The following is a 72,089-nucleotide window of genomic DNA, read 5'->3' as shown; positions in this document are numbered from 1 at the left end:
ATTACACGCTTTTACATGCGAAAAACTTTTGCTACGTTTGATAAGCTACCACAGATTATGCTCCCTTATGAAATAATAGAATGAAAAAATGTGGTATGCCCTTCCCAACTGAATTTATTATCGAGTTGTAGTCCCAGAAATGTAACACTGTCAACCTTTTCGATATGCATTTCTTCATATGTTATAAACATGCTGTAGCTGGAGAAATCGAGCAGTTTCCAAATCTGACATAAAACTTGGATTAGCGTACTCACACTTTCCCCAATAGGACTAGCTTTTACAGCACAAGAGTAAACGAATCTGTCACATTACGCATATTTTTTGTTGTATTACAAGGCTGTACAATTTATTCTGTTATGTGAGCAGCACAAGAAATTAAGCTTCTAATTTAACCTACAGTACTAACTTTACATATTACTTCATACTTAAAAAGGCATGTTGTTAACATTTTACTTAAACAGTGCTTGGGCGAAGTTCCGCGTACTTTCTGTCGCAGGTGCGAAGATAATATTTCTAATAGCGACCGATAACCTACAAACATATAATCTGAAACACTAATAATCGTTCTAACATCAACTAAAATGTGCCCGGAGTTAATAAGCTGAGGTTATGACACGATTCATACGACATTCCTGCTATTTCACACTACTCGCAGTTATACTGATAACTAAACTGATGGATTCCAACTATGTCGTTATTTAACTGTCGGAGTTATCGGTGTTCGCTAGCGAAAAATAACTTGGCAGTTATTAATAACCGTTAACGACAACGGTTATCAAAGAATAACTGGAACTGTGATAACGGCTACTCCAGAATAACCGTTTGGCCCACCTCTAGTAGCTTTCAAACTGACTACCTGGCAGCGACACTTTATGTGGCTGTGATTGTTTAGAGAACATTCGCTGCCAGAATGTCCGCTTCCAGACTTTTATGTAGTGTGAACAGAAATATCTACTGTGAAACCGACAAGCCAATATGTACATTACGACGCTTTATATAAAGGCGAGTTTCCAATAATGACGTCATCCGGCAATTTACGTGTGTGGAGCTCTTATTGTCGATTCCGTTCCTTTCTAGTGCATTCGATGTTTTTAATGCATTCCTATGTTACAATTCGTTTTTAGGAATCTTCTCGAAAGTCACTATTACCGGGGATAGACACATCAATAGTTTCCCATACCTAACTCGTATTACGAGTTAGGTATGGGAAACTATTGTTACATTATTAGTAAAAATATTGTTAACGAGTCTCTATGAATCACTATTATTAATACTTCGAAATCAACTGGTAACTCTCACTCTTGAGAAATCTTCACACTTGCACTCGCTACAACTAGGACTTTTTACTTATTCATTCTTGTCTTAATATTTCTCCCGCTAAATGTAAACTACCTTCCTATTCGGCGAATAGTCCGTATTTACAACGCTACGTATCGAAAAGTTCTCTGTAGCAGAAAACAGTAGCATTTTCGCGACATATCTCGAACAACGCATGGAGGTCGCTTTAATGGCCGCGACTTTTCTCGTAGGTATGTGTTAGCTCTGCCAGACAGAAATGTATAAAATACGTTGTCGCGAAAGCGCGTACTACGTGGGAAAGTACAGCTACTCGCTTCAGTCGAGTCGACTGGCGAAAGAAACGAACTAGTAGCGTGCTTGTGAGAGGCGGGGGCGGCGCGGGTGGCAATGTGTGCCACCCTGCAAGGGGGGGGGGGGGGAGGGGGGAACAATCATATTTTACTCTTTCATGTGTTATATGTATGGTAGTTTGTTTTCTCTTTGATGTTTGCTATGTAACATTGCTGAATAAATAGTCTCTAAAAATGTGTGTTCCTGGCAATATGGTGTATTGTGTATTTGATTAAAAGGTCAACTTTATAACCTCACAGAGGACTAATTAGAGTCAGTATCTAATAGGTTATGGGCCCAGGAGGGATTAGTGAACTTTGCATACCAAAGAAATGAACTGATAAATCAAGGTTACATAATTTTCGCGTGTGTTCAACGCGTTGTTGTCGTATTTTCTTTTTGCAGAGAAACTTTCAAGATTTATTTATTTAATTATCTGAACGTATTGAAGATGGCTTTGGGTGGACAATCACTGTTTAATTTTGAAAAGTTGACCGGTATGACAAACTACAACGACTGGAAATTCACGATGGAAATGTGCCTGAAACATGAGGGACTAAGGGACACAATTGCTGGCACTGACGAAGATGAGAAGAATGTACAGAAAGCATTATCAAAATTGTTTTCTGTAAATTCAACTGTGTATCCAAATCTTCGTGGAGCAACGACTGCTAAAGAAGCGTGGCAAGATTTACAACCTGCATTTGAAGATAAGTTTGTCTAGTTATATTGGGCTGTTACAATTCAATTCAATTTATTAGCGTCCTTGTAGTACATCATCGAAATGATATAGGACTTGTCAATAAACATTACAATTTAAAATACATATACATGAAAATTTGTAATTGAATTTACATGTCACTTAGACATTACAATTTTAATAGAACTTTTAGAACATTAACATAAAAATACACAAGTAGGATAACAACGTACAAAAAAAAAAAAGTTAGTGATTCTCACATCAAAGATTATTTACATTCTTACATTAACAGTTTCACACTTTCATAGAAACAGCAAGTATTTAAATGTGAGCAATTACACATATTTAGTATGTCAGGGAAATATTAACTGCGCTTTTATTGCCAACGATTCACAAACTCTTCAATACTGTAAAAACTATTGCTTAATAACACGTTTTTTAATTCTCTTTTAAATATGTACAGTTTTGGTATTATTTTTAGTTCTTTGGGGAGAGCACTGTAGAGGATTTTGGGTTGGTATAGTACACTTTTGTGATACATAGCTGTTTTATGAATTTCTCTGTGGAAATCATTCCTATTCCTTGTTTCGTAGTTGTGAAATTCTCTGTTTAATGTAGAAAATTCCTCGTGTTCTTTTAAGAAACATATGCTTTCATATATGTATAAAGATGGTAGTGTGATGATTTTTAATTCTTTGAAAGCTTGCCTACAAGAGTCTCTATATCCTATACCTTTTATTATTCTGACTGCCTTCTTTTGTAGTCTAAATGAGTGTTTTGTTAGACTGATGTTCCCCCAAAACTGTACGCCGTATCTTAATAAACTGTGCATGAATGAGAAATAAACACATAACACTGTTTTAATATTACATGAGCTTTTAAGCATTCTAAGTATATAACATGTTTGACTTAATTTTTTGTTCAATGATATTACATGCTTTTCCCATCTTAAGTGTTCATCAAACCATACTCCCAAGAATTTAGTGTATGATGCTTGTTCAATCTTACACTTACCCAGTTCTACTGTAAGGTTAGTTTTTATTTTATTTGTAATATGTCTGAAGTTGATCCACGTTGTTTTTTTGGCATTCACAATGAGTCTGTTTTCATTAAACCATCTGTCTGCTTCGTCTGTTGCTAATGTGACTTTTTCCTGTAAGTCAGCTTCACTATTTGCTTTAACAAACAAACTTGTATCATCAGCAAACAGTACTGCCTCTGCTTCAGATAGATGACTTGGTAGGTCATTGATAAATATTAAAAACAGTAATGGCCCTAATACAGATCCGTGGGGTACTCCATACAAAACTCTCTCGAATCTTGATGAATATGTCCTATCTGCCTGGCTTATCTCCACCTTCTGATACCTGTCTGACAGATATGATTCAAACCATTTGTGGGCAACTCCACGTATCCCATAGGCATATAACTTCCTAAGCAGTAACTTATGGTCGATGACATCAAAGGCCTTTGATAAGTCTAAAAACAATCCACAATTTAATTCCTTTCTGTTTATGGAATTTAGAACAAGTTGCAAAAAATTGAAGATAGCTGTTTCAGTTGATTTATTTTTACGGAAACCATTTTGCGCATTAACCAATATTCTATTCTTAATAAGAAATTTGTATAGTCTCTGATACATTATCCTTTCTATTATTTTTGAGAAACCTGACAACATTGATAAAGGCCTAAAGTTACTAACATCATATTTATCACCATTCTTGTAAAGTGGCTTTATAGTAGACATTTTAAGTTTTGATGGGAACACCCCTGTCTTAAAAGATTCATTTATAATTTCAGTGAGATGCGAGGCTATGTTTCTTGCACTTTGCTTAATGACTTTGTCAGGAATCCCATCACACCCACATGACATTTTATTTTTTAACTTATTTATAGCATTTAGTACCTCTGAATCAGATACTGGATAAAGGAACATTGTCAGGTCATTCATGGGGATTTTTACCTTGCTATTGGAATTGCATTTAGTTTTAATTAAATTTATGGCTATATTTGTGAAATGTTCATTAAATATGTTGGCAATCTGAAGTGGGTCCTTAACAGTTTTACCCCCACTTTTAATGACAAAGCTGTTATCTTTTCTTTTGTGTCTACCTATATTTTTATTTATTACCTCCCAAGTTGACTTCATTTTGTTGTTACCTTTCTCAATATAGGTATCATTATCAAGCTTCTTAGCTGCAATTATTACTTTCTTGTACAGGCTTCTATAACATTTCACATGTGCTTTCAGTACTACATTCTTCCTGGCTGATTTATTTAACTTTCTGAGAGTGTCTGATGACTTTCTAATCCCCTGTGTAACGCATGTTTTGGTTTTATGTTTAGTTTTGACTCTTTTTATAGGAAAGGCAACATCGAGGCAGTGTTTGTAGCTTTCAAGAAATGAGTCAAACTTTCTGTTGACATCACCACTTGATTCACTACCACAGTTGTTATTTTCCAGAATGTAATTAAAAATTCTTATGCTGTCATCATTTATAAATCTCCTTTCTCTGTAATTGTTATTGATAACAGGGTCCTTGTAAGATGTGACATTTAAACTCAATTTGATACCCTTGTGATCCGAGAAACCAGTGTCAATTACTTCAGTGTTAAATTCACACTTGTCCTTGTTTATAAATACTTGATCTATTATAGTTTCAGACATATTTCCGCATCTGGTAACTTCATTTACAGTTGCGATCATATTATGACACAAAAACAGATTGCACAGTTGCTGTTGTTTACTACAATCATTCTTAAAGTTAACATTAAAATCACCAAGAACAATTACATTATGTTTAAGTTCATTCAGCAGTCCCTCAAGGTTTTCCATAAAAATGGCAAAGTTGCCCAGTGGTGATCAGTACACACACACAATAGTAATTTTTAATTTGGTTAGCTCACATATACTGTATTCAAAATCTTTTTCTATGCATTTTAGTTTACATTTAATTTCTTTTGATTCTACCCCTGTCCTAACATAAATACATGTCCCACCCCCTTTATGGTTGATTCTACAAAATTTGCTAATCATTTCAAAATTTGGAATAATTATGCTAGACGCTTGCATTTCATTTACCCAGTGCTCACTTATGCGTAGTATGTTAATGTCTTTTAGATAGTCAGTTAATAGAACTTCTATTTCAGCTAATTTACTTTCTAGTCCTTGCACATTTTGGTATACAACTGTTAAAGTTTCATGTAGTGGATTTGCTGCACTATTTACCTTTGTACTTTCTTGTTGCTGACACTGTAAAGATTCTGCCTTTTCTTCTTCTTCAAATTGCGAAGGTCCCATAAAAAATAGTCACTACGCACAGCAGCTCTTCTTATCCTGAGGCTCTTCCTTTGAGATGTCTGCAGAGCAGCTGATGAGTTTCTGGATCTAATTGAATGGTTCTTGGCTGTTGGTGTGGTTGCAGTCCTAGTTACAAGTGAGCATGAAGCATCGAGTGTGTCGAATGTGCTGACAGCTTCATCCTTGGAGGTTTCAGGTGCACATGAGTTTACACTAGGTTTGTAGGCTTTCTCATCTGAAGAAATTGTTTCCTCTTCAACTCTGCTGGATGTTCCTGACATTTCTGCTGGTACCCCATATTCTACCACTCCTTCAGATACTGGTACCGGTATGTTAGGTATCTCTCTCATCTTAGACGTTTCCTTGCAAATTTCCATTTGCTCAGTTACTGCTATGGTGAGGATACCAGGCAGTTTGTGTTGATCATTGAAATTATTTATTGTTTTCATAATTTGAGCACAGACATACAGTTGTCCTGCTCTATTTAGGAGATCTCCACTGTTTATGAAATGATGTTTTCTGAAATCTAGCTGGACAAATGTTGAATTTGGGTAGCACTTTGTTATTTTGTGAAGCAGTCTGTTAGTTTTTTTTATTTCTTCGTTAACACGAGATTTCTTAAAAAAATCGTATGGAATGCTGGTTACCATCACATGTACATTTTTGAGCTTTTCGAGCGTCTCTCTTAGCGCTCGTCTTGCTGATAATACATCATTGCAGAGGACGTCTACTCCGCCCCCTAGGATTAGAACACAATCATTTTTCTTTATCTTGATACTCAGATTTTCGCAGTTGTTGACGATCTCTTTCAGTGGAGCATCAGGTTTTATTACGCTAGTAACACTGCATCCTGAGTTATATAGGGTTTCTGCCAGTCTTTTTCCGAGACTGTCGGCAAGTATATGTACAGTAAAAGCATTATTTGTTGTGCTCAAGTCTTCCGAAGTTTTGCAGTCTATTATACGATCTTCTTTCTTTTCACAGTCTCTATGTATTATATTATTAACAGATTTTAACGTTTTGAGCACATTATAGGCTGAGTTGTTAAGTTTTCGCTCGAGGTTTCTGTTAACAGTTGCTTGTATGTTAGGTGTAACGAACTTTTCGGAGGCTTGTTTACTTTAAGTTCTCACGACACTTACTGCTTCCACTCTCTCTCCGCAAGATCTTATCTCATCACATATTTCCCGAGCATTGTATCTGTTTTGTACAGCGATCTTTTTAGTTGCTTTTAGTTCGTATTTTTTTAAATTTTCGCTCGTTTTTGGAAGAATAGATGTGCTGTAGATTTCGGAGTTTGTGATAAGTGATGATACTCCATTCAATTCACATTCACGAAGCTTTGCTTTTAGGACTTTTATTGTTTTTTTAGCACTTTGCAATTCATACAACACACTTTGTAACACATTAATTTCACGTCCGGTAGCGTAAGCGACTAACATGGCGTTAAATCCGTTACAACTTCCCTGATCACATTCACATGAAAACACAGTTTTTGCATTAATGAATCTCACACACGCAGAATGTATCCATACTTGTGATTCTAAGCAAAGTCTGAAACCATTTTGCACACTTGAATTACAGATTACACACACGATTACTTTAGAATTACTGTTTTCTTCAGAGAAACTATCACACAATGCTGTTACTGACGCCATGATGTCAACAATGCTTGATGAATGTACGATTGGCTTCTGAGAAAAATATGGAGGCGTATTTGTCGAAAATTATGTCACTTGCTCAACAAATTCGAAGCATTAGTAAGAAAATGGGCGATGATTTCGTAGTTGCAATTATGCTTAGTGGACTTCCAGCAGATTCCCAACCCTTGATTGTGGCAATTGAGAATTCGGGTGTCAAGATTGCTAGTGATATAGTAAGTCAGCGATTGATTCAAGAATCGACGAAACGTCAGTTTGCATCCACAAATGAGACCACGGATTCTGCGCTGGTAGCTAGTAAGCAGGACAGTAAACACCAGAAGAGAAATATCCATCATGACGTGCGAAATATCAAGCCTTTTAAGTGTTATAAATGCCAGAATCCTGGTCATAAGGGGAATGAGTGTAGAGCAAAGAAGAAACCAAATAAATTTTCAAATTCTGCGAATGCAGTGAGTACTGAAAACGAAACTGTGTGAATGGCTTTAACTGCATCTTCGCCTCATAGTGACGGCTGGTTTGTGGATTCCGGGTGTTCACGACACACGACGAATCAGAAAGCCTCGTTCAACACTTTCCAATCGCCCACAGCTGCTAAAGTGACAGTACCAGGTAACAGCAATCTTCAGGCTATTGGAGAAGGCGATGTTCATCTTCGAGTTACTTGTGACGACAAGAATAAACAGATAACTGCTACTGATGTTGCGTATGTTCCAAGCCTTGCTTACAACCTACTGTCGGTTAGTCAGATGACAAGACGTGGATTGTGTGTATTGTTTGACAATGTGCAGTGCGGTATATACAATAAAAGTGATGTAATTGTTTCTGGAACACCAGTAGCAGCTGCAACTCAAATGAATGGTATGTATCGATTAGGTGAAATGCATCATTACGAATATATTGTAGAAATTGACAGTTATGAATTGTGGCATCGAAGATTGGGACATTTGAATCGTGTAAGCATGCATTTATTAAAAGAAAATATGGCTGATGGACTGCACTGGTCGAACGTCAATTTAGATCCGTGTATTCCCTGCATAAAAGGTAAACAGTTTCGACAACCTTTTCCTAAAACATCAGGTAGAAGAACAAAAGATCTACTTGACATTGTGCATTCTGCTGTTTGTGGACCAAAGAGCATGGCTTCGTGGGGAGGATCACGATATCTTCTCACTTTTACGGATGATCTGTCAAGAAAATCTTTTGGTTATATGATAAAATCAACAACAGAAGTCTGTGGCACATTCATCGAATTCAAAGCACGAGTAGGAACTGGTCGAAAAATCAAAATACTTCGAACAGACAACGGAAAAGAGTTCGTCAATCTGCGCACGAAGTTATTTTTACAGACGAATGGAATTAAACACGAAACAACAACTCCTTACACGCCAGAACAGAATGGTGTTGCAGAGTGAAGGAATTGAACTGCACACACACACACACACACACACACACACACACACACACAGGCATTCAATCAATCTTTCTTCCCGCGCTCCATAAGTGAATGGAACAGGAAGAAACCCTAATTACTCGTACAATGGGATGTACCGTCTGCCACGCACCTTACTGTAGTTTGTACAGATGTAGATGTACAATAAACCGAGCGTCAATTAAATTATAATCTTCGTTGTCACAAATGTTTGACTGCTTTTTCTCTCCTCTCGCAGCAATTTCAGCTGTGCTTTTAAGCATATTGCAAAGTTGCGTATTTCGTTGTGGTACAAGAAACCAGTAAGACACCATAAAAGCGGCTCCCAGTTCTCGTTAGTACGCGAGTGCCCAGCTACGAGTTAACAGGTGTAGAACCGCATTTTGCCTGCTGACGTGTGCGCCGCAGCCTGTCGTAGGTTTCGGCAGAGGACTGCAGGTCGGTTGGGTGACACGGCGGTGTTTACAAATCCTAATGTCGAAGTTTCGCTAAGTCCCAACCAACCACAAACTTTGTCGCATGTTCAGTGCTGACGGGTTCACGTGCCCGGATAACAGGTTCTGTAGCAGGCAGTGTCGCCCGGGCATTCGTGCGCGCGTTGCTACGAACTGTAAACTTGCTCCAACCCATATTTATCAAGTCAGTTTTGAAAGTGCTGTGTGGTTGATATGTGAGAATGGTTATAGAAAACATTGTAGCAGATCTTTTGAATCGTTTTCTCGGAGACTATGTCGAAAATTTGGACCAATCTCAGTTAGAAATTGGAATATTTGGAGGTGAGTATAGTGATATTGGGTGCGTCGTAGTTCTGTTGCGTACCGCTATACAATTCCCATAAGGTACGGTATGTATTTTCTTTTTATGTGTTGTAATCCCCTACATGTTAGTCAATACTTTGTTAGGTGATGTCGTCTTGCAAGATTTAATTTTAAAACCAAGTGCACTCAGTGAGTTAAACTTGCCGGTGAAAACTGTGTATGGGCATTTAGATAAGTTACCTCTTTCAAGTTTTTAAGTGATATCAGTTCTGGCTGTGATTCATATTTTATAGAAGCAGCCTTCATCGGTTCGTACTTCCAGCTTTTGTAAAGTTAACTTAGGTCTTTCCACATTCATTCAGGTGGAATTTGTGGAAACAAGATATTCGTGAATGCTTAACTGAATGAATGACCAGTAAAGTTAGTAGTTGTGGAGGACTCCCCTCCCCCATCAACTTTACTATATATTGCATGCCGCCAAGTCTAGTAACAGAAATCAAGAAATCCAATATTTGAGAAAGTCGTCTTACACATTATAAAACTTATATTGAAATTATATAAGTTTTCTTTAAGTTTAAAGTAAACTTTGTTGGCAGAAAATTCCATTATTTTTCGTGTATGTTGGGCACTCCACACGTATTTTTCGGTGACAAACTAAAAAATGGCGTTTTTCGACCTGTGTCACTTTCTTGTGGGTGTGCTATATATACGGTACAGAGGCGAAAGTGCCGAAAACCAGACCCGCAATTTCGTTTTTATTTAAAAAATAAAGTAGTAAAAATCAACTTTTAAAGGCACAAGATACTTACTTTATATCACCATTTATATTTTACGCTTAAAAAAATTAATCAAAATTATTTTAAAAAACGTGAGAGTTCTGAAAATAACTGCTAAAATTGGAGCCTCCAAAAAATAATCATAGTAGTACCAAATAAAATGTGAAATTGCTATCAAATAAGAGAACACAATCTAGTTTCAGATTAAGTGTAGTATAGCACCAATCAGAAGATTGTAGAATTTCTATCTCCTTTGCTGAAAACAAGAGCCCTGTAGTAGACATTCCTACAGGCTTTCTTTCTGAATGTGGGTCGGCTTTGACCCGTGACATAAGGGTGTTGTGGTGTGTGACGTCATGACGGCGCGGAGTTTGGTTTGTGCGTGTAGCATGTTTCTAGATGTCGTCGAGTCGTGTTGTGGTTTGTTGTGCCCTCTCGTGGTATGTTAAGTTTAACGATTTTGCGGTTTTCTGTGAAGGTTAATTTAGTGTTGTTCGCTGTACGTTGTGTGGTAATTTTAGTAAAATTGATCGGTTATTGTTCTTGTTCAGGAATGGATATGACGGATAAAATTAACAGTGCGACTCCTTTGCAACTGATCAAGTTTTTCAAGCCTTTCAGTTTAATTGTCGAGGTTGTGAAATGCTCTGTTTGTGGCGAAGAAATGAATTAGGCTAAAGTTCCGGCGTCTCGGACCAGGGACGGTTATATGTGGCGCTGTCGAAAAGCCATTTGGCCTCCCCCCACGGCGCGGTTCCTGGTTCGAGAAGTCTAGGTTGGGCATACGCGAGATTGTACTAGTGTGTTCAGAGTTCATAAAGTATAGGGGTAAGTACAGGTGTGTGTGTGTGATGGTGGTGGCCAACCTAGTTTGTAGCGACGGAACTTTTTTGAGGTAACCTATTATTTTTTTGTTTTTAGTGTTTGTGTTGTGTGTTGGGTCGAGGGAAGTGTTTTATTGCAATGTGTGGATGTTGGTATTGGTATCGGGATATGTTCTTGAGCTACATAGGTCAAGGGAAGTGTTTGATCCTAATTTATGGGATCGGGAACTGCTGTTAAGCTATATAGGTCAAGGGAAGTGTCCGAATCCAGATATTATTTTGTTTAGTGGAATTTGGGGGGGGGGGGTTGTGATGTCGGTTTTTTTTTTCGTCGTTTCGCGTTTTTGTATGGGGACTGGTGTCTAAATTTGTTTATATTTAGTTTGTCCCCACCCAAAAACCCCCATTTCCGCTCTTGTCCCGTTAGTGTCCTCAGGCTTTTTGTGGAACGCGCGCGTGCGTGTGTGCGTGTGTGTGCGTGTGTGTGCGTGTGTGTGTGCGTGTGTGTGCGTGTGTGTGTGTGTGTGTGTGTGTGTGTGTTTTAACGATTTTATATGCGCCATTTTGGAATCGTGGTTTATTGTAGTTTCCGCCATATTTGTGACGTCATGGGTCAAAGCAGACGGCCGGGATCGGACGCTTCCGTATTTCCGAAACTTCCATAGCAAGGCAATACTAAATCAGCTCATCAAATTTTTACCCAAAATTGTAAGTCTACATGTTTTTGCTGCTTCCTTGGTTGTACTGTTTTTCATATTGGACAACTGTGTACCGAACATTTTCCAACCCATATTTTTGTGTACTATAGCTTATTATTTTAGAAGGGACACTTTCTTTGATCTTCCTTCCCCGCTATTATCTTAGAATTCCGAGAGAATAACTGTGTGTGTACTAATATAGGGAGACTTTAAACGGAAAAAGTAACAGATCTGCTTCAGGCAACTGAAAGGAGTCCAGTTTACACAACAACATATGTTTTGTTAACCAAATAAATTAACCAAGCATCTAAAGGGATTGATCATAAACACTAACTTGAATCTTACTATGTAACAACACAAAAATAGGTTGAAGGGTGTATCTGCCAATATCTTCGCAAAATAATGAAAAATGTAATGCAATGGAAAATCTTTTCACATAGTAATTACATACATTAATTGCCAGCAGGAATTAATTTACCTAAATGAGGCAAGAACAACATTTGAGCTGGACCAGCATTCGAAGTCCCCGGCATTCGAACTCGTGGTCTCCAGCATACTAGGCAGATGCGCTGACCACTATGTCGGCCTCGACAACTAATGAGCTAGGACAGTGCATCAGTGTGTTGTATAAGTTGAGAATTTGTGCCTAACAATAAGTGATCCAGGTTAGTCCATGTGGGTGTGATGACCACTGTGTCCAGGTGACATAGTGGTCAACATATCTGCCTACTAAGCTGGAGGCCTGGGTTCGAATCTGTCTGGCACAAGTTTTCAACTTGCTCCATTGATATAAATCAATGTCCATTGACAACTAACGTCTTTAATTCCTTTGTGTCTTGATTCATAGTGGTTGCAGGATCAAAATGTCTTTTGGACATCTGCAAAATCTTTGTTGCCAAAACATGCAATGGTGAAAGTGGGCAACGTGCACTCCTTTAAATGGTGGTAGAAGCGCAAGTTACTATCAACAATAATTCCTCCAGAGTGCAGGAGAATACATATCTAGGATACCAAGGGTTCCACTTAAGCAGTTGGGTGGGGGAGAGGAGGCATTTTTGATGACTTTATGCTCTTTAGAATCAGAGAGCATTAACATACGGTGTGAACATAAACATTAGCCTACACGCCAGGTTGGCTTTTACCAGAATCTTAGAAATTCATGTTCATTGACCTCATCAACTAGCAACAAAATTATCACCATTGAACCTAACCTAGACCTCTAATTACATTGCATATTGGTCTGTCTTCAGAAGCAAGATTTCAGGGGCAGTCCAGTATCACGCTCTGTCCAAATGTCTTTGTCAAAATGTTAAATCAGTTGTCTGTGTCTTACTAAATTCCTCTATATGATAGTAGTGTTCCTAATATGTCACTTTTTCATGCATCTACATTTATTTATTAATTTATTTGAATTGTCATCCATTCCAGTCATGTAACAGCATAAAACAGACTGTAAGATGATGTTTGTTTGTGGTGGTTGTTGTCCAGTCTGATACTATTCAGCTCTATCCTTTGCAAGTCTTTATCTCTGCATTACTACTGCTGCTGTATCCATTTGAGTCTGCTTAGTGTTGCTAAGAATTGGTCTCCTTGTACAACTGTTTAACCTCTACACTTCCTTTCAGTACCAAACTTAATATTCCTTGACACCTCAGGGCATATCCTGACAGTCTGATATGGCTTCTAGTCAAGTTGTGCCACAAAGCTTTTGTCTCCAGTTCAACACAGTACTCCTTCATTAGTTACTCAGCCTACTTATGAATCCTTAATAATTCTTTTCTAAACGACATTTAAATAGCATATTCTCCTATTGTCTGCCCTGCCAGTCATTTGTGTTTCACTTCCGTATGAGGCTATACTCCAGACAAATATTGAATGTTGACAATGAGTGTATGTCTCTTAATGTCATTGTTGTATATCTGGATTCAGAAATAATGTGGAACAGTTATACAGAACACACATATGACAAGTAGTAGTAGTAGTAGTAGTAGTAGTAGTAGTAGTAGTAGTAGTAGTTTATTCATCCAGAGACATATTACATTGCATGGATTTCGTCAAAAAATACACAGTATATATATATATACACACACATATAGGGTGAACAATACTATACAAAATACAGATGTGCATAGTGGACTACATAACATCAGACCACATTGAAGTAGCATGTACAACTTTGGTTATTTGCATTGATGTATGAGAAAGACTTTTTACATGGAATACACAGTTGACATTTAGATATAACACATACAATTCTAGCACTTTTGTACATATTATTTATTTAGATCATAGCAACAGTCAGATAAAAATTACTATTGGCACAGAGTACATCACTATAATTGTTTAGTATGAAGCTATTCCAGTTATTCTTTTACACTATAATAGCAGTTGGTCATTAAAAATATGAATACTGCTTCTTTAAATGAAGACAATTTTTTTATTTCTTTTATCTTTACCGGTAGTTTGTTATACAATCTGCTTCCTTGTATGTTTGTTTGTTTCTGCGCCAAAGCCTTGTTAACTCTTTTTATATGAATGTCATTGCACTTTCTTGTGTTGTAAGTATGCAGATCCGAGTTGGATTGGAAATTGTTAATATTTCGTTTTACATTAATTACGCTTTTCTGTATATAGAGGCATGGTAGGGGTAGAATATTCAGCTGTTTAAATAATTGCTTTGAAGGAGTTAGCCTTGAACTGTTGGTAATTATTCTAACAGCTCGTTTTTGTAGAGTGAAGATGGTTTTGAGGTTTTTCTTACTATGACCCCAGAAGATGAGGCCATAGCTAATAGCAGAATGTATATAAGCAAAGTAAACAGGTCTGCTACATTCCCTACTACATACAAAGCTAATAACGCGTAAAGCAAAGCAAGCAGAGCTTAACTTATGCGAGAGATACAGGATATGGGATTTCCAGTCTAAATTTTCATCTATACGTACACCTAAGAATTTTGTGGTAGCAACTCTCACAATTTCCTTATTTTGTATTCTAAGATCTAGATCAAAGTGTGACTTTGCTTTCCTGTAATGGATATAATTAGTTTTAGGGATATTTATGGTTAATTTGTTCACTTCAAACCAATTTTGCAAATATTCTATAACTCTGGTTGCAGATGTTGGCAATACCCGGTTTATGTCAGTTACTACAATGTTTGTGTCATCCGCAAACAGGGTTATATGAGTACCATTTACTGGAATCTTGATATCATTTATGTAAAGAACAAATAGGAGAGGTCCTACAACACTTACCTGTGGTACTCCTATTGGCACAGTCTGAATATCCGATCTGTAAACAATACTTTGGTTTTTACTGTTTGTTGTTGCAATTTCTACTACCTGTTTCCTATTATGGAGATATGACTGAAACCACTTTTTAGCTACTCCTCGTATACCGACATATTCTAATTTGTCTAGCAGGATATGATGTTGGACAGTATCGAATGCCTTTGAGAGGTCCAAATTTATTCCTATTGTACTGTTGTTCTTATCTACCCCCGTTACAATATTTTCAATGAATTGGGTGATGGCTGACTCTGTACTCATTCCTCTGCGAAAGCCATGTTGGTTTACAGACAATAGATTGAACTTCTCGAGGTAATTTGTAATTCTGTTTTTCATGACTGTCTCTATTACTTTTGAAAATACCGATAGTAAAGCTATTGGTCTATAGTTTCCCACTTCATGTATATTGCCCTTTTTATACAATGGTTTTACTTTTGCAATTTTTAATCGTTGTGGAAAGACACCTTCTGAAAATGATATGTTTATGATGTGTGAGAGTGGGTCTGATATGACACAAGCACATCTCATCATGACTGAGCAAGGTATCTCGTCAATCCCTGAGGACATTTTATTCTTCATTGTTTTTATTATTCGATTAACTTCCAATTTGTTTGTGGGAGGTAACAATAATGAATTAACACTAAGTTCTTCTGGGATTGATGTTCTACTAATCTTAGAACAATTTTTATGCAGATTGATGGGACTATTTATGAAGTAGTCATTAATGTAATTTGCTAAAGTACGATTTCTGACTAGCACACCTTGATCATCTTTTAAAACAAAGTCCTCTGGATTTCTAATATTTTTGCATGTGCCTATTTCTTTTTTTACTACATTCCATATAGCTTTTGATTTGTTTGCTGACCCAGCAATTACACTGTCATTGTGCATTGTCTTGGCTTTTTTGATCACCTTCCTGTAAATTTTCTTGTATGTCTTAACATAATCTGTGAAGTGTTCATCTTTGTTATCTTTTTTGAGTTGACTGATATGTTTTAGTGTTTGACTAGATACTCTAATAGCAGATGTTATCCACTGGCTTGTGTTCCTAGGCATGACATTGATCTTTGTGAGCTTTTTTGGGAAACACATCTCAAATAGGGACATGAATGTACTAGAAAAAGCATTGAAAGATTCCTCGGTTGTTGTTTGTGCAAAGACATCTTCCCAGGTTTCATTAGCTAACAACTGGATGAAACTATTTACTTTTTCTGTATAGAAGTGCCTTTTGTATCCCCACTTATAATTTACTGCCTTGGGGATAGAGTAATGTATGTATGTTAATAGTGTATTGTGATCCGAAAGACCTAAGTTTACGTTTAGTGGCTCAGTGGTACCATTCTCCATATTTGAGAAAATATTGTCTATAAGAGAAGATGACAGTTCTGTTATTCTGGTGGCATCTGTAAAGAGTGGTTTCATGTGGAAGCTGCTGAGTATACTCAAAAGCTGTCTTCTTTCATCACTTTCAATTAACAGGTTAATATTAAAATCTCCACATAAAAATAATTTCACTTCATTACTATAAAAGGTGTTTAATGCTGCTTCTATTTTTTTGAAGAATATGTTTTTGTCACCCAGTGGAGATCTATATACTGTAATGACAACTAGTTTTTCACTCTTCTCCTCAGTTTTTAACTCTATGGCACATGATTCAAAATGTTTTTCTATATTTAGATGGTCCAATTCTGTTTTCACTTTGAACTGCAGTCCTACTCTAGAGTAAATGCATACCTCACCATTTTTAAAAACACTTCCGCAATAATGTGTTGCTAAATTAAACTTGCTTATATTTATGAGACTTAATTCACTAGCCTTGCACCAGTGTTCAGATAAACAAATACAAGAGACATCAGCAAGATTATTTAAAGCTACTTCTAGATCTAGTACTTTGTTTCTGAGGCATTGAATATTCTGACTCATTATCCTGACTTTTTGCAAGTATTTTTTCTTTTGTCATTACCTGGTAATGTGCTGCTTTTTCCATAGTACTTGTGACTTATCTGCAAATTTTCTTGCTGATTTGTCACAATCTTTTCCATTTCTTTGTCTGAAGCCATACAAAATCCCTATTTAATGATGTAGATTTACCTTGTCTTTAACTCCTCCTTAGGCAGTGATGTGTTGCTGCAACTGTTGTTGATGGTTTTGTTGCTGCTGGTGCTTCTGTGGCCGGAGGTGGTGGTGGTGCTGGTGGTGGTGGTAGTGGTAGTGGATGTGGTGGTGCTGACAGGATTCTTCGTGCTGTTGCTGCCTTTGATTCTTTTATTGGCACTGTTTCTGTTGGTGGTGGATCTGTTGTTGTAGTATCTGTTGGTTTTGCCCTGTAATTACTGATGCCTGTGGTTTCCCTCCTCTTTTCTGCCAGTGACTGTAGTGGAACTGCTACAGTTGTTGACACCATTTCTGCTTCTGTTGCTTGTGCTGCTGCTGTGATTGGTTTTGTTGCTTGAGCTGGTTCAGATGTTGCTGGTTTTGCTGGTGCTGCAGTTTTTACTGAATTTGATCGTGCTGCTGTAGCAATTTGTGGTTCTGCAGCTGCTTTAGTTGTTGTCTCCAAAGTTCATTACAATGGCTGGTACTGACTCATAGATACTTTGTTTTTTATATGGTTCTAACGTTTCGTAAATTGCTTTGCACAGAGATTACTTGCCTTTTCTATTCAGGTGCATGCCATGTTTGGTAAAGCTGCATCTATCCAGGAAATCGATTGATAGAAATCTTATGTTTGGGTACACTTTACACGCTGTTTGTATCTGTTTATTTGCTTCCTTAATTTCGGCGTTCACACATGAAGCAGATATGAGGTCATGCCTATGTGGTATACCAATAACAGTTACTTTTTGGTTTTTTATCGAACTGAGGGCACTTTTGAGACTGATAATAGCGTTAGCTAACTCGTTACAATACACGTCATTTGCTCCTCCAATTAAAACAACATGACGATTTTTGTTGTCTTGTTTGTCCAGTAAAACGTCCCTAATAATTTCCCGCATTGGTGCTCCTGGTTTCACAAGACTGCATACTTTCAGATCGTAATGGTTTCGTAGTACCTCCGCCAGTCCGCGTCCGTGGCTATCTGAGTAGATATTTAACTCAGTGAGATTTCGTGAAGATTGATTATTTATTCTTGGAGACAAATATTTCACTTGGGCACAGATTTTCGCTTCGGTGGTATGCATTTTCTGTTGAAATTCATCGATCTCTGCGTGTTTTCTATGTGAGGCCTGTCTTTGTAGTTCATTAGTTAATGAACGTATTATTATTTTTGCTTCTTGCAGTTCGCTTTTATACTTTAATATGTCAGGCTGTAGGTCTTCTTGTGTTAAGGCCTCATATTTACGTTTTAAAATGCCGATCTCAGTCGGCAACGTTGCAATCACTTCACTTTCGCATTCTGCACTTATCAATTTTTTTCCAATGTCGTCTACATAACATTCCCGACATGCCCAGAATTTTTGTTTCGGATTAGCACTTGCACAACTGTAATGGTTGTAAGGTTTTGCATTTAACACACATAATACCTTTCGCCGCTCGCTTGTTGCAGTAGCATTTGTCTGAGTATACACGATAATGTTCACCACGAGGTTGACCGGAAGACGATGTGGACGCTATACTTGCGATTGCGTTAACGAAATTTGTCGATTTTCCCATCCTTTCTTCTGATATTTTTACAATCATATGGCATGTAACACATTTCTCTTCACTGTAAATGTTTTGTTTCTTACATTTTGCACACTTTTTACCACTGTTTTTGTTCACATTTGCGGAGCTAACACACACTATATCTTCACTTTCCGCCATCTTCCACTTGTCAAGTATTAATTATTGCCGAGTTCCTGTTACACTTCTTTCCCCCACTGTCATCATCAGAGTGGGATATGTCTGGAGTATCCATAACCAAAATACCTTGCATCTCTTATTTTAAATAATTATGTACACTTATAGCCCCATCTCTCTTAATATACATACATACATACATATCCAGCAATCACAGGCCCTGCAGACCATGTGTTGCTCCCACAAGCTGCCCCCATTCCTTTGTTCTGTGCTCAGTTCCTCCAGGTGTCTTCAGTCCCTAGGACTACTGGGTTATTCACCAGGCTGTCCATCCAGCACAGCCTTGGTTGTCTCACAGTGTGTCTGGTGTTTGTTTCCCTTCAAGTACTCTACATTGCCTGCCCACTGGATTCTTCTGCTCTTAACCGTCTGTAGGATTGTTGGTTGTTGCTTGAAGATCTGTCATTCATCATTATTCTCCAATCTCCTTTATCTAATATCCATGTCTTCCTCATTACTCTTATTTCAAATATTAGTAGTTTTTCCTTTGCCCATTTAGTCGTGCTACAGGTTTCTGAACCGTACACAACTGCTGGGCATATCACTTTCACATGTTCTCATCTTAGCATATGTTTATACTGATTTTGAGCTGAATGCCTCTCTGAGGGAATACATGCATTACATTCCCACTGCTAATCTTTTCTTGATGTTCATTTCTGTGCTGTTGTTGCTGGCAGACAGAGATCCCAAACCAGGACTCATCTGACCAGCCACAGTTCTCCTGTTGCCTGGGTTTTAACTGATAGGCTCGCAAGCCCAGCAGAGACTTTGCAGGCACTGTGTTGCTGTTAGCAAAGGCATTCACATTAGTTGTCTGCGACCATAGCTAATAAATACCAAATTCTGCTGCAATATTGTAATGGATATATTCATCATACAGCCAAGATTGATTTCTGGGGTTATTTCATCCAGTTTGCTTGTCTGTTGGCACTGAGAACTCTATACAGATACTGCTGGTCTGCCATTAAGTGAAGGGCATCAGCCACTGCATTTTCTTTAGTGAGATGTAATGCCTGAAATTTGATATTCTCTGAAAACTCTTGGCACTATGTGCCTCAGAATGTTCAATTCCCATACTATTTCCTAAATGGAGTGTCCATGCATCAAGCTCCAACTACTATTCCACATTCAAACTCTGTTAATTCCCATTGTATAAACCTTTTCACATGAGTACAAATGATGGCTCTGCTAATGTACTACCTTGTGTACATGATACTACCACCACCTGTATATTTGTGTATAGCTACCCCATGACTTTATCACCTCAGCATATACAGTTGCATTTTTTATGTAAAAAATTTTAAGTTACAGCCTTAAGGAATCCATTTCTAACCATAATACTCACTGAACATTAAAGATTGACATGCCTGCTACTTTACTTACAAAAACACAAGAGGAATAAAGCTTTTTAACATGTTACCTGTGCAGGCACATGCTGCATCTCCTTTAAAAATGATATCCAAAAATGGTCAAAAGAAAAGGTTTTTACCCTCTTAAAAATTTTGAAGTAGCTTAAAATAATACATTCAAGAGCAGGATAATACTGGGTGACAAGGGGTGTGCTCGAAAGTTGAGTTTTGGAGGGACCAGTAGTGGAAAATGGAAATGATCATATGGCACTGTTGGCTGGGAGGCCCCATTCAGTGAGTTCGGCTGCCATATTGCAAGTCCTTTTTAGTCGACACCACTTCGTCAAATTGTAAGTCAATGATGATGAAAATGTTGATGGACACACAATACCAAGTTCCCTACCGGGAATCGAATCTGGGCCCCCTGTGTGGTAGGCGGTAATGCTACCGCTACAATACGAAGGCAGACAGGACCAGTAGTGCCAGGATTGGATGTGATGGTCCAGAAAAACTGTTTTTGAACCAGGCCGTTGGGATAATTAAGTCCCGTGAAGGCTGAGATGAGAATGTTGTATTGCCATAAAGAGTCTGAATCCACACAAATACAATTGTCTCAAATTCCAAGCCTGTATGGGAGCAAACATTTGACACTGAAAGGATGCCAACCGTCAAAATGTAAGTAATGTAGTTTGTGTAAGTAATGTAGTTTGTTACTACGTTTAATGTGGACAGAAGTGTGTAAATTGTCTTAAGTGAGGATTAGATCAACATCAAGAAAAATGAAATAGGACTCAGGGTAGGACTATGTGAAATTTAATTGGGAGAAGGTATTTAGAGAGTCCAAAAATTTTAACAGGTCAGCTTCACTCTGAGTCCATATGCCAATGACATCATCAATGTATCAAAAGCAAACCAGGGGCTGAAGGCTTATGGATTCCAGGAAAGCCACGCCCCCCCCCCACCCCCCCAGAACCCATGATTTCCCATAATCATACCCTGAAATGAGATCCATTCTCTCTGTGAATTTGCCCACCACACATAGAATAGCATTTTGTTGCCCTCCATATCTCCGCAACATTCCCGTCAGACGCTATGCTCCTTCCGCACTCTTCCCCCTACCCTATGGCTCCTATCCATGTGACTGTCACCACTGCAAGACTTGCCCTATACACCCTCCTACAACCAGCTATTCCAGCCCTGTAACTGGCAAAACATGTAGCATCAAAGGGAGAGCCCCCTATGAAATGACACATGTCATATACCATCTGTTATGTAAACACTGTTTGGCCTTTTATGTCAGCATAAATACCACCCAACTGTTAATCAGCGGGAAAGGACATAAGCAGACAGAGTATACCAGCAACATGCAATGTCCTGTAGCAGAGAATGCTCTACAAGACAGTCATCACCTCGGTGACTGTTTCACCACAGATGCCATCTGATTTTTATCCCAGACTCCAGTTTCTCAGAACTCCACAGGTGAGAAATGGTGCAACAACATGTCCCTTGTTCTCGCCAACTACCTGGTCTTAATTTATGTTAACTGCTTCCATCTCAACATTTCTTCACGGTACCTACTCCATCTTTCACTCAATTTTAGTTTTGTACAACTCTCATTTTCTGCCATGTCTATTTTTCCCATCCCCATCCTACCCCTGTTACACACAATGACAGTTTTTACTCTTATTAACTCATACACAGTGTTCCAGTAGTAATCTCTGTCTTGCATATTACCCTGTCTTCCACCTTTAAGCTCTCAGGTTTTCAAATCTCATCCACTGCAGTCCCCAACAGTCAATCTTCCCTTCACATGCCATCCCCTTAAGTCTCCCCTGACCAGGGGTTCTGGGAGACTTTTCTGAACAAGTACCCCTTGTCCTAAACCTCTCCAGTCTTTTTTTCTTCACCACTCTTCCTTCCCCTTCAACTCTTCTGCCAGGTGGAGGAGCCACTGGCTCCGAAAGTTAAGCCTCTGCAAGTGCTCGTGAATTTTTTTTGCCTATCCATTTACATTACATTGTCAATAATTGATTGTTTGGTCGTTATATTTGATTGTGTGTTGCACTAGTGTGTATAATGTGTTGCTTTTTTTATCTTTCCAGAATTTGCCCACAAATAAAGGTTTTAAATTCCCTAACACAGTGTTTACTTGCTGCAGTTGAGCCTGGTGAATGATAGTGTGCGCTCATGTTGAAATATTGGCGGCTATTGAGATCACTCTTCTGTAGTCCCATAAATTATTTGAACAACTTATTACTTTCTTCTTGAAGTCGGAGGCTATTCTGGGTATCTCATGTATTGTATATCAGGTGAATGGTTTTGTTATGTTTTTAAACCCAATACTTTGCATGTCTCATGCATCGTGGTTGCCGGGTGTACTCATTTTGTTATGGCCTGTTCCCCAAGCATCGCAATTTCTTCAGGACGCCACCTACTCTATGTACCTTGTTTCAACTTCGGCTTTTCAGTCCTATGTCAAATTATCCCTATAGTATACCAGATCTTGTCCCCTCATCTTCCCTGTCCTTGACATTGTTTTGTTGTTTCTTTCCTTTGTACAACCTTTTTGTATGTTCCTAACACCTATCACACTTGCCCTGTTTGCTTGTCTCTGATAGTTCTCTTAATATTCATACAGGTGCTTCTGTTTTCTGCAAAGGTCTGTTTACTTTTCTTAATAACAGCATTTATATTTCCCTTAGCCACATGGTCTTCTTCTGCTCTCTGGTCATTCCTGCTCATCATACTGCAGTTGTTGAGTCTCATTTTTCAGATATCTGTATTCCCTTTTGCCTTCTTGAGTTCCTGCGTTTTGTATTTTGTTCTTTGTATTTTAATTTCAGTATCTCAAAACGAGAATTCACTCTAGAAAACTTTAATGTTATGTGAGTGAGGGGAACTTTATCCTCACAACAGAAAATAGACAGCCAAAGTAAAAAACAATATTCACCACAATAGTAAAAGCTGTGTAGTTGAGGAGAAACTGAAAACATGCATGGGTCATTTTGGGTGTAATTTCAGATATTGTCCCTGCCTTGCCTCCTCAGATTCTATTCATATTTGGTTTTGAGATGCCCACACCTGTTATAAGTAATCCCACAATTTCTTAGCTACTGATAGGCAATATACTTTTTCCACATGGTCACAATGAGCCATGTTAGGTCTAAATTTTGTGACAAGGATGCAAAAGTTTTTATAATTTTCAGGTGTCTGCGGGTGTGTGTGTTTGTGTTTTTTTTTTTTTAATTATGCTGCATTCCTGGTACACTTTTTCAGCAAAGTGAACAATAAGAGGTTTCAAGGATTTTGATGTAGTATTTGCCACACCAGAGACCCTCTAAGTTATTAAGAAATTTCATTGTAATCAAAATTCAGGTGGAACTATTTCCTGTAGTATAACTTCCAGCATCACCAGAGACCTACAGTATAATATATTGAGATTTCAAAGTTGTGATGAGTGTATCTGTTGTTCTGTTTATGCCAGCCAGCAGCTACGGCAATCTAGTAGCGTGACGATGTCTCGTTGTGTGTGTCAATGTCACATTATCTTTTGTTTCTCCTAACCCGTTGGACAGTTGGAATTGTACATGACCACAATGGGCCAGGAATATTTATTTATTTAGTATCTGTGTCATCGTACAAACGATATTGGACTTGTCATACATAGAAATTAACAATATAGAATTTTTACCGTAAATTCAGACAAATTAAGAAACATGAAAGGATAGATTTTGTTAACTCGATTCCTTCTGCATTTTTAAAATGCACAATTACATAATGCTCGTAATTATAAGTTGTGAAGTTGTAGCGCATTCTGGTGGGAGCTTGCGATAGTGTTCCAGTCTAGAGATCACATGTTTTGGTTGTTGTGTGTGTGTTAATACAGCCTTTATTTGGAAAACGGAAAAATATAGTTGCAGTTTGAGCACTGGAACACAGCACATTAATGAAAGTATATGTCGCCAAACTGTCAACGATACAGGCACGATAATCAAAGTTTTCGTAAAAATTAACAGTTCTTCCACACTTATTTGTGTGTTTCAGAGGAGAGAACATAATTAAAGAAGCTTGTAAATACAGGTTTCTCTTTAACCATCAAGGCCTTGCCAAAGATTACATTTCAAAGGTCATTTTCCCTGACTTGGAATGTTGAATGTCTTAAACCTCGCACGCCCAGAAATTATGGACCATTGGACATAGTGATGCCACACAACATTCTTCTCCCCACATACAATACATGAAGTCTCATCGATTTGATCTGTATCCATGTTTTGCATTTTAAAGAGGGGTGCAGAAGGGGTGAGGGAAGGAAAAGGGGTTTAGAGGATTACCTGCAGCCAGTGGCAGGCAGGGATGAAAGGGGAATACTGTACACGGTTGCATGAAGATTCGGTTTTTTTTCCTTTATTGTTTTCAATTCCCCATCAGCGTGGGCTGGCAGCAGCATATGCACTGATCTTCAGCCGAAAGACATAAAACAAACAATAGAAGACAGTGAAAAATATACAAAGGAGAGAATACAGTGGACATAGATATAGAAAAGGGGGAATATCATGGGAGGCAATAAACAAAAAAAGGGGCGACTGTAAAATGGAGATGAAAACTGTAAAAAAGTAGTGCACAGATAAAGCCACACACTGCAACAATTAAAAGAACACAAGGCACAGTGTTACTGGAGCATAAAAATTGACGGATGCCGTAGCACATAAACACTGACAGTGAACCTCAATGCAATACACAATTAAAATCACACCTCTTGAAGCATAGGAGAAACAGCACTAAACACAACACTGACGTGGCACACTGACGATGATCAAAACATAGGATCTGCCAGGCGCAAGGAGATGAGGGAGACTGGAAGAAGGGAGGGAGGGGAAGAGATGGGGGAGATGAGCGAGGGGGGTTCGCTGAAGAGGGCCAGGTAGGGAGGGATGTGGGAAGGAAAGAGGCAAGTATGGGGTGCAGGGTCTCAGGGGAGGGGGGGAAGGAGGAAAATCGGCTCTGGGAGGAGGAGGGAAGAGGAAAAAAGGCGGGCCCTGGGGAGGGGAGGCAGGAAGGGTAGATGTCATGGCAAAGTCCATCATCGGGGGTGGGGAGGCACTGGAAATAGCCCTGATGAAGGAGATGGAGGGTGTGGAGGCGTAGAGAGGGAGGGATACAGCAATAGAGGCACGGCAATGGGTGGGGGGTGGAGAGTAAGGAGGAAACCGGAGGGTGGGGTGGATCAAGCCTGTGGGGACAATGTAAAGGATGCAGAGATGTTGGAGGAAAAGGAGGAGGTGGGGGAAGGGGATCGGTTCCTACAGGAGCCGTGTAGGGGCAGGAAGGCGGATATGGAAGGCAACGCAAAGCGCATGGCGTTCAAGGATTTGGAGGGCCTTGTAAAAGCGGGTGGGGGCGGAGATCCAGGCAATGCTGGCATAACAGAGGATAGGACGGATGAGGGATTTGTAAGTGTGGAGGATGGTAGAAGGATGCAATCCCCATGTCCGGCCAGACAGGAGTTTCAGAAGGTGGAGGCGGGAATGTGCTCTCTGCTGGATGATCTGGAGATGAGGGGTCTAGGTGAGGTGTCGGTCGAGGGTGAGGCCAAGGTATCTCAGGGTGGGGGTGAGCTGGATGGGACGACCACAATGGGTGAGGTAGAAATCATGGAGACGAAAGGAGCAAGTGGTGCGCCCTGTGATGATTGCCTGGGTTTTTGAGCTATTGAGACGGAGGAACCACTGGTTACACCAAGTGGTGAACTGGTTAAGGTGGGTTTGGAGGGTACATTGGGACTGTTGAAGGGTAGGATAGAGATCCAGGAAGGCGGTGTCATCAGCATACTGGAGATGGTGAACTGGTGGGGGAGGCTTGGGCATATCAGCCGTATACAAGAGATAAAGGAGGGGGGAGAGGACAGAGCCCTGGGGGACGCTAGCAGTGGGATAAAAGATAAAGTATTTGGTGTTGTGGAGGGTGGCACAGGAAGGACAGTGCGAGAGGAAGGAAGCGACCAGACGGACAAAATTGATAGGCAGGGCAGAGGTTTGGAGTCTAAAGAGGAGACCGGGATGCCATACACGGTCATAGGCATTTTGGACGTCAAGGGAAACAAAAATGGCAGAGTGACGGGAGTTGAGCTGGAGAGACAGAAGGTGAACGAGGTTAAGGAGTTGGTCTTCAGCAGAGGAGGGGGGTCGGAAACCACACTGGGTAAGAGGGAATAGGTGGTGTTGAGTAAGGCACTGATGGATACGGTGGGAGAGGATGGATTCTAAGACCTTACTGAAGACGGAGGTGAGGCAGATGGGACGATAGGAAGAGGCAGCAGAAGGCGGTTTGTTGCGTTTGAGGAATAAGAGGATGCGGGAGGTCTTCCACAGGTCGTGGTAGAAGCCAGTAGAGAGGATGACGTTATAGAGATGGGCGAGGACAGGCAGGAAGGTATAAGGGCTTTCTCAAAGGTGACGCAGTCGTGACCAGGGGCCGTGTTGCGTTTGGACCGGAGGATTAGTTTAATGTCTTGTGCTGTGATGGGAGTGTTTCTGTCGGAGGAGGGCAACTGCCCCAAGTACTGGAGAATACGAGCAAGTGGAGCGACCAAGGTATCGGCATGTTCCATGACAGTGGGGAAAAGAGAATAATCAAAGTGTTGATGGAAGATTCGTTTTGTCATCCCTTTCTATATGCCAATCTTGTTCACAGAGTATGTGTGAACTCATTCTTCCCAATTGATGCCTTTGTCAGACTTCAGCTCACTATATGTTTTGTCATACGATAAACATTTTGTTTCTCTCTCTGTTCCAGCTACTACTACTTTCAGGAAGCCATCTTTTTTAAAAAATCTTTCAGCTTTTGTTGCCCACGCTCACAATCGCAATGTAATAAGTGTACACGCGCACAGATGGCTCTGCTGCTTCGCATATCTGCAGTGGCGGAGTTCGCTCTATGCATTGCTAGCCAACGCCCAACACGCCCATAGGTGTGTTTACTCGTGCCGTATTGTATGGCAACTTGTGTTCGCAGTAATGTTCCCACCAGTGTTGTTGCAGTCAATTGCGGGGATGACTGGACAGTATTGAATGACTTGTTGCAAATAATGCTACGTATTGCAGGGGTGCTGCCGGTTTTGTCCACATTGTGCATGGTCGGGCCATATCTTCTGCTGTCCTTGTCTGTAATTGCTTACCAATATTGAGTACCGTGCAATAATACAGACCATCTGAGACTGATGTTGTTGACTGTTTGGGCGCAGTATATTGAAGGAGACACTTGTCACTCGCTGTATTGCACAATGCACCGTGTATTCCACAATAAAAAGCAGTTCCTGCCAAGACCAAGAGTTCATTCTCTCCAAACAACTTTCCGCAAAGAACTGAAAATAGTAAACTGACGAAAGAAAAAGGAGTGTGCTAGAGGATATGCATTAAAGCACAAAGCGGTACTTTGAGAAATCAAATTCCTTACTCTTTAGGAAACGCTGCATATCTCGTTGTCCACAATAGTAGAGGAAACATTTTTAGAAACTTACGTTAATAATATATCCATATATGTATGTGTTATACATGCTTTAAGCTATCACTACGCAGATCATACATTTTGTAACTAGCGCTAATTAAACGTCAAACTACCTTGCAGTACTAATCGAGTAAATATTTTGTTACTGGGATCGCATGCAAACACACGTGTAAAATAACTTCTCGCATTGCCTTTCTGATTTCAGAAATGGAAACTCAGCTCCAGTTCATTCGGTAAATACAAACATCGTTTGTGGCATTTTAGTAATAAGTTTGCATACGTCATAGTGAATCTAACGGTGCGAAACCACAGTGCTGAAAGGGACCTTGCTCCAACATTGCATTTCGGGGTCATTCTCCCTGACTTGTAATTTTGAATGTCTCGAACCTCGCTAGCACTGAAAATTAGAGACATAAAGATGCCGTAACGTGCTTCTCCCCACATACCAAATATTAGGCTTCTAATGTGTGTGATTTATTCAAAATTCATCAAAATCGAAATTATTGAAATAAAAAAAAATTATTCGAAGAATCTAATATAGAATGCCTTATTTTCCATATGTTTAAATATATCATTTTTACAACCTTTCTAAGTTTACAGATCGTACCAGAGAAACGTACTGACATCTGTGTTATCATAGTTGTCCCCATAAAAAATATGCTTCGAGAAAGAAACTGTTTACGTCACTACTACTGAGACTGTGGATTATATACAGTTCGTCCAATTTACGAAACATTTCCAACACTTGTAAAAAGTACGTAAACACTGGTATTTTGTAGATCTTGCTTCAATAAGACTCATTAAGCTAACTAGCTTACATCACAAAATCTGTCTGCTGTTTCTGGTTCTCCCTTCCAGTCCAGAACATTAGCAAATATTCCTCCACCTCCAGGGCTGTGAAATATAATTGCAACAGTGTTTATGTTATTGGTAAATCCAGTCTGTTCAAATGAATGTATGTAGAAACACACAGCTATCGTAAGCTGCTGCAGTTGGATATGAACTTCTCGGGAGAAGTATATAAAGCTCCGCTACTCGAAGACAAAATTCAGTTCCAGGTTAATGAAAAAGAAGAAAAAAGTGTCCATGATGTTGGTGCGAACATTAGCGATAAACATGAGATTTACACAAATCTGCATATCCGTCTACACCCAGAAACGAATAGGACTAGTCAGTGAACATAATAAAGAGCTGCAACGCTTTCTTCATGATAAATTGCTTGTCGTTTGGGAAGAATATAAGCTTAACTACATTTTTAAATGTGGGGTATATTTTCAAGGGCTTTTTATTTTCATATTTCATGGTGCCATCACACCTTAATTTTGTCCACGGAATTGCGCTCTGATTACCTGAATCACTCCTGATGCAGCACGCCACGCTACGCGTATTGCAAAATCTCTACACAATCATAGTAGTCACACACAAAATAGTCCTATACAGTATTAGTAGGGGCAGAATCTATTTTTTTTTTTTTTACTTTATTGTTATTTTAAAACCTGTACAACTCAGATTGGCTGGCAGCGGCACACTACGCCGCTCTTCAGCCATAGCGTTTTACAAGAGTATAAAACATGGTGAATGACAATGAACAAAGTGACGGGCAAAAGAGAGAGGTCACAGAGACATAAAAAACACGGAGTCGTTCACATGTGACGATAACAACACTGAAAACACGTCGGCACGGCGCACAAAACACTGATGAGTCCGACGGCACAAGTGAACGTAGGAGTGGGACGGCGGACACCAAAAACACTATACGACGTCACACACACGAGACACAAAAGGCGACGGTCTCCGGCGCGCGAATGTTCACTATACGTGTGCGAGTCCGGGGACCTGCCAAGAGAGGAGGAGGAGGAGGAAGGGGAGTGGGAGAGCGAGAGGGGAGAGCAGAGATGCCACGGGCAGGGGAGATAGGGGGGAGGGAGGAAGGGGGAGAGGAAGCCCAGGGGAAGAGGGGGAAGGGAGGGGACAGGGAGACGGAAAAAGAAGGGAAGAGAAGAGAAGGGAGGGAGGGTGCCGAAAGGAAAGGACACGGGAAGTGGGGGGCGGGGCAGGGTCAAAGTTGATAGGAGGGGTAGATGGAGGGGACGAGGACATCATCAGGGAGAGGGAGCTGGCGGAAGCCACCTTGGGAGAGGGTATGGAGGGTGGAGAGATGGAGACCGGGTGGGACGTGAGAATACAGGCGCGGCAGTGGGCGGGGGTGGGAGAGGATCGGGGAAATGAGCAGGTGAGGAGGATCAAGTTTACGTGAAGTGTACAGGATACGTATCCTTTCAAGGAAAAGGAGGAGGTGGGGGAAGGGGATGAGATCATACAGGATCCGCGTGGGGGAGGGGAGACGGATGCGATAGGCAAGACGGAGAGCATAGCGTTCTAGGATTTGGAGGGATTTATAGAAGGTAGGGGGGGCGGAGATCCATGCTGGATGGGTGTAACAAAGGATAGGGCGGATGAGGGATTTATAGGTGTGGAGGATTGTGGAGGGGTCCAGACCCCACGTGCGGCCGGAAAGGAGCTTGAGGAGACAGAGTCGGGAACGTGCCTTGGCTTGGATTGTCTGGAGATGGGGAGTCCAGGAGAGGCGACGGTCGAGGGTGACGCCAAGGTACTTAAGGGTGGGAGTGAGGGCGATAGGACGGCCATAGACGGTGAGATAGAAATCAAGGAGGCGGAAGGAAGGGGTGGTTTTGCCTACAATGATCGCCTGGGTTTTGGAGGGATTGACCTTGAGCAACCACTGGTTGCACCAAGCGGTGAACCGGTCAAGATGGGATTGGAGAAGGCGTTGGGAGCGTTGCAGGGTGGGGGCAAGGGCGAGGAAGGCGGTGTCATCGGCAAACTGGAGGAGGGGGACGGGGGGGCGACGGCGGCGGCATGTCCGCCGTGTACAAAAGGTACAGAAGGGGGGAGAGGACGGAGCCTTGGGGCACACCGGCGGAGGGGAAAAAGGTGTAGGAATCGGTGTTATGGATGGTGACATAGGAAGGACGGCGGGAGAGAAAGGAACCGATCAGACGGACGTAGTTAATGGGAAGGGCAAAGGTTTGGAGCTTGAAGAGGAGACCGGAATGCCAGACGCGGTCATAAGCGCGTTCGAGGTCAAGTGAGAGGAAGATGGCGGAGCGACAGGAATTAAGCTGTTCGGAAAGGAGATGAGTGAGGTGAAGGAGAAGATCGTCGGAAGAGAAGGATGGCCGAAAGCCACACTGGGTGACGGGAAGGAGGCGGTGCTGGCGGAGATGCTGGTGGATGCGGCGGGTGAGGATAGATTCTAGGACCTTGCTGAAGACTGAGGTAAGGCTGATGGGACGGTAGGAGGAGACGGCGGACGGCGGTTTGCCAGGTTTAAGGAACATGAGGATACGGGAGGTTTTCCACAGGTCGGGGTAGTAACCGGTGGACAGGACTACATTGTAGAGCCTGGCCAGGGTGGAGAGGAAAGAGACAGGAGCTTCACGAAGGTGACGGTAGGTGGCACGATCGTGACCAGGAGCGGTGTTGCGTTTTGTGCGGAGTGTAGCAATGAGATCCTGTGTAGTGATAGGGGCATTGAGTTCCGTGTGTGTAATGTTGTCCAAGTACTGGAAGCCAGGAGCGAGGGGAGGGGAAGAGGTGTCAGTTCGATCGCGGATATCTGGGAAGAGGGAGTAATCGAACTGGGGATCATCGGGGACGGAAAATACATCGGAGAGGTAGGAGGCAAAGTGATTGGCCTTACTAAGGGAGTCAGGGAAAGGGTGATCATCATGGAGAAGAGGATAATAGGGGGAGGGTTTAGTTCCGGTAAGGCGACGGAAGGCCGACCAGAACTCGGACGAGTTGATTGGTAGGGTTGCATTTAAACGGGTGCATGTCTGTCGCCAGTCCCGGCGTTTCTTAGCCGCGAGCAAATTACGAACGTGTCGCTGGAGTTGCCGGTGGCGTCGTAGTGTGTCCGGGTCACGCGTGCGGAGGAAGGCATGGTAGAGACGACGGGATTCACGGAGGAGGAGAACGGCCTGTGGGGGTAAGGCAGGACGGTGGGGGTGGATGGCGACAGTAGGAACGTGGGCCTCCACGGCCTCAGACAAGGTCCGCTGGAGAAAGGAGGCGGCATGGGTGACATCGTCAGGGTGGTGGTAGGTGAGAGGGTGGCTATCGACCTGGGTGGAAAGGGTATCCCGGTAGGCATTCCAGTCGGCTCGGGAATAGTCGTGGACATACTTAGGGGGAGGGTCAGTACGAGGGTCGGGGCGAGGGCGACGACCGTCTGAAACGGTGAGGAGGACAGGGAGATGGTCGCTACCAATAGGCTCCAGGACATCCACCGTTATGCGGCCAAGGAGGTTGGGGGAGGAGAGGATAACATCAGGAGTGGAGTTGGATTCAGGACGGGTATGCCGGGGGATGGGGACGAGGTCACCTTGAAGGGTGGAGAGGAACCGATGCCATCGCCGTAACTGGGCAGCGGAACGACTATGGATGTTGAGGTCGGCGGCGATCACGTAGGAGGAAAAGGTACGATCGATGTGGGAGAGGAAGTCGAAGGGAATAGGAGCGTTGGGGCGGACATAGATGGTGGCGCAGGTAACGGTAAGGCCGGGGAAGAAGAGACTAAGGATCAGGTGTTCGGTGGGGTCGGGAAGGAGTGGTTGGAGCCGAACGGGGATCTGGCGGTGGTGACCAATGGCAACTCCGCCACGCGCAATCGGGAGGGGATTATCGGAGCGGTGGAGGAGGTAGGGCGAAGTGTGGACTGTGTGGTGGGGTTGCAGGAAGGTTTCATTGAGGAGGAAGGCATCCACGCGGTGGGTGGCAAGGGTGTGCAGGAACAGGTTTTTGTTGGCGGGAAGGGAGCGTATGTTGTTGAAAAGGATAAGTTGCTGTCGCGCCATGACTGGGATTTAAACGAGGGTGTCAAGACGGGAGAAGGTGAAATGGGCCTGGTTGTTGGAGTAGGTGGCGTACATCTTGAGTTGGAAGATGGAACGGGCAGCAAGGGAGATCTGCTGGAGGGTGTGAGGGCGCTGAAAGGGATGAACATTCTGGAGGACGATGGTGAGGAACCTGATGATGTCCTCAGCGGTGGGTGGGGGACGAAGGGAATTGCCAGGAGGGGTGGGGGCGTCCAGAGGACGGACAGGTACAGTGAGTTCAGGAGTGGTTGGAGGGGGTCGGGCTTTACACTTTTGGGAGTAGGTGGGATGAGGGAGATTGCGGGTATTACAGGAGGGAGGGGATTGGAGGTTAGGACACTGCTGGAGGAAGTGCGCCTGCCGACAATGCGGGCAGGTGGGGGCCTCGCGGCACTCAGCTGTGGGGTGCGCATTATAGCGCAGACACCTCTGGCAGCGCAGGGATTGAGGAGGGGAACGGGAAGGGTCGACCTTGTACCGCTGGTTAAAAAGGAGGGCACCCTCCTTCAGGAGACGGTCAATGGAGGGGGCGTCCTCAGAGAAAACCCGCATAAGGCGGGTGGGGCCGGCCGAGTTGAAAATGTGGCGGACCGCCCGCACCTCCAGCGTGGGATGGGCCTGGAGCTCCGCCAACACCTCCTCCTCCGTGATCGACGGACTGAGCCGCGTGATCACGGCGGTGAGGGTCGGCGGGCGACGCGTGGGTTGGGGTTGGCGGGTAGGAAATGGAGAAGGAGCAGGGGTAAGGGAGGCGTTGGGACCAAAACGGGTGATGGGGAGACGGGAGAGGATGTCAGTATGGAGGGTTGGGCTGGGGGAGGAGATGAGAACAGAATCTCGGCGAGGAGTGAGGAGGGAGATGGGGGCACCAGGACAATGCTGGCGAAGGAAGAGGGTGAGGTTCCGGGCTTCAAGGAGAGAGGGATCAGGACGGGAGAGGAGGTAGAGGTAGGAGGAAGGGGGAGAGGAGGAGGATGAGGGGGCAGGGACAGGCGGGGAGACTTCCATGGCATCAGGGGTGGGGGAAGGAGGACGAGGCGCAGCCTTTTTGGAAGCAGAGGAAGCAGGGGTGCCACCGGGGCGCTTGACGGCGGTGGAGGAGGTGTGGGGGATGGGAACAACGGGAATGTGGCGGGGAGGGGCAGGTCCCGGGGCCGGAGTCGGCGCTGGAGATGGTGATGGTGATGGTGAAGGCGACGGCGACGATGACGATGACGGTGGCAGTGGCGGCGGTGATGGCGAAGGTGACGGGGAGAGCTGGGCGTGGGCAGTGGCCCGACGGGCCACCACCCGAGCCGGAGCTGCAGTGACAGGCTGGGGGAGTGGGGGGAAGGGATCAGAACGAGAGGAGCGGGAGGAAGAAGCGGGAGAGGGGGCGACAAAGATAGAGGGTGAAGGGAGAGTGAGGAGAGGTGGAATGGAAGGAGGGAGGTGGGACTGGGCACACCAAGTTATAGTGGCGGAGGCGGCGGAAGGGGAGGTATAGACAATGGCGGTGGTGGTAGTAGTGACAGTGGTGGTGGGGGCGGACATGACGGGAGAGAGAAACAAGAACGAACAGAACGAAGAGGAGAGGACAGAAACTGGGGACAGACAAAGACGAAGACGGATGAAGACGAAGACGGCCGTAGACCAGGGTCAGGACGGCGGCGATGGTGGCGACCAGGCGGCACCGGATGGCGGCGGCGGCGGGCACCGGCGGCGCCGGCGGCGGCGGCGGCGGCGAGCACCGGCAGGCAGTATGGACGGCAAACAGACGACACGGCAGGGATCTTCCACGTCGAAGGTGCACCCTGAGAGTAGCCCAGGCAGTGAAACTCTTCGATGAAGAAGAGAGGGAATCCAACCCTCGAATGGCAGAATCTAGGTTGTCCCCTTGTACATCGCTATCTTGTTCACACAGTACATGTGAGCGCATTCTTACCAATTGATACTTTTAGCTGGATTGACCTCACTACACATTTTTCCATACGATAGACATTCTGTTTCTCTCTGTTCCAGCTAGTGCTGCTTTCAGGAAGCCATCTTTTCTTTTGAAATCTATAAGTTTTTGTTGCTCTCGCTTACAATCGCAACGTAATACGTCTTTGCGCGCACAGATGGCTCTGCTGCTTCGCATATCTGCAGTGGCGTAGCTCGCTCTAAGCATTTGGCGTTGCTTGTCATCGCACAACAGGTCTCAAGATGCGTTTACAATGGCCGTATTTTACGGAAATGTGCAGCCGCAATAGCGCTGTCATCAATGTTGCTGCAATAAACGCTAGTACTGCGGGATGACTGGGCAATATTTCACATCGAACAGGCTACTGCAAGTACTTGTTGACGTCTTGCTGAAGTGTTGCTGGTTTTGTCCACAGGAGGAGGAGATCGCTTAAGGGGACCACACCCTGCCTGTCTAACCCATGTATCCATTTTATAGTTTTTAAGAAATACTATTTTAAATTTATTATCAAAAAATTTTAATTTTTTGTGCAGAAAATAGTTTTTTGTGGCTTCCTAATGGGGAATGTTAATGAATGTAGCACCAGAGGTGGCTTTTATGCTATGCAAGGACTGAAAATTTCATTCATTTATCTATGATAGTTTCTGATATAATGGGGCACATGTACTGAAAATTTTAGTTTGTGGGAAATTGACTTTAAAGGAAAAACTTTTGAAATTTGTTACTTACAGTTAATTAAAACTGTCTTGCACTATATGATGGCCCTTCTTTGGCCTCTAGCAGGTCTTCCAGCTTTTTTTTCACCTTCCAGGATGTCTGTCTTGCTTTCTTGGCCATATTAGATACAGACCTGTCTGCATTGGCTATCCTCATTTTATCGCAATGTTTCAGCCCAGTGATCATATTTTCACCAGCATTAATTCCCAGCTTTTTCAGTATCCAACACTTTCCAATATCACCATAGTTGAATGTAATAACAGCATCATGAACTCCTAGTTTCACTCTATGCATGCCTACAAATACAGTTTTAGGAAAGCTGTTCCAAATTATGCTGTTGAAACATTCATTTGGGTTGTGTGTCTGCCCATGCAGACATTTCATTACGTCAGGATGAGCCAAGTCTCTGAAAATAGGTTTAATTGCTGTAATAACAGCAGCAGGAAGAGAATGGTGGTGCAGTCACTTTTTAAATTTATTTGGTGGTTGATGTAAGTTCATCACTGTAGAAAATGTTCTCCCTGCAGTCATGCTCTTGCCAATAGATTGTACGTGGCACATAAACACAGTTGGTAGGAAAATGCCCTTTAAATGCTCCAAAATTTTTTTTCAGCAAAATCCTTTTCAAAGTACTTAAATTAAATCTTAATCTATCGAAATACGATGAAAATCGAAAATCGATATTTTTTTTTTCGAAATGAACCACTGTGTGGTCCCCTTTACTTGTTTGTGTCATGTCTTCCTCAGTCCTTGTCTTCAAATGGTTCCCAATTTTGAGTACTGCGGAATAATACAGACCGTCCCATGTCACAAGTGCCAAGTGCAGCATGGTCGTATGAAGTGAAAATGGCGACTCCACAGCAGCACGTGCAAGCAGTAGCGTGGATTGCAGAAACAAAATCGCCGATTATTAGATTATCGTTTAGTGTATGAACGTGATACACCTGATTTGAAAACAAGGAATAGTATAGGAAATTTCTAACAGGAAGTGTTCTGAAACATTCTTGCGGTGCACGTTATGGAGTTTCAGAACAGACAGTGGTGTACATCAGACGAACGTTTCTCAGATGCCCACGTAAGTCAATTCGTCAAGCATGAAGGCAGCTTGATGTACCTCGATCAACGTTGCATCGTGTAGTTCACCAGCGTCTTCGTCTGTGTGCTTACAGAGTGCAAATTCTGCAACATCTGACGACGAACGACAAACCACGCCGACAACAAATTGCTGCTGCGTATTGGTATGGATGTCAGCTTCCTGGAAAGATTTTTATTCTCAGGTGAGACAACCTTACATTTATCGGGAAGCGTTAATAGGCATAATGTTCAGATTTGGGGTTCGCAAAATCCGCCGCATTGGCCAACGGCTGTTCGCATGTTCCTGTTTAGGAAATTTCCCAGTCGTTGGATCAGATCCATTGCCTAGCCACCACGTTCACCCGACGTCACGCCGCTTGATTTCTTCGTGTGGCGATTTGTGAAGGACTGCGTGCATGCGACGAAAGTGGATGATATTCCTACGTTGCGACATTCACCAATGCGATTGCAAAAATAAAAGAGGAAATTTTACAAAGAACTTGGCGAGAAATTGAATGTAGACTCGATATTCTTCGTGCTGCAAATGGTTAACATGTAGAGGTGTATTGATGTTAAATTCTTTGAGATGCTCTACAATGTAGTTCATTTTTCATTGTCATATCTATTGTGGCTTTTTCTTCCTGGGTCTTTGAAATCAGAGTGGTTTTAGTGGGAATCCCGGCGTATGCGGTATATATGTCCCGTCCCGTCTTTCAATAACCACTCGTTTGTTTTGAACTGGTTTGTTTCTAACAAGGGAACCTCCCCATCGCACGCCCCTCAGATTTAGTTGTAAGTTGGCACAGTGGATAGGCCTTGAAAAACTGAACACCGATCAATCGAGAAAACAGGAAGAAGTAGTGCAGAACTATGAAAAAATAAGCAACATATACAAACTGAGTAGTCCATGTGCAAGATAGGTAATATCAAGGAGATTTTGAGCTTAGGAGCGCCGTGGTCCCGTGGTTAGCGTGAGCAGCTGTGGAATTAGAGGTCCTTAGTTAAAGTCTTCCCACGAGTGAAAAGTTTAATAGTTTATTTTCAGACAATTATTATCTGTCTGCCCATCTGTCCAATGTGATCAGTTTTTTGTGAGTGTTTATCACATCCACAAGAAAACCTAAATCGGGCAAGGTAGAAGAATCTTCTTACCCATTCGCCAAGTGTACAAGATAGGTGTGTTGACAACATATTCCTGTCATGTGACTCACATGCCGTCACCAGTGTGGTATAGAATGTATCAGACGTGTTTCCCCGTGGAGGAATCGGTTGACCTATGACCTTGCGATCAAATGATTTCGGTTCCCATTGGAGAGGCACGTCCTTTCGTCTACTAATGGCACAGTTTTGCGGTGCGGCCGCAAAACACAGACACTAAACTTACTACAGTGAACAGAGACGTCAATGAACGAATGGACAGATCATGACTTTGCAAAAATAAAGAAATTAAACCTTCCACTCAAGGGAAGACTAGAACCAAGGACCTCTCGTTCCGCAGCTGTCCACGCTAACGACGGGACCACGGCGCTCCTGAGGATATATTGTCCTTGATGTTGCCTATCTTGTGCATAGACTACTCAGTTTGTATACTTTGCTTATTTTTTTCATAGTTCCAGATAGCTTCTTCCTGTTTTCTCGATTGATCTGTGTTCAATTTTTCAAGGCCTATCGACTGTGCCAACTTATAACTAAATCTGACTGGGGTGCGGTGGGGAGGTTCCCTTGTAAGTAGCGTGTAACATAAGCAAATGTAGAAGAAATGTGGTCGTACCGAAAGAATGAAGAAAATACGCTCTTTGATTACCTAAATTGGTTGAAGTACGATTTTATACGTTCTTCACCTATTAGTACGATATCTTTATGCATTCAGCGATCTTACGAATTTGTTACTGTGAAGTCTTGCCCCACTAATGCGCCGAAATATCGTGACAGGACGTTACTAACATCCAGCAGTTCGCCCATATAATTACGGAACAATCAGCACTCTGCGAAAACCTCTAAACCCACAGCATCCATACCATTAAGACTAATGACCACTCTGCGGCCCTTGTATGTACTTTGCTTTGGCTGTTGATAGTGATGGGTGGGATTGGGAGCGGGAAGGAGCAAGGTTATATTGGAATACCCGCAGATGACTGCAGGCAGGGAGGTGGAAAATCGCGTACATTTTGCATACCCGCGAATTGTTCTTGTCTTATTTATCTAACAAGCTTATTCATACAATATGTGAGCGCAGTCTTATTAGCTAGTACATTTATCAGACTCTAGCTCACTACGCTTGGTGCCATACAATAGACAGGTTTGTCTCTTTTTCTGTTCCAACTACTAGTATTTTCACAAAGGCAGTTATTTTTTTATCTAAAATCTTTTGTCAGGTCCCTGAATGACATTCGTGCCCTCCACGCCCATAGTCGCAATGTAATACGCCTTGGCACACACAGATGGCTCTGCTGCTTTCGCATATCTGCAGTGGCGTAGCTCGCTGTGTGCTTTCTGCGTTGCTAGCCAACGCCCACCCCGTCCTGAGATGTTTTTAATCGGGCGAAATTTTTCAGCAACGTATGGCCGCAAGAGTTGCTGCAATAAACGGCAATATTTCGGGATGACTGGCAATATCGCTAATTGAACAAGTTGTTGCAAGTAGTCCGACGTATGTTATGGTTGTCCCCATAAAAATATGTTTTGACAGTTTGCTCTACTTTTTTAACTCACTGTCATTAGCAGTAACAATTTTCATTTGCCTTTCCTTTAAAAGCAGGTCAACAATGGTAATGAGGCAGTTTTTATTCCAAACATGGACCGTTGTACTAAAGTGGTCTGAATATAAATAATCTGGAATTCCTGCAACACAGTGATTCTTATAGGCATTTCCGTCATGCGAAACATCTTTAACAAAACTTTCTACGTCACTACTACTACTACTACTACTGAGACTGTGGATTGTATAAACACTTTGTCCAATTTTCGAAACATACCGAACACGTCAAAAAATACGTGATACTCTGTAGATCTTACTCTAATAATAGACTTATTAAGCGAAGTAGCTTATATCGTAATACCTGTAAGCTGTTTCTGATTATTAATTCCAGTCCAGAACATTAGTAAATACCCCCCTCCTCCGGAAATGTGAAATATAATTACAGTATTGGTAAATTCAGTCTGCTGAAAAGAATGGATATAAAAATATATAGCTGTTTGTAAACTGCTGCAGTTGGATATGAACTTCTCGAGAGAAGTATATAAAGCTCCGCTACTTAAAGATAAAATTCAGCTCCACATTAATGAAGAAAAACCAGCATCCTCGATGGTGTGAACATCGGTGATAAACACGAGATTTACACCAATTTATCTGCGCAGCCCCCTACAACCTGAAACTAACAGAATTAGTCAGTGAACGTAATAAGAACTAGAACATTGTCGTCATAAAAAAATTATTTGTAATTCGGGAAGAATATAAACTTAACTACATGTGCAGTTAAAGGGTATATTTTCGAGGACTTTATTGTAAAGTGAACTGTTGGTCCAAGAGCATAATTTCGTTCACTAAATGTTGACCTGGTCAATTTTAGGACTGCTGGAGAGTCATGCCAGGCAACAGTCATTGCAACATTACAGCATACTCAATGGTGCCAACCCACTGTAATTTCATTCACAAAATTGCGCTGTGGTCAGTGTAATCGCTCCTACGGCTGAGGCTACGCTCGTTGCAATATCTCAATACACTGAGCGAGTTGACGCAATTTCTATTCTTTGAAATTATTTGTAGTGTGGGAAGAGGAGCGTGAAGGAACAGAGGTATTCAGGAATCCCTGTTAAGTTGTAAGCAGGAATAATACAGGAAAAATTTACGTGTTTTCATGAACATACATTAGGCGATCTTGTTCACACAATACGTGTGAACGCATTATTACTAACTGATATCTTTTTCCAGAATGTAGCTCGCTGCATGCTCTGCCATACAACGGACATTTTGTTTATGTCTCTGTTCCAGCTACTGCTGCTTCCTACATTCAGAAACGCATTTTTTAAATATATAAACTTTTGTTTATGGTGTATACGCCCTGGGACACCCGACAATATCCTGGGAATTTTCTCATCCGGGAGAAAACTAGGAAGACAATGGGGTTTTTATAACTTTGACTGGTAAGAACTGATACTCTTTAAAAGAATATTACTGTTTGCAGCAACGAAACAGAAACAAGAGGTAAAATGTAAATAAATAAAACTTACGTTGGAAAGGAAATGCGCCATTTACAACAACAAAATATACTGCACATACAAACGCCAGCCAACAACAAAATGTGTCAAAGGCTTTATAACGAAGACCATGTAATACTTCATAACAACAAACTACATCTGACGTGCATGATGTTACAACTGTATTGTAAACCATTGCATTAAAAGTTCTAACATCTTCAAATGATTTAGGAGCACAAAAGTGAATAATTTCAGTATAACTGAGAAATCTATATCCTTTGGATACGTAACATGTGCATGTAATCATTTTATCACCACTACATACCCTCTTACATTTTTTCTTCAGCATTTACCCAAACATAGTGCAAAGACATGTCAGTATGTTCTTAAACATGTGACAAAAATCAGTTTCATTTAATGCAAATATGAAGATGCATTTTTTAAAGAAAAACGTTGCTTAAATTGATCCAACTTAATGGCCTTTCTCAAATTTGGGTACTTAATCAATCTGAACTTCTTTATTACCGTGTGTTCTTTCATCCCCTACTCCTATAGCAGCACCACCATATATTTTATATATGTATTTATAAATGTATTTAACACTTAATCTGTCATGCAAACTTCAACATTCAAATGGCAATCAAATTTAGGAAGTATGGATTGAACGGTACAAAATAACGATTGTCAAGTGATTGTCCTCAAACATTAATGTTAATACCACTAAGACACCCTTTGTACAATGGATATTGGATATATTTTGTCACCAATGGCTCAATTAATTCAATTATTTTAACCTTCAATACTTGCACAATAATTCGTCATGTGATTTGATAAAAATATTTAGTAAATTTTTTGTGCATTTGCCATCTCTCATACACACAGGATTTTGATTAAGTGTACCATATGGTTGACGCAGAAAATCTTTTGCAACATACACACATTGTTTACAGTGTGTTTGAATATCACGAATTTCTGCACATAGGACGTCATCAATATAGCAAATTTTTACTGTATTATAGATTTCACTTAAAATGATTACGATATGGGCAAGAAGCAACACTCTCTTTTAAATTAAGTCGTGTAAATGATTGCCTAAGCTTTACCGAAAATGTGTTTTGTTGCCAATGTCTCAGTTAATTCCTTTATTTTAGCCTTGAATACTTACACAATAATTTCTGAAAGGAAAGGAAATTAGCTGATAAATTTCCAGTCAACTAGGATTGCAAGTCATTGCAAAAATGTTTTCCCAAAATGTTGAACAATGGGCATGACATCCAAGTAGTTCTGATACAAATTTCTTGGAGAACCATTACATGAAGGAGGCAAAATATCTCATCTTGCAATATTTGCAGTATCAATCAGGTTTAGTAGTAAACAATAATGTAAGTTGATATAAATTTCTGACCTTAGGACAGACTGATTTTTCTTACAAAATAGCCTACTACCTTAAATATGTACATACATTACAAAAAGGCTCTGCAGAAATAATTTTTGTGAATGATGTAAAAGGCTGCAATCATCTTTAATTGAAAGGCAATAGCATGTATATTGCAACACAACCATTTTATTTCTAGGTAGCGGATGTATTTGATGTGTTATGGAACAAATTAGCATGCCATTCAGTGTCTCCATTAGAAAATTATTGATCTAGTGAGGAATCTAAAGCCGAGTGTTTTGGACTGCACCAGTGTTTTTTTTAAACACACTGCATTTCCTTCAAATAGTTCCAGCAGTCACATCTGTTTGAATTGTCTCGTTGTAAAGCTAGATGTCTAATTTTTTAGTAAATACAGTAACCATACAAATTTCTCTATTTTCATTCTCCACTCTTTCACAAAAAGTGATTGGTGTGTTATTATTCAACAGGAATTTTAGTATTACATTGTTATCAGTATAGCATGTCTGATGATTCTTCATTCAGTCTATAGCAAAGAGCGGCATCGATGTTATAAAAATGTAATTGTGTATAAGATAGTGAATGATCATACACAGAAGTCATTGGAACTGACCTATGATAAAAAATATTATGAATATTAAAGTGATATAATCCTTATAAAGCTCTGTGTGAAGTTTTGGCTTCAGAAAGGATCATAGCAAATCCTGCATCATATTGCAAATACTGAATTATGGAAATAATTCTTTGATTTCTCTTAAGTTCTTGGATCATTTGACATGCATCCTTGATAAAGCGCATAGAAAAATGCCTTCTAGGCATAGCCTAAAACAAATATAGTTTGTGTGTAGCAGTGAAGTCAGAAGTCATAGTTATTTAATTTTAAGCAATCTGGTAACAGCAGCAAATGACCACAAAATTACTCTTACAGAAAAGTAAGTGAAATAATGATGCCAATGTACAATGTTATTTAGTCTTCATTACTGTGATATTCTGATTTCCAATGCTAGGATCATTAACCTAGCAGTGATCGCATTGTAGCTGCCTGGTATGCCTGTGTTACTACAACTGAAGCACACGAACATGAAGGTCCCTAGAATGCAATTACACAAGACGTCATTACTTTTGTGTGCCATTTTTTCTATAGTACCTGATGGGTACACAGGGGGCAGCACTTCAACTATCGCTGTTCACATGTGTGATAAAGTGTCATCATGATTATGAAACCATCTATTTCACAAAGACTACTTCACGTATGGTTCTTTTAGCTTTTTTTTTTTTTTTTTTTTGCATATTTATGGAAAAGTACCTTTAGAGTTATTTACGATTCATTGACCACTTTGTAAATTTACTATTAAAAATTGAAACTTCAGTTCCTGTGTGCACGTATTAACATTATGATACTGTGATACGAACTCGCTCATGAGAACTTACAGGGTACTTTCCCTTGACGTACAACCAATAAATTCGGCAAGAAGAAAGGTTTCACAATACAAGTAAAGGAAAAAATAAGAAAATTGTTAATTTGTAGTTATATCATACGATAAAAAATTCTTTTGCTTTTGATTGTTTGATTTCAAACTTGACATTAAAACATTCATGAAAGTCTTGGAATCCATGGAAGCAATATCTTTCAACTATCAATCTTGAAAACAAGCAAAAATCGTTGAGATCCTCTATTCTGAGAATGGACTGACTGTCTGTATACATAATTAAGTTTGTACGGAACCCTCAGTGTGTAGGTCCTAAGCGCACGATTTGTTATTCCATAAGCAGGCTACACTTAAGACTTACATGTCTTCTACCACGATCAGACATCGAAAGATAAGTGAGAGCATAAATGGCAAGTGGAGCTAAAACATAATCTTGACAAACAAAATAATTTACTGAATCATTATTTCTCACACATTTGGTTATCATTAAAAAATAATGGTACAATGTGTTGCGATGCCTGTTGGTTGAAGCAAGAGCAGGTAAGAGATCATGGCTTGAAGGGAAGGCCTCACCTGAAGTCATTTCTGCAGCTGCACACTCTCAGAACAGAACTTTAGCTGAACTATTAAAAGAAAAACTTGAGAGATAGTGTTTAGGATAAAACCTAATGTTAAATTTGCAGGCTGTATGGAAGTAGATTTTTGTTTTTTACATCTACCAGAACAGTTGAAAAATTCATAGTGGATCATAAAGTAGTGTTGGGAATTTTTAATAGGCTACACCAAAGTTTGTCACTGAGAATTGAGTAAGTATAAACTTATGGTTGCCTGACACATTGATATTGTGGAAGAAGTGGTCAGGTGTATTGATTCTAGAGGACTGTTATACAGGAGGTGAACATTTTAGTGATTCTGAGTGAAAATGCACAGAGAATGAGCATAAATGATCAAATGATCCTTATTGAATTAAAAATATGGCTTTCAGCGAGTCTCGAAAGGCGAACGAAAGCAGCTTGCAGCCGGTAGCCGAGCATGTTACCTGAGAACTGGTTTTTTCCTACAGTGGGTGAAATCATTTTGTTGTTGAATTGCTGCCAAATGTCAGTCAGACGTGTGCTGTTGGTGTAAGTGTTTCGGTGTGTTGAATTTGTACAAATGATTTTTCTATAGGTTTTTTCTGTCGCAAGTAGAGTGTTAAAGTCTCCCATTCGTATTTTCACGTCTCTTGGTGAATTTTGCTCATAGTTTTTTCGAGTGTGTTACAAAATTTTTCGGTGTTTTTCTTATTTTCGATGTTGGTGGGGGGCATGTGCATTGATGAGGGTATATTTTTTATTGGGCCTCTGAATGAGCATAGTCGTAAGTCGATTGTTGATGGGCGTGATTTCTTTGAGAGTGTTGATAATCTGTCTCTATTCGAGAAACGCCATGCCGAAGATTAGTGCGCATTTTGCTACCTTTTGTTGTGTTTTGCTCTTAAAGATGCGATGGTTCCCGTAATGCAAGGTTTCATTGTCAGTTAGTCGTGGTTCTGGAAGAGCTAGCTGAGAATTTTTTGTCTGTCGGTTTCTTATGTGAGATTATGTAGTTTTCGTGTTTGGATCAATGTATCGATATTTAGTTTGCAAATGCATGTTTTCTGCTTGTAGGGAAATTTACCAGAGATCTGAGAGGTTCTCTGCCGTGCTAGCCTGGACGCCCAGAATCCGAAAATTCAGCTGCCGCTTTTCGACCGGCGCGCTGCGTACCACCTGTGGTAAAGTTGACGTAGCTTGCACAGTTCATGTTTGTTTCTGTTTCATTGGTATGGCCTGGGTGATACCAGGACCAGACAGGACCAGAGGGTGCTGAAGCCTTAGGAAGACAATATTTTCAGCCGCGCTCATTGAGCTAACAGACGGTGACCAGAGTACTGGTGATTTTCACTGAGACATGTCTGGATTTTGTGTTCAACGGATTGAGTAGCCGTTCAGAATTGTGTTATTATTTTGTCACCCCAAGTATTTGATACCCTCGCTACCACCGATATGTAGGACGCTTTCCCCTATTCGCCACACTGGATTATTACTATCATCATCATCATCATCATCATCAGCAAGTCCGATATGGTGTGTCTTCCCACTACTGAAGTAGATGTGTATTGTTCGATTCAGTATTTCCGTCACATAAATGTGGATTATAAATACGTTACATTGCTGGTAGTAGGCATATTTCTCACTTTTTCTTAGACAGTTGCTAAATGTTACTCCAGCAAAGGAATTACGTGCCCAGTATTGTTGCAATACAGACGTTCAAATTATCCGATTTCTGTAATTTCATTTCGGTACAAGATCGTTCTAATCGGATTCAGCCAGTCAATCTTAATGTGGATATCCAACTACGACTCTCATCACACGATAAACTGGGTAAACCACATTCTTAATCGGACTGTTGAATCTGCATCACTTATCTATGACAGGGCCTGAATTCTTAAACGCCATGGAAAATTCTAATACAATGTGCTAATTACACATACGTTATTTGAATATAAATATATGAAGTAACGAGATGACTATTTACTTACAGGAGCAGAGCCACATAGATCATAACAGAGCTGTGCAAGATTGGTTTCAGGGCCAAGAGAGGATAAATCTGTTGCCGTTTGTTGCACGATCACTGAAAATCAACCAGATAGAAAATGTGTGTGCAGAGGTAACAAGGGCATTGCCATGTGGACCTACAAATACAAGCGACCTTTGGACGAACATAGAAAACGTGTGGTGGGAAGTAAACCATGACGCTACACTATAGATGACTTAACGAAGTCAATGCCCCTACGCCTTCGAGAAATCTTATGTAATGATGGTGGGTGGCTTGGTTACTAAAAGTATACTCGTCCACAAAACCCATGTGGGCAATTATCAGATAATCGGTCAAGCTTTGCTTTGTCGCAGCTCTTTAGAATACAAGTCCACTTCCTTTCAATCTCCTCCTTACAATTCTTGCAATGCAAGCTAATTGAAAAATCTCATCCACTCTACGTCAACTGAGGAATTGACTGGTGTGCGCGCGTTTTCGTGTTCACGCCCAATCTGAATCAAAAAATTGGTTCAAATGGCTCTGAGCACTATGGGACTTAACATCTGAGGTCATCAGCCCCCTAGAACTTAGAACTACTTAAACCTACGGACATCACAAACATCCATGCCCGAGGCAGGATTCGAACCTGCGACCGTAGCAGCAGAGCGGTTCCGGACTGAAGCGCCTAGAACCGCTCGGACCCCACGGCCGGCATCTGAATCAATACTATTAACATTAGAGAGACAACCAACAATAAATATTGCATCAAATATGACTCTAAAGTATTTTAATGCGATGGTACGTTAAAAACTGAATTTTTACCCAACTCACGTCCTGCATATTACGTTAAGTAAGTAAGACGTATTAACTCCATAATATCGTTAGGAGAGACAGTGCGCTCTTGTTGTCGCGGCTCGTAAGTGCAGCGACTAGCAGTGCCCAATGCCGCCGCGATTTGTTTCCGTTGGCTGAGCGCGGACACTGCAGCAGCCACTTCGCCATAAACAGAAAGAAATCACCTTGGCTCTGACTGCAATGAGCAGACATCACAACCTCCATGTTCTTATAGTAACAAACGTGAGACTCAACTCACAAGTGCCATGGAGGAATTGCAACGGGTATTATCAGAGTATTTATCAGTGATTTGAATCCGAAAAATATGGGAACATTCTCACAAAGTAATGTGAGATGATACCAAACTTTATCTAAGACGCAAAAATTAACTGCAGAGATTCCATGGACTCAGTAGTAGCACATAAAGAAATATTATGTCTTGGAAGAGTATATTTCATTTTCTGTTCTCATATCAACGCCCTAGTTATAATATGAAGTGAGAAAACGAACACGAAAAACTGAAGTTCCTGAGGAGCATATAAGCCATTTCCTCATCTCATATTATAGGTTTTGTTTTATTATGAAGTAAAAAATGAACAGTTTAGGGGTCTGAAGCATAATATGACACCAGATTCTTATCGTAGGCGCTATCGGAGAAGCAAAAAGCCGATAGATGTCCATTCTTTTGTCCAACAGTATGTTTCCTTTCATGCATTACTACCGCTCGGAGATTCTTATTTAAAGATTTGTGGGCATCAAGTTCTTCAGCAGAATAAGCCTTATGTTATTGTGCAATTACAGTATGGGAGAAATGCAACAAAGACGAGTTCCCCTAGAGCAGTGAGGATATTTGCACATGTCTGTGTTCAGCAGTGACTGCCAACTGCCACAACACTTCACATAATTTCGCTCGAGCGTTGTCTTACGATTCCGTTATTGAATTTGTATCTGCTTGCTTGTAGCTCTGTTACAAAAGAATTAAAAAATTGGCTTTCAGCAAGTCTCGAAAGACGAACAAAGGCAGTGTACACCTAACAGGCAAGCACGTTACCTAGGAGCTAGCGACCACATGAGATATCTCTGACTTACGTGTTAGCCCAGTTTGCTACGGCAGGTAAATCGCAACATAAGAGACGAGAGTAGTTGTATTTCCAGCGTGGAACGACTTCCCTTGACTCAAAATCATTAACTGATATCTTTGTGTCACATTTCAAGAGATCACATTATTCAATTGAAATGACACGATAATGTCAAGTGATATCAGCAGGATAGTTCTGTGCCAACAAGGAATTAACTCGTCGGTCACAGAGTTGACAAACTTATTCTGCACTGTTGCCAAGTTTCAGTTATACAGCCAGGAAAGATACCAGCTGATGTGTTCTACGAGTGACCTCGGAAGTGACTATAGCTTCGTCTCAGAGTTGCGGGTGGCAAGGGCCGCAATATCCTCATTATATGTCAATGAGTCTTATTCGCATTTCTGTAACTAGGTTTAGGCGCTAGAGTGTACTTACTTGTAACATATTGATGCAGTGAGTGCAAACTAAATGTCATAAATTAATAACTGCGACAATTATTTTTGATTTACTGTCTTAATCGGACCGAAACTTTGAAAGCGTATTCACCAGACGCGATCACAATTTTGGGAGATTCTCCAGTGGTTGAGTTGGCAACGTATCTTTGCTGTATAATTTTGTTATTGAGATCACTGTCATTGGCACATCCGCCAGAAGACAGGCATGGCCTGGCTTTTTGTTGTCATCTTTTCTGACGGATATTCTGGCTTTGCTCGAAACGTGAAAACTTAAGGTGAACTCGAACATTCCATATGGCAAAAATTTGATGATTCTATTCTTACAGCTCTAACATTCAAAAAACAGTTACAATAAGCGGCAGAAAAGCACCTGTGAACCAACAATTAATAATGCAGTGATAATTAGTGGAATCTGACAAATTCCATCTGTCACCTGATAAACTCCTTTTTTCATCTGCACAGCACTGCAGTATGAGCTCGAAGGTTTCATAGAACTCCTATACTTAATTTCGTTCTGATCGTTTTCAATGACAGTAGGGGAGGAGCAAAACCATCTGAGTCGAAACATACTTTTCCAGTGGGATATGAATCTTCGGTTACAGTTGCAGTAGCACGTCCAATGAGGTATCAAGAATGTGAGCAATCACTCATTGCTGCAGTATAGGCTAGGGCAGAAAGAAGCAGGTTTCTGACAAAGTAAACGATGAGAGACACTGTCGCTGTCACTTATTAAAGAGGAATTGTTCAGAAAATTACAACTATATCTAATGAAATGAAATGAGTAGGTTGATGCAGCTCCAGTCCGGCACTATCACCGAGTTGCCAAACATTTTCCGAATAGCACTTAAGATAAAAATGTGTGTGTGTGTGTCATTGGCGTTAAAATAGAACAACGGCATCATATGAAAATTTGTGCCTGACCAGGTTCAAACCCTGAGTCATAGTGTCTTTTCTTTCAGACATGTCCGAAAGATCAGACACCACACATATATCCATATTCAGGGTGTTTCAGGAGGAATAGTAGATATTTTAGCAGGTGGTAGTAAAGACGAAATGCATAAAAAAATTCCAAATAAATGTGTCCACTTTCTATTGAGTACAGAGATACAGCTGTTAGTACTTAACCCTAACAAACTCAAAGGAAAGGCAAATGTGGACGTTCAAAGTTGATCTTCAAAAATTCCCCCACCAACTTCAATGCACATTTGACTTCCCTTGATAACACCATGTGTAGCTCTTATGAGGACGTCTTTGCGTTCTTTTATGAGGGCCGCACTATTCATAATCCGAACGAACAAACGGCTCTTGGGTTTACTTTTTCTTTGTACACTTCACCCTTAACCATCCCTGCTGACAAAAATCCAAAGAGATAAGGTCCGGGGACCTTGGTGGCCAAGAAAAATGCCCATATCTACTCATCCATCTTCCGGGAAATGTTAGGCTTGGATACTTTGTCACCTGACGACTAGAATGTGCAGGAGCCCCGTCTTGCTGGAGGAACAAACGCATTCTTGTAGCCAAAGGAACCTCTTCCATTAACGGTAACAAGCTATATGTACTCAATAAAAATTAGACACATGTTATATGGCTTTTTTTTTGAAATTTTTCTATACTACCCTCTCCTACAATATTTACTACTCCTCCTGAAACATCCTGAATAATTATTCAGGTCTCTTCAGGTCATCGAAAGTTTTCAGTGCTAGACGCACGTCATCGTCCGAACCATCGCGGGAATACAGAGTGGCCACTAGCAAGTCGAATAATGTAAGACGGGGGGAGGGGGGGCGGAAGGTACCGCGCATGTGGTATGCGGCAAACATGGGAATTCGCGTCTGACGAGGATCGTGTGTAGATAGGTGCTGCAGAGAGGTTGGCTGCTGTGTCCCGATAGTGCCCACCATCGGAGGTTCGAGTCCTCCCTCTGGCATGGGTGTGTGTGTTGTCCATAGTTTAAATTAGATTACGCAGTGAGTAAGCTTAGGGACCGATGACCTAAGCAGCTTGGTCCCATAAGATCTTACCACAAATTTACAAAATTTTAAATCCAAAATACTGCATCTCGGTTCTTACAATAGCACAACAGGTGTGCACTGGTTAGATCTAACTGAAGAGACTCCAACTCGGATTGTAGCTAAGGGCGAATCCCAAGCTCATGGCTACGAACAATTGGGAGCGGAAACTTACAGGCATCAGAGCCTTGTTGAAGGACCATGACATGCGTTCGTTAGACTGACTGCAGAAAGTTCAGTTTATAAATACATACATACTTAGCAAAATATATGATGTCGCAGTAGTCTTACCGATACTGCAGGTCACTACACATAAAATACTAGCTGCAGCGTGTTGGTATAGTGGAAACAAAATATCTTCAAAGTGTCCTTACACACGTAGACTTTGCAGAGGCAAAACGGAGGACTTGGAATTAAAGACGTTAAATCTAGATGTGACGCACTGTTTCTAACTCGTGCTTTCATAGTAATACATGCCACTAAGACAGGCATCACGAAACTTCTGTTCTTCTCGTTAGATACTGGGGATAGGAACGCTCCTGTTAATGTAGCACATTTAGATGCCAGCCTGCATAACGTCCGAAAGTACTATGTCGATTGCAGCTGTATAAGACTTCTACCAGCACAAACCAACACTAGAACCGCCTACGATTATATTACCAGACATGGTCTTCACATCCCAATTCAGGTAAATTAAGCTACTAAAAACTGGATGAACGTCTGGAACAATATCCACAATAAAATTCTACCAACTAGAGTCAGTGCAGTATGGTACGACGTTGTAAACGAAACCATATCCACAGCGGAACGATTATGGAAAATCAAATTGAGACCATCTCCATACTGCGACAAATGTCGGCTTGTAGAAACTGTACCGCACATGCTCTTTTGTGAAAATAGAATCACAATTTGGAACTGCAATAGGAAGAAATTAGCACTATCAACAGAACCGCAGAAAGTCATATACCGATAACTGAAGCCTTACAACCCGACTGTAAATGTTACCCGTCCGCAAATAATAAGTTTTTCGTGGCTTCTGGGACAATTTGTGTTTTACGTGTTAACAAAAAAACTTCGAACTTTGAAGAGTACATGTTTTATATTGCAGAAGAATATTTTAAGCTGAAGAAGAAGAATAACAAATATAAGGAATGGTTTCAAAATTTTTTGTCTATTGCTTTATGTGGGCTACAAAGATGTGGACAGTTTTGTTGATTAGAAGCAGAATACTATTCTTTCACTTATTTTATTCCTGGAATCTTCTTTTACGTTGGTTCTAAAGTCAGAAGTGTTCTAATTTGGCAAAACCCCTCCGGCTCCGAAATTTCTTTCATGTGTTGAAAAATATATGGCTTCTTTACAGACCTCATATGCATCCAGTGCATAATAACACAAATTGAGAATATGTTTCTGAATGAATGTTTGTTATGTATTATTGCGTCGCCCTTTTGACTGTTATAAGTTATGTTCTACAAGGAACGCACGCCATTGGAGACGACAATCTGTAATTTATTTTACCGTAATTACTACTTCAATTTTTTTCTACAATATGGCACACATGGCAACAAACATGGAATATATGAGAATAATGCAGCTACTCGGTAGACAGATATGGGAGAGGCATTGTGGCCAGGCCAAGGATCTTGGACCCCTGCCCTCTTTGCCTCCGCCTGCCTGGTGCTGAAAGTCTTCCCAAACTTTTTTTAAAAAAATAGTGCAGTGGTCAGCGCGTCTAACAAGGAGGAGGTCCAGGTTCGAAGCCCGGTCGCTCACAAATTTTCATCTGCCTGTATTTCAACGCGCTGTGACAGTGTGGACATTCGTCCTTCGATATTTAAGATGCAATTGTGTTTTGAGACAACAGAGATGATTTGCGAACATTTGTCTTGCCATCAATGTAACGGGACATCACCGGCATCCAACCCTTAGGCATTGCTTTGTGACGACGCTAACCCATGTCATATACTTGCGAATCAGATTGTAGCGCATACTTAGTCAAATAACGAAAGGTCAGTATACAAGTATTTACGAACAGTAGAAGCAGGATTGCAGCGAACTGATCACTTAACCATCGTAGAGTACCTGTGTAATGAGTCATTCCAGCTGCATAGCTGAGGGTAATATTTGTTAAGCAATTCACTGCAGAATTAATGTAATACCCGCACGATGATCTCTGTAGTCACACTGTATTAATAAAAGCTCGCGGATGGAGTACTATGCTCGTTAAATCGGATTACAACAACAACAACAACAACAACAACAACACAACTACTGATGACCTGTACCATTACCAACACAAAGTTGTAACTCGCAGTGATTACAAGTTGCTGATGTTTGCCAAGAATAACGGCAAGTGCCTCATAAATGTGAAGGTCCAGTTGCATTACGCCTTGGACAGAGAGAATCCTAAATAAAAGTAATAGGTCATCCAGCGAAGAGAATAGTTGACGTACTGTCTCAGCTTCTTGCAGTTTGATATTAATGCAGTTCCCGATGGTTTCACAATAACGGGTTCTCTTGGCTATCGGAATACTCATATGGAAATTATTAAAGTGTAATTGCTGGAACGCTCAACTACCTTAATAACACGTCATTCTGGATTGAATACAACTCGGAAAGTGACGTTAATTTTACGTTTCCGTCCATCTCCTGACGTCTTACTGAATGACGTCTGAAGTGCACGCACAGTTGTGATGCCTGTCGCATGGATTCTGTGAAGTGTTGTGGCAGTTGGCAGTCACTGCTGAACACAGACATGTGCAAATATCCTCACTGCTCTAGGGGAACTCGTCTTTGTTGCATTTCTCCCATACTGTAATCAGCACAATAACATAAGGCTTATTCTGCTGAAGAACTTGATGCCCACAAGTCCTTAAATAAGAATCGCCGAGCGGTAGTAATGCATGAAAGGAAACATACAAAATAAAGGACAGCTCCCTGTCTTTTGCTTTTCCGATGGCGCCTACGATATGAATCTGGTCTCATATTATGCTTCAGACCCCTAAACTGCTCATTTTTTACCTCATACTAAAACAAAAGCTATAATATGAGATGCGGAAATGACTTACATGCTTCTCAGGAATTTCAGTTTTTCGTGTTTATTTTCTCACTTCATACTAAAACAAGGGCGTTGATATGAGAAGAGGACATGAAATATACGCTTGCAAGACATAATATTTCCTTATGTACTACTACTGCGTCCATGGAAGCTCTGCAGTTGATTTTTGCGTCTTAGATAAAGTTTGGTATCATCTCACATTACTTTGTGAGAATGTTCCCATATTTTTGGGATTCAAATCACTGATAAATATTCTGATAATACCCGTTGCAATTCCTCCATGGCACTTGTGAGTAGAGTCCCACGTTTGTTACTATAAGAACATGAACATGGAGTTTGTGATGTCTGCTCATTGCACTCAGAGCCAAGGTGATTTCTTTCTGTTTATGGCGAAGTGGCTGCTGCAGTGTCCGCGCTCAGCCAACGTAAACAAATCGCGGCGGCATTGGGCACTGCTAGTCGCTGCACTTACGAGCCGCGACAACAAGAGTGGACTGTCTCTCTTAACGATATTATGAGTAAAGTAATTGGTTTAAAATCTAAAAATGCATCATAAGCTTTTTGAAAATTATTTGGTGGATTAACATTCCACATTTCTTGAGCAAAAACTTCATTTCTACCATTTTTTAAATAAATATTCAGTAGTTTAATATGGTCAAATAATGAGAAACCACTCTCACCGGTGGTAGCGAATTTGTACATGGAGAACTTCGAGGAGGAAGCCCTGTCGTCATCCGAATGGAAACCTACTTGCTTTTTCCGTTACGTGGACGACACGTTTGTCATCTGGCCACATGGTATGGATAAACTCCTTGACTTCCTTACACATCTCAACTCCATACACCCCAACGTCAAATTCACTATGGAGACTGAAACGGAGGGTAAATTACCTTTCCTTGACGTCTTGGTCAAGAGAAGGGCTGACGGCACCCTAGGTCATGGGGTGTATCGGAAGACTACGCACACTGATCTGTATTTGCACGCAGACAGCTGCCACCACCCTTCACAGAGGAATGGGGTACTTAAAACTCTAGTACATAGGACGCGCACTATCCCTGGCGCAGAGAGTCTACCCCAGGAATTGGAACATCTGAGAACTGTATTTCGAAAAAATGGGTACTCAGAGTGGCAGATTCAACGTGCTCTCCGCCCAACCGCTGCAGCACAACCTGTTGAGATGGACGAAGTCACGAGGGAGGAGGTAGGCATTGCATTTATTCCATACACAGGCGCACTCTCGGGGAAAATCGCCCGCATTCTGAAGAAACACCGGGTCGGAACTGTGTTTTGTCCTCCAAATAAAACTCGTGCACTGGTGGGGAGCGCCAAAGATGACCTGGGTTTGAGGAAGGCCGGCGTGTACCAGATTCCGTGTCAATGTGGCAAGTCGTATGTTGGTCAGACGATGCGTACCGTCGAGGATCGATGCCGTGAACACCAGAGGCACACTCGACTGATGTATCCGAGCAAGTCGGCGGTCGCTGAACATTGTTTGTCGGAAAACTACACCATGGAGTATGACCGCACGAGGATTCTGGTACAGACGTCAAGATACTGGGACAGCGTTGTTAGAGAGGCCATCGAAATTCGCACCAATGACGACCTCAGAAACCGTGACCTTAGCAAGGCTTGGGAACCAGCGATCGGGTTAATCAAGAGTAAATCGAGCAGATGTATAGTTGTGACGACCACGGCGGACAGAGCCATCACACCGACGTCATCTCAGACGCCGTCGCAATCTGTTCCACCGCGCGACCGTGGCGCTGGGCGCGGACGGCGGAGGGAGCGCGCCGCGGGCGGAGGGTATTTAAATCGGCCGCCGCCGCGACCGAACCCAGTTCCCTCTGAGCAGCCATAGCGTACGGATCTCCGTGCCGGCACGTTCACAGGAGCTCAGTCCGTCAGTTCACCTGATGGCGACTTGTATGATCGCCGAAATATTGTGCCCGTTGGACACTATAGACCGGCAGCATACCCGTGGATATTTTGATTTATATATTTATTCAAAAAGTTTTGACCAACCAAAGTATCAAGATCTATAAAACAATATAAAAAAATTGAACATAGAGTTAATAAACATATTGTTCGTTCAATTGAAAATAATGAAGAAATTATTCCATTAGATGAATGTACACAAAATTCATTTGACGTATTTGATTACTTTATTCTATAAAATCAAGATATTGATAGAGATGTTTTTACTAGAGGCAGACACAAAGGTATAGATTGTTTTTACTTAGCTCAAACTTATTAAAAAATACCAAAACAGTTAGCAATAATTTAAATTTTTTAAATATATATAGACAAGATGATACAAATTTAAATCATACTTATCATGAATTAGTAGGTGGAGATTTAAAGTCTGATACTTTTAAAGAAATGCACAGCAAATATTGGAATGATGAATTTGGTTTTTTAACAATAGATATGTCTAGAAAATCATACGAAGGTAAGTTTAGAAATAAAATACAACATTTCTTAAAAATGTAAATGCAAATGCTAACCATTTTTTCTTCTTTAATAAACGTTTGCAAAGTATGATGTGGTTGTTAAAAAAGCTAAACAAAATAGAAAGCTGAACAACTAAAAGAAAAATTTAAACTTTGGAAAAGCAACCAAGAACAGAATTTTAATTTTTTTTACTATTTGCTCCTTTAAGTTTAGTGCTACACTTTTGGAGATTGGATATAAGCATCCATTGTATTAAATTTGGGCAAAATCCACTTTATAAATTGGAAATACAGTTTAAGAAATTATCATGGGGCAAGTTTAAGGTCCCTAAGGCCTTACCTTTTCTGTTGCTCACTGATCTATAATAAATAAAATTAATGCAGCCTACTTGTCCAACATTCATTAGACACAGGAAGAAGTGAAAGACAACGTGTCTGCGCTGAATGTAGTATTTTATGTACTTTAAGCTGCATAATTTTTTTTAAATTGATCTAGCTGACATTGTCGCTCGCAACTTTGTTACAAGTAATTATGTACATCTCTTGCAAGTTCCTCACGACGACTGGGAAGTGCCTTCAATCCATCAATATCACTTAAGCAATTTGAATGACAATTGCATTTTGTTAATGTTATTCCAGGAACAAACTCTTTTAATCGAATGGACACTGAATTGTGATTTCCAACTGAAGGATTTGCACCATCTGAGCCATAACTAATGATATTTTCTAATGAAATATTATGCTGTACAAGGCTTGAGGCATTGTTAGCTGCAATAGGCAGAAGATACACGTTTCTGCTATGCGGGGTAGCTGCACGGTCATAAGTATATAGTCGCGGTCCGCGAGGCTCCCCCTGTCGGAGGTTCGAGTCCTCCCTCGTGTGTGTGTGTGTGTGTGTGTGTGTGTGTGTCGTCCTTAGTGTAAGTTGGTTTAAGTTAGATTAAATAGTATGTAAGCTTAGGGACTGATGACCTCAGCAGTTTGGTCCCATAACACCTCCCCCTCCCCCTAAGACAGACAGACAGACACACACACACATATATACTTTTCTGGTGCTCGACATTTTAGTGATTTTCCGAGTATTTGCAGTATTCTTCTACGGCATGCCAGTGTAGAAGAGTGCACAGAAACATCTAAGTGAAAAATCTGTGCAATGTGCAACGTTTATTTATAGACAGAATCTGGGGTTAAGGTTTTCCTTTGTGTGGAACCGTGTATGTAAGATTTATGTGCCGATTTGAAGTTCTAGATTCACGTGTTTTACAGTTCACGTCACTTCTGCATATTCTTTCATTGAGTGTATAAATATCAATTTGTATTGTGGTATATTGTGAAGTTTTGAACGTTCTTGAGTGTTGCAATAAACTCCTGGTGTTATTGTCAATTGTAGGCTTAAACGTAATTGTGCTCATTTAAAATTTTTGAGAATAGCAGGCTTATCCTCATTCAAAAATATTGTTCTCTAATTTCATTGTACAAATTTCGAAGCAAATCAGCATTTGTGGTTCACAGTTCTGCCAAAGAATACATCACCCCTGAATTTCATTGTGTACCAACACAATTAAACATGCCTTTTTGAGAATTTTTGAAAGTTACCATTGTCCTTTGCATCATCTATGAGCAGTTGGTAGTAAATCAGCATTTGCGAATTAGTTACTGTACCAAATATTCTAACGTTTTGTTTTATATCTAGCTTTCCCTTAACCAGGAGTAGACCTATATATTGCCTCCATTTACCATAAATGAACTCTGCTTTCAAGTTTGGTAACAACTATAACCAACCACAAAACATTTTAGGAAACTAGTAATTTTTATCACAGTTTTTTGTGTTGCCTTAATAGGAACCTCATTCTTACAATTACAAGATAATCAGCGGGCTAATTTAAAGTTATTTGTTCACTGCCTTGTAAAACATTACAACAGCAAAAATTTTGCCCCACAATGAATGCTGTTCTTGAGCACAGGGTGAGATGGATGACATTTGTAAGCTGCTGGAAATTGCTCTAACTACTGTCAAATGATTGGCAGGTGCTGCAAATTGGTGTGTTACAAGAACTCCTGAGAGTCGTGTACCTGTGATACCGGTACCAGAGGTACCTCAGATATTGTCCTCTCCTGTGGATCCTCTCTCCTCCGTAGAAAGTACAGGATCTGTCATCCACTTGACAGCAAGCGGCATTTCAGTGGTAGATCTGGGCATCCTGTACAGGGTGGATAGGGAACAGGGAGGACTCAGGGTGCCGTACTGATCCCCCTAACAAACTAGTCTGAGGTGCTGTCTTTCACTCAAACTGAAACTGAGTCAGTGGAACTCACTTCACTTATTTTGGGGAAACCTGTTTTGCCTGGTGTCAGGAGAAGGCAAATACAAAAGGGTAGGGGTCTATTACTTTTCAGCACTTCTAATTTACAGCGAATGATGGTCCCCTTAGGGAAATGGCAGCAAGGGTCAGGAAAGGATAGCAGGTGCATTCATTGTGTACGCCTGGGGGCCTCATTCAACATTTGAAGAGGCTATTCCAGCTGACATTGAGGAAACAGGGCGCAACCAACTGTAGATTGTGGGGACACAACTGATGATGCCTGTCTTATGGGTTCTGAGGTCATACTTGGGTCATTCCAGCGGCTGACAGGACAGGTTGAGAAGACAGCCCTGCGTCTGGAGTTTCAATGAAGCTCACAATTTGCAGCATTGTCCCCAGAGCTGGTCATGGTCCTTTGGTTCTGAGTTGATTGGAAAGACTGAACCAGAGACGTAGAAAGTTCTGCGACAGGCTAGGATGTGACTTCCTGGACTTGCTCAGGTGTGCACGTCAAAGGCTGCCACTCAGGTAGCTGACTATATGTGGGGTGCACACAAGGGTTTTTTAGATTGGATGACTCTCCATCCAGTTCAGATAACAATACCTGTAGGAAACCCAGAAGTATCAGTGCAAGATTGAAAGAAATCCCTCCCACAGGTGAGAGTATTAAAGTACTAATGGTAAACTGCCCAAGCATTTGCAACAAAGTGCCGCATTTGAAGCTCTTATGAAAAGCAGTGAAGCTCACATAACACTAGGTACAGAAAGCTCATTGCAACCAGAAACTGATAGTAGCGAGATTTTTGTGGAAAACTTAAGTGAACATCGAAAGTGTAGGCAAATGGCAAATGGAGGAGGTATACTTGTCACAGTAAACAAGAAACTCAAATCCACTGATATTGAAATTGAAGCTGCATGTGAGATTTGTTTAGCAAGACTCAATTATAAAATGTTAATTGGATCCTTTCATCACCCACCTGACTCGTCTATGGATATGACTTAAAGCTCTGGAAACAACCTCAGATCACTTGTACATAAGTTCCCTACTGATATTGTCATCATCAGTGAAGATTTTAATCATCCAACAATTAATTGGGAAAAATTACAGTTTTCTTAGTGGTGGGTATGATAAGACGTCCTGTGAAACACTAGTAAATTTCTTCTTTGAAAGCTACCTAGAACAGATAGTTGCATTTTATGGCAAAAAATAGACCTGATCTCTTTGAGGATGTCCACATTGAAACTGGTACCAGTGAACATGACACAGTTGTGGCACAATAATTATCATAATACAAACGACAACTAAACCATGCAGAAAGATATACATGTTCGATAAACTAGATTAAAAAATCAGTAGGTCTGACCCAGTGAGGAACATCACAGGTTAGGAGCATGTAGATTAACTATGGCTCAAGAATAAAAGAATAGTTGACCATGTACTGAATACATACATACCCAGTAGAACAGCTCACAATTCGAGGGAATCTCCATGGTATACAGTCACTGTAAAGAAACTTTCAAAGAAATAAATACAGATGCATAACAGGGGTGAAACAAAGTGTAGGTCTATAGATAGAGAGACGCTGAATGAAAGACTTTTGGTAGTCAAGAGAGCAATGTGTGATGTTTTCAATGACTACCATAGCACAATATTGTCAAATGATGTGCCATAAAACCCAAAGAAACTATTGTCATACGTGAAGGCTATCAGTGGCACCCCAAAGTTAGTGTCCAGTCCCTAGCGAACAAGACAGGAATTGAAATTGAGGGTAGAAAAGCAAAATCTGAAAAGCATAACTTCGTTCTAAAATGTTCCTTTTCAAAGCAAAACCCAGAAGAATTGCCCCAATTTAATCTTAGCCCCACTGAAAAAATGAATGAAATTAGTAAACAGCTGAAATCATTAAAACTGAACAAACCACTATGGCCTGCTGGAATCCCCGTCAGACTCTATACTGACTTTGCGGCTGAGTTAGCCCTTGTTCTAACTATAATCTATCATAGATCCCTTGAACAAAAAACCTTGCCCAGTTCTTGGAAAAAAAGAACAGGTCACAACTGTCTAAAGAAGGGTAGCCCAGATAGCACAGTAAGCCGGTTTCAAACTTGTTTCCAGATGTAAAGTTCAAGTACATAAGCTTGATCAAAGCTGGAATATTCAGGCCTGTTAGTTGGATTCGAGCTTGAAACAAACATCAAAGTTGGCAGAGTTCAAGCTATATTTCAAGCTTGACTTACCAAGTTTGGCTCCAGCTGTATCTACACATGTGGAATACAGCCTGGTATTTACAGCTTGTTTTAAGCTACATAATTATTAATCTGAATTTATTGAACCTAATTAATTAAATAAACATCAGAATGGAAATGGTGTGAGGAAAAAATTATCAAGACATGTATGTTTAAATGTTTCTATTTTCAAAGTGTTTAAAATTGTTTTATTTTAAAATTTAATTATTCTGAAGCCCCTCCGGCCCCAGCACACAGACCAGAGCAGGATCAAATATCGCTGACTTCTGCCGGTATAATGATCCTGTAACAGGTAAAAGAAAATGTTAGCCAAACCTTAACATAAAAAATGTAAAAAGTTGAAACTGATCAACCTAAATATAATTTATGCCCCAGATTAGCAAAATAACTTCAAACTCACTGATGTAGTAAGAATCATTAACTAGTGTAAATGTCACTGAGTTAGCAGCTGCTTCTGGTGACTTCATTCCAAGAGCTTAAAAGTAATTTGAAATAATTTTTTGCTTGAAATTTTTAAAGTAAAGATGACATTTGGGTAATTTTGCGATGACTTCATGAAGAAGCCACACATCAGTATTTCTAACAGTTTCAGGGCCATTTAATCTCAATTATAAAGAAACTACTGTTTAGAAAAATGTAGACGTTTTATTCTATCCACAATATTTTTTGGTGAGTAAACCTGAATCAAAATGAAATAAAAGATGAAATCGAAACGAATTTAAGAAATTACCAGTTCAGTGGAACTGAAATGTAAAAGAACAAAATAACGGCGATATTTTAAAAAGGTAAAATAACTTTAAGTTTTAATTTGTTGGTGCCACGTACTAGAGAGCTAGTTTAAAATGACTTCTTTTTGCTGAACAACTTGTAATATGTATTCTTAGCTGGTAATCCATTTCACTTTCATCCAGGCTCAATTTTTCTATGTAAAAGAATATGATATTTCTTTACGTTACGTAATAATATTTAACATTTGTAATATTAGCGTACCACTAGAGAAAAATGCACTAACGTACCTGTAATACACTAATATCCTCTTCAGACCCGGTGTAGCAGTAAGGCAGGAGACGGCACACACCGAACTATTTTCCAGTATAAAACAAACTCCACATCAGTCAATAATCATTAACGCGCGTCACAAAGGTAAAATGGCCGTAAACCTAGCAAAGTCAGTGCAAGGCTTATAAACGCTTGTGCCGCTTCCTGTGGACGTCTATGGAAGCTATGCTGCACGCGCATCTGCTGTACAGTCTTCCAGGGAAATCACAGTTTATTTCAAGCTTGGGAAAATTATTTTAATTCAAGCTAAATTTTTACAGTTTGATGTAAACTGTGTAACAGGTTGATTTTTCAATCTTGTATTTTCAACTGAACCTAAACTCAATATCCACCTTGAAATAAGCTTGAGTGCTAGCTGGGAGTGGAATTGATCCATAAAAGTACCATCCAATATCCTTGACATCGATTTGTTGTTGAATCTTAGAACATATTCTGAGCTCAAACATAATGAGGTATCTTGAACAGAATGACATCGATCATGTGAAACCCAGCTTACACTTTTCTCACATGACATACTGCAAGTTTTGGCTCAAGACAATCAGACAGATGTAGCATTTGCTGAGTTCTGAAAAGCATTTGATTCAGTACCAACCCAACGTTTATTGTCAGAAGTATGATCATATGTGTATCAAGTGAAATTTGTGGCTGGACAGAGAACTTTTTTAGTAGGGAGCGTGCATCATGTTATCTTGGATTGAGAGTTACCATCAGGTGTAGAAATAACTTCTGGTGTACCCCAGGGAAGTGAGTTGAGACCGTTTTTGTTAGTATTGTATATTAATGACCATGCAGACATTATTTATAGTAACCTCAGATTTTTTGCAGATGATGCAATTATGTATAATAAAGTACTATTTGAAAGAAGCTGCATAAATTATCAGTCAGATCTTGATAATATTTCAAAGTGGTTCAAAGATTGTCGCCATGCTTTAAATGTTCAGAAATGTAAAATTATGCACTTTACGAAACAAAAAAACGTAGTATTCAATTACTATAATATCAATGACTCACTGTTGGAATCGTCCAACTCATACAAATACCTAGGTGAAACACAACAGAGGAATATGAAATAGAATTATCAAAAAATGGTTCAAATGGCTCTGAGTACTATGCGACTTCTGAGGTCATCAGTCGCCTAAAACTTAGAACTAATTAAACCTAACTAACCTAAGGACATCACACACATCCATGCCCGAGGCAGGATACGAACCTGCGACCTTAGCGGTCCCTCGGCTCCAGACCGTAGCGCCTAGAACCGCGCGGCCACTCCGCCCAGCCTAGAATGATCACATAGGTTCGTTCAGTTGTGGATAAAGTAGGTTTATTTGTAAAATACTGGGGAAGTGCAATCAGACTATAAAAGAGATTGCTACAAATCACCAATGCAACCAGTTCTAGAATATTGCTCAAGAGTGTGGGACCTGTAACAGACATTACTACCATGAGTTATGGAACGTATACAGTGAAGGGCAACACGAATGTCATATGTGTTTGTCTGTGGGAGAGTGTCGCAGAGATACTAAAATAACTGAGCTGGAAGACTATTGAATATAGGCATAAACTATCTCGAGAACGTCTATTAACAAATTTTCAGGGACTACCTTCAAGTGATGACTCTATGACTATACTACAATCCCATAGGTATCACTCCCATATGGATCGTGAGGATAAGATTAGAATAACTACTGCACGCTCAGAGCCACTCAATCAATCATTCTTCCCTTGCTCCACGCGTGAATGCAACGGGAAGAAACCCTAAAATCTGGTTCCCTCTGCCATGCACCTATCGGTGGCTTGCAGAGTACAGATGTAGCTGTAGATGTAAATGTAGAGTGAGTTTCCCATACGGGTCATCCCCAGTTGCCGATACTGTTGTTATTACAGTCAAATTAAAGAGTTTGCTCAATATCTGGCTTTTAAATCCGCCATAACTGCACACAACAGTACAAGCAGAACTGACTGAAGCTATATCGGTAGTTTCATCTGTCAAAATGGAAAATTTTAGTTTTTGGATCGTCGAATAGCATTTCTTATAACAGCTATGCTTTTGTTCTCTTGCGTAACATTTTGTGCTGTCTTAGACTCAGGAAACGCGCTATTTAAGATACATATCAAATGTTCACTTGGATTAATAGGAATATCATTAGCTGCTATGAGGAACGCGGCAATTTGGCATACCTTTAGACAAAAAACATTGCCCAAGTTAATTAATATACTTTTTTGACTGCATGTGTTTCTTTAATACAGTTAGAGTAGCTACTACATAATCATTACAGTGTAAGCCATTTTGTCCTATAGCAATTATTAGGATCATTTGCTATGCCTGAACGAAAAGCTGAATCTTCCTCCCATGCAGTCCGATACTGTTGACATGTGTTCCGAGTTTTTGCACTTTTTGGCAATTCACCTCTTTGTATCTTATTTTTCTTTGGCGTAGAAACATAGCTTATCTCTTTATCACTACTTGACATTACACCTGCATAGTAAATTTACAAACTAACACAAAATGTTAATGCTGTATGTTGATTATGAAGGCGTTTTACGCACCGAACTAGAGCACGAACAAGTGAGAACGGTTATTAAACAGCTCACAGCACAGCTGGCAGTATAACCATGAGCAACGAGAAATCATTTACTACAGGAAACATGTAGCCGAAATTAATAGTTAGTTAAAGGTTTGAAGCATTAAGGCGAACTGTAAGGGGCAAACGCCGCTGAAATAAGCCTTACTACATTATGAGGTCCCTGCGGGGGGGCGTGTATCGGAATACATCCCTACACTAAGCTAAACAATCTTAACGCGAGCATGTGTCGTTGTTGTGTACAAACTTTGTAATCACTTAATAGTAACCTAATAATGTATGTAGAGTTTGTCTCGCGACAGTTTCTTGCTCGGAAAGTAAAAAGAGTCCCAAAATTATCGTATTTACGCGTATAATCCTTCAGTTAGGATCAGATACCCTACAGAACTTGAAATTATGATAAGAGTATGATCACAAGCGCCTTGGATTATCTTTGTTGTACACGTAGCAGCCCTGACCGTCTCTTAGGCCGGTATTACACTATCAAATTTCTTTGTCCAATATCTTTGTCCAATATCTTTGTCAAAGATATTTGATAGTGTAATAGGGATCTTTGACAAATGTCGTCCAATATTTGATCATATCTAGGCCGAGACCGTATATTTGATCAAAGAAATCGCTTGTCTTCTGTTCACTGCAATGCGATATGTTACCACGCGGAGCGCTAGCATCGCTGCAGCGTTCTGTCGTCTGTACTGTTTTTATAACCATTGCCGGTAAATACAATTGGTGTGTGCCGACAACTACAGAATTAATAGAGATGTCTGAAGCTTATGAGGCGCTTTACAACGTGAGGCACCCTGAATACAAAAATACATTAAGAAGATTGGAGACCTAACCTAACCTAACCTAACCTAACCTAACCTAACCTAACCTAACCTAACCTAACATAACCCTCTCCTGTAGCAAGGAATCGGAGTGTTATAGTGAGCCTGTCTTCTGAAGATATAGCAGTTCTTAAGTGAAAATTGTGCTTTGTGATATGAGGATACACTTCATTGAGCACATACAGAAATGTATGCTCATCCATTCTTAAGTAATTGATGTACGGCTTGACATCTTCCACTGTAAGCTCACGTAACAAGTTTTGTTGAATGCTTTTATCGTGTCCTCGTAAAACCCACGGCTTCACCCAGATTAGATTAGTTTTTCGTTCCATAGATCCGTGCTGAGGAGATCCTCGTGGATGTGGAACATGTCGATTTTTTTTAAGCTGAAATAAAAATACTAATAGTATGAATAAATACAATACATCATTTGTTTCTATTAAAAATTTCGCCAATGGAGTAGAAGAAGTTGGCCAGTAGTAAGTCTTTCAGGCTCCTTTTAAACTGATCTTTATTTCTAACTAAATTTTTTATGTTTCCTGGCAAATTATTGAAGATGAGTGTTCCTGAGTAGTGGACCCCTTTTTGAACTAAAGTAAGTGTTTTTAAGTCCTTGTGCAGATCATTTTTGTTCCTGGTATTGTATGTATGAACTGAGTTGTTTGTTGGAAAAAGAGATATATTATTTACGACAAATTTTATTAAGAAGTAAATATACTGAGAGGCAGTAGTTAACCTGCGAGCCGGAGGTATAGTGAGACTCTGTCATTTGGGCCTACGAGAGTTTTTTTTTTTGTTTGTTTCTCATGCCTAGATAACTGTACAAACATATCGTTGCATGTATTGTAATAATCATTACATATAATGATCCACATGCAACAATATCTCTACGGAAGTATCTAGGCATGAAATACAAAACAAAAAAAGCTAACCTGCAAAGCTCGTACGTCCAAACAACAGTCTCACTGTACTTCTGGCCCGCCAACAGTTTCATTTTCTTTCTTATTTTCCCCCAGTACCAATGCAAGAATCTGAAGTACCCAGTTCTTTGAAGAGGTTTCTGCAGGAGGTCCGTGAATTTACTCCACAAATAATACGTATTACACGCTTTTGGACCTTGAAAACTTTTGTTTGACTTCAAGGTTTACCCCAAAATATTATCCCATATGACATTATGGAATGAAAGTATGCAAGCTTTTTCATTTTTATGTTGCCTATGTCTGCTAACACTCGAATTGCAAATACAGATTTGTTAAGGCGTTTCTGCAGTTCTGTGGTGTGCTCCTCCCAACTGAATTTATTATCAAGTTGTAATCCCAGGACTTTTAAGACTGTCAACCTCGTACGTATGGTTCCATTTTTCCCCCCACTTCTTTTCCGCATGTGCACACAATGCAATTGGAGTACGTAGAACTGCTGCGGTTAATAACAAGTTGTTGTCAGCCATCTTGAACTTTGACGAAAAATTTGATGACAGTGTAATACCCCTTGTAGCGCTACGTCAAAGATCTTTGTCAAATATATTGGACGGAATATTGGATCACATCTTTGATCAAATCTTTGACAAAGAAATTTGATAGTGTAATACCGGCCTTACTCCCGCGATCATTGTTGCCAACATTCGATCGATATTGAATAGGCGTTTAGTTATAAACGAGGTTCCAAGATAAACTGAGAAATTTGTTTAAGTTGGCAGGGAAAATATTGATGAGTAATTCAGTGTGTATTAAACCGCGTTTACAATGACTTTAAAAATATTTTTGTATTTGCAAAATTATTTGCAACTTGTCCCTCAACATACTGGCAACACTGTTCCTCGTACGCGTCCGTGTCTACATAAGCGGCAAACATTTTATTTCCTTAATTATTTATTTATTTCTTGATCCATTTCATCTGCAGTTGCACAATGTGCAGAAGATACTTTGATTTTTATGTTAATATTAATAATTTTATATAATTATACCTTTGTACATTAAATTATCAGTTAATGAATACTTAAATAAATGTTGTTACGGTATATACAGAGAGATAATATGCAAATGTTCTTCTGTATGAGACTACATTGGGTTAATACAGAAACATCTATTTTTGTAGCTATTCATTTACAGCGTAAAAGCAGTGATGAATTAAGTACAACTTCAATTTATATTTGCAGTGACCAATGTCCCTTACGTGTTTAATGGTATCTGGTAATATTGTATAGTTTGATAGCAGGATGGATAAGACTCTTGTGAAATAACATAGTGTTGCCACTTTGAACATGTACATCCAATTTTTGTCTTGTACCTTAACCGTGTATGGCGTGATTTTGGCAGGCCAGTGGTGTGGAAGTTACGTATGTATCCGAAACGTCTGCAGCGCTGAACTGGCAGGAAACATTTCTCATTGTGCATTTGCATCAAGAGATAGCAGTGTGCTATGACAGTTGAATCGGAAGAGCTAATGATATATTTGGTGCTGCAATAGTAATACTGTACTCGAGGAAATAAGCAGACGAAGAAGCCATAGTCATCTTTGTAGAAGACAGGCGGTAATGACGTGTTGTGTGAACTGAATTTGAAAAACTGTTCTTATGTACTTCAGTAGGGTGCTGCCATCCGATTTGAAGTTCTAATGAATATTACAGGGAAGATTTTGTTGTTGTGTGCTACTATGACGGAATGGAAGGCCAAACATCGAGCAAACTCTTCAGTTGACTGAAATAATGGGAGTGTCTGTAACTGGGACAACAGGTGGTAATTCTCTCTACATTTACATCTATACTTCGCAAACCACCGTGAGGTGCATGGCAGATTAAACGTCCATTTGGACCAGTTGTTAGGTTTTCTTCCGGTTACATCCACGTATGGAGCGCGAAATGCCTGTGTAACAACCCGCAGCCGCCTACCCGCGACCGCGCGCGCGTGTTTGTGTGTGTGTGTGTGTGTGTGTGTGTGTGTTTGTGTGTGTGTGTGTGTGTGTGTGTGTGTGTGTGCGGGCGGGCGCGCGCGCGTGTGTGCGTGTGTTTTAGTACGCGAGTGTCAAATTTGCGCGCGTGCTTCATTAGTTCCGTGCGCACCACCAGAGGCGCTGGGTTTATTCGCACGAAGCGCAGATAATTTATTTCTTTTTTTTATCTTTTGAATGTTAATTATTCTTCTTTTTTATCTCTATTTCTCGAGAGTGTGCTGCTTTCATATGTGTTTAGTAACGCTAGCAACGAGGAGCTCATTGACGTCGATTAGACTATTGCACGTTACTAGAATCGTGAGCTCTGTATTTTAGCGCCGTACACCGAAATAAAGTTTCTTCGTTTAGTTTAACGAAAAAAGAAGCAAAAAATCACCACTTTGGCGCTAAGTGTAACTGTTTTAGTAATGGCATGGCAGAGTCGCAGGATCTAATTCGTTGACACTGCACTAAACGTCTGTGCATGCAGTAACTATTCTAATCTTATCCTCACGACCACTGTGTGAGCGATACGTATTGGATTGTAGTATATTCCTAGAGTCATCATTTAAAACCCGTTCTTGAAACTTTGTTAATAGACAGCCTCGAGACAGTTGACGTCTGTCTTCATGAGTCTCCCAGTTCAGTTGCTGCTGTATGTCTGTGACACTCTTCCACGGATCAAACAAACCTGTGACCATTCTTGCCGCCGTTCTCTGTATACGTTGAATTTCCCCTGTTAGTCCTATCTGCACACTTGAGCAATATTCTGGAACTGATTTGTAAGCAGTCAAAGAGAGGCACATATTTCTGGAAAGCAATCCCTGTGAAGCAGTGACATGCAGTTACTGTTACATTTATTGGCAGCAGTGGATTCCAATCAAAGCTGTACATCTTTGTTCCTCATTTCAAAGCCAGTTATATATCAAAAAGTTCCTGCAGTTTGCAACGTTTTGTTTGAAGGAGTATGTAAACGTAATTCAGTTACGTTACGAGGACCCCATATGATCGTACTTTTGACAAGAAGAGTAGGTGCGGTACCAGGAACGATTCTAGAAGTCGGTCAAGGGAGGGGCTAATGGTGGTGGTGGTTACGAGGAGGGGGGGGGGGGTTGGGGAATGGAATATCGCTTAATAAAAGGAGAGTTTGGGTTCTCTACCGACAAACTGGTAAAATTTAGTGGTGCTTAAAGTAGTTTTTGGTAACTGTTTTGGAGGTCAGGGTAAAAAACGTGTTTTAATAAATAAGACGCCTATTTTAACTTAAATGATATTTGTTGGTTTAGTGTTTGGAATACATTGTAACCTATATTGCTACATATTTATTAAACAAATGATTGACTCTGTTGGAGTAATATATTCGCTGATTTCTGAACTTTATCCATGGGTAGGAGGGCTATAGCCTCCATAGCCCCCCCTCACACCCCCCCCCCCCCCTCCCCTTGCCACTGCCCCTTTGCGGTACTGAGCCAAATGCTTTTCGGAAACCAAGAAATACTGCATCAACCTGGTTGCCTTGATCCTAAGATTTCAGTATGTCATGTAAGAAAAGTGCGAGTTGTTTCACATAATCGATGTTTTCGAAACCCATGCTGGTTGGCATTGAGGACGTCATTCTGTTTGAGATACCACATTATGTTTGAGCTCAGAATATGTTCTAAGATTCTACAACACATCGATGTCAAGGATATACGGTAGTTTTGTGGATCGCTTCTACTGCCCTTCTTGTGGATGGGTGTGACCCGTGCCTTTTTCCAAGAACTGGGCACGGTTTCTTGATCGGGTGATCTATGACAGATTATAGTTAGAAGTCAGCCGCAAATTCATCATAGAGTCTGACGGGGTTTCCATTGGCGCCTGGAGCTTTGTTCAGTTTTAACTATTTTAGCTGTTTGTCAACACCACTAAGACTAATACTTATTTCATTCATCTTTTCAGTGGTATGAGGATTAAATTGGGGCAATTATTCTGGGTTTTGCTCTGTAAAGGAACATTTGAAATCGGAATTAAGCTTTTCAGCCTTTGCTTTGTTACCATCAATTTCAGTTCCTGTCTCACTCGCTAGGGACTGGACACTAACTTTGGTGCCACTAACAGACTTTACATATGACCAGAATTTCTTTGGATTTTGTGAAATGTCGTGTGACAATATTCTGCTATGGTACCGTTGAAGGCATCACACATTCGTAGCAAACGAAGCTGTACTAACAGGTCCCAATCTAACCACAGGTCCCAACCTAACCACGACCTCGTAATTCGTAATATATTTATAAAAATACTCAAATATCCGTGACAATCACGATTATTAATTTAAGCTATGCTGTTAGGTTCCAAGCCCGCTTCCATCGCCGAACTGTAGCCGGCACGGTAGCTCAGCTTGTTTGCTCAGGGTACTGGCCACTCTCTTTATCAAAAGCTGAGTGAGGTTATCATCGAGAGAAATTGGAAATGTGTCATGCGACAATCTCAAAGAACCACTGAAGACATAACGACGAAGAGACGAATCGAAATTAAGAATATGAAAAAGTTAAAAAAATTAAAAAAATGGGTCAGCGCGTCTGACTGCTCTGCGGAGGATCTCGGTTCAGTTCCCAGTACCATGCTTCCGTGGAATTTTTAGCCGGTAGGAGGACTAGGACGAGATGTGCCCATCTCCTGATACCAACTGAGGAACTACTTGAGTGAGAAGTAACGGCTCCCATGTCTAAAAAAGTAGTCTACAACAGCCGTGAGAGCCGTGTAATGACCCCATGTTCCTCCATACCGCATCCGGGGTCAACGAACCTCTCTCGTGGGCCTCGTACGACATCTGAATGACGTGACATGGCCAGTGGCGGATACAGAAAAACTTCAAGAAGGGGGCGCTAAAGATATCTTGAGCTAGCTTTACTTTTACCATAATAAGAAATAATCAAGTCATATGTAAAGTTTAATTGTCGAATAAACATTTTATTCGCACTAAAAAATCCAACGCTAGTAACTTAGCACTAAAACACACGCGGTCACATTCCGCTTATTTCTAATATCACTAAGCACAACACTGACTGAACAAATACCTACTGTGAAAGCGACTAGCCAATATGTACCTTACGACGCAATGCATAATATAAGGGCGAGTTTCCAATGATGACGTGATCCGGCAATTTACGTGTGTGGTACTCTTATTGTCGATTCCGTTCCTTTCTAGTGCATTCGATGTTTTTAATGCATTCCTATGTAACAGTGCGTTTTTAGGAATCATCTCGAAAGTCACTATTACCGGGGATAGGCACATCAATAGTTTCCCATACCTAACTCGTAATACGAGTTGGGTATGGGAAACTATTGTTTCATTATTTGTAAAAATATTGTTAACGACTCTCTATGAATTACTATTATTAACAGTTCACAATCAACTAATCATTCTCACTCTTGACTAATCTTTACGCTTGCACTTGCTACAACTTCTACTTATTTATTCTTGTCTCAATGTTTCTGCTTCTGAATGTAAACTAGCTTCCTATTCGGCGAATAGTCCGTATTTATAACGCTACGTATCGAAAGTTCTCTTTACAAGAAAACAGTAGCATTTCCGAGACGTATCTCGAACAAATGTCAGACGGAATAACGTATGGAGGTCACTATAATGGCCGCGACTTTTATCGTAGGTGTGTGTTAGCTGTGTATGTGCCAGACTGAAACGTATAAAATACGTTGTCGCGAACATGCGTGCTACGTAAAAAAATTTCAATTACTCGCTTTAGTCGAAACTTCTGGCGAAAGAAACGAACTACTAGCGTGCTGGTGACTGGCGGCAGCGGCGCAGGTGGCAATGTGTGTATCCCCGCAGGAGGGGCGGGGGGGAGGGGGTAGGACTCGTACCAGATAGAAGAAACAGGGAATACTGGAACGTATACAGAGAAGGGCAGCACGAACGGTCACAGGTTTGTTTAATCCTTGGGAGAGTGTCACGGAGATACTGAAGGAACTGAACTGGAAGACTTGTAGACACACAAACTATCCCGAGAAGCGTGCAAGGGATAAGTCCCTGCAATCGCGCTATTCATATGTTTCATTGATGGCTCAGATGGACAGCCAGCACAGTAGCTCAGCGTGTTCGGTCAGAGGGCAGCTCGCCCTCTGTAATAAAATAAACGGAGTCAAGAAATCAACGATCAACTTGAACGGATGTCTTGTGACGTCCGCCCAGACCAACCGCAACGAAGTATGTAAGCAGGAGATCCCGAGTTCGAGTCCCGGTCTGGGCACACATTTTCAACTGTCCCCATTGAGGTATGTCAACAACAC

At 40.9% G+C, this 72,089-nt stretch overlaps 1 protein-coding gene across 1 annotated transcript; it reads right to left on the bottom strand.

The window, feature by feature from the left end:
* Positions 1-17,161: 17,161 nt before the first annotated feature.
* On the bottom strand, positions 17,162-60,873 carry LOC124719040 (lysine-rich arabinogalactan protein 19-like). The gene is made up of 3 exons (XM_047244710.1): positions 60,807-60,873; positions 60,646-60,689; positions 17,162-17,617 (listed from the first exon to the last, which is right to left on the bottom strand). The coding sequence occupies exons 1-3, from the start codon at positions 60,871-60,873 to the stop codon at positions 17,162-17,164; spliced, it is 567 nt and encodes a 188-aa protein (XP_047100666.1).
* Between the last annotated feature and the right edge of the window lie 11,216 nt (positions 60,874-72,089).

This window comes from Schistocerca piceifrons, chromosome 10 (genome assembly GCF_021461385.2).
Source record: "Schistocerca piceifrons isolate TAMUIC-IGC-003096 chromosome 10, iqSchPice1.1, whole genome shotgun sequence".
Classification (NCBI taxonomy): Eukaryota; Metazoa; Arthropoda; class Insecta; order Orthoptera; family Acrididae; genus Schistocerca; species Schistocerca piceifrons.
Note: the sequence above shows the minus strand (reverse complement) of the source record. Positions and strands in the feature narration are given on the sequence as shown.

Coding starts and splice junctions, on each gene's coding strand:
- LOC124719040 (XM_047244710.1), bottom strand. CDS start 60,873: ATGAAGTCACCAGAAGCAGCTGCTAACTCAGTGACATTTACACTAGTT. Junction 60,690..60,806: donor TAATGATTCTTACTACATCA/GTGAGTTTGAAG, acceptor TACCTGTTACAG/GATCATTATACCGGCAGAAG. Junction 17,618..60,645: donor CGATATTTGATCCTGCTCTG/GTCTGTGTGCTG, acceptor TGAACTTTGGAG/ACAACAACTAAAGCAGCTGC.